The 72,089-nt window shown below is 34.2% G+C and overlaps 1 protein-coding gene and 1 long non-coding RNA gene across 3 annotated transcripts; one reads left to right on the forward strand and one right to left on the reverse strand.

Annotated features, from left to right (window-relative positions):
• Window positions 1-4,998: 4,998 nt before the first annotated feature.
• On the forward strand, window positions 4,999-30,170 carry LOC120084507 (NADPH HC-toxin reductase 1-like). 2 transcript variants are annotated; one of them, XM_039040304.2, is made up of 5 exons: window positions 5,011-5,258; window positions 5,356-5,522; window positions 13,286-13,498; window positions 28,424-28,809; window positions 29,871-30,170. In XM_039040304.2, the coding sequence occupies exons 1-5, from the start codon at window positions 5,138-5,140 to the stop codon at window positions 30,007-30,009; spliced, it is 1,026 nt and encodes a 341-aa protein (XP_038896232.1). In that variant the 5' UTR covers window positions 5,011-5,137; the 3' UTR covers window positions 30,010-30,170. The 2 variants fall into 2 exon arrangements, with proteins under 2 accessions (XP_090172813.1, XP_038896232.1); XM_090316687.1 differs by lacking the exon at window positions 13,286-13,498 and having other exon boundaries at window positions 4,999-5,258.
• A 26,060-nt stretch (window positions 30,171-56,230) lies between these two features.
• On the reverse strand, window positions 56,231-57,904 carry LOC120088415 (uncharacterized). The gene is made up of 4 exons (XR_005484918.2): window positions 57,440-57,904; window positions 57,280-57,351; window positions 57,126-57,200; window positions 56,231-56,480 (listed from the first exon to the last, which is right to left on the reverse strand). It is a non-coding gene; the product is annotated as an uncharacterized LOC120088415 (long non-coding RNA).
• Window positions 57,905-72,089: the final 14,185 nt, after the last annotated feature.

Here is a 72,089-nt window from a genome sequence, read left to right on the forward strand (position 1 = left end):
CGAAAAAATCAAACGTTATCCCGATGTTTACTTCCATACCGTGGACCTAACCATAACAATTTCCCATAAATCATTTCATTTATATTTCTTATTTTTTAAAAATTAAACTACTCTCGACGGTTTCTTGACCACTGTCGGGAGAATTTAATTTTACCTCGACAATGTTGCTTCAATCGTCGAGATAAGAGAAAGATAGTCCGACGATCATGATACCATCGGGATAATTGAATACACTTGATGGTTGGTTATTAGACCGTTGGGATAGATGCGTTATCCAGACGGTAGTAAAGAATATGTCCAAATAGTTTTTTTTATCTCGACACCATTGTTACACCGTCAGAAAAAGTTACATATGTCGACGTTTTTTTTCTACGTCAGGGTAAATTTCGTCGAAAATACTTGAAATTCTTGTAGTGTGGTCGCAAAATACTTTCCATTGACAAAATGTTATTTGTACTTTTATTTAAGTCATTTTTAACATATCAATAGAATGTAAGCATCAATAAGAACTTAACGATACGGCGTCATGAGAGATAATTTGAAGTTGGCAATAGAAAACTAAAATTAAAATAATTGGTTATTTATATCTTTTAATATATAATTTAAATAGATGACAATTTCAACCTACAACTTTGAACTCAAATGATAGAAGAAATGTAGAATGAAAAGTTAGGATAAGAGTGGAGAAGGTGAAAAGGAGGGAGATATTTAAAAAATAAAAAGAAAGTAATGTGGTTAGAACAATATGAGAAAAATTAGACAAAGGAAAATGAAAGTATGATTTCTCCTAAACTTTTTATTTTTAGTGTATAAAGAGAGTCTCCAAGTCCAAAGTTTGATTATGACAATTTCCTAACCTCATTGACAATCAAGCTCATTTGTCGATCACATAATAATTATAAATGTTTAACCAAACAGATCAAAGAATTTTACTCCTTTTTTAATTTGTAGCCAAATCAAAAATTACAAAAATATAACTTTTGCTCTTTTGTTGTGTTTGATTATTTCTTTTCAATACAAACAGGATTGGAAGATTTAAATCACACCTTGTAATCGCAAACAAATTCGTATATTTTTGTAAAATCACACCTTGGAAGAGAGGGTTATAATTTATAAGTTAGACTATAAATCAATTGTTCATTGAAGGATCAATGGGAGCTTAAGGAGCAAAATGTACTTATAGGGGTAAAACGGTAATCTTTGACCTAGTGGTAAATACGAACAACCTGTGAAAGATTGACTTACCGATCATTGTTAAAATGGACAGAAATATATCTAAGAGTGCAACTAGAGCTATAGTGGAATGTCTTGATAGTTAACGAATAGTGATTAATTCAATTTAAAAAATTTAACCAATTAATACAAGTCGTTAGAGCTCATGATTTGTAGGTCCATAAAGTCTCTCTACTAGCTCGTAATTTGATTAGTAAATTAAGTAATCTTGATAAGATTTGAAATTAATGTTTAGAATTTGAAATGTTCAAATTCAATTAAGGTTTCTATTTATTGTATTCGATACAATTAAAAGTCTAATTTATCGAAATTAAACGAAATTGGAGAAATGATTAATGTATTAAATATGATTAAATATTAATTATATTAATTTTATTTTGATGAAATTAGTTTTTATTAATTTAATATTAGATATTAAATTATTTTTTAATTAAAAAATTTAATTAATTAGTTGTATTTAAAAATTAATTAATTGAATCAATTTTATAAAACTAATAAATAAAATTAAATAAGTTTAATTTTACAAAAAAAATTTTGGAAAACATTTTATGAAATCATTTTGAAAATAGTTTTCAAAGCGAAAATTTTCAAAAGGTTGGAAATCTCCACTAAGTCTTCGGCTACCTTATTCATTTCTCCATTTTCTCAATCAAGTAAGGGATGCCCTTCATGCAATCCATATATTTGCATGGTCTAAACTCTATAAATTGAAGTGCTAAAATGAATTATGATTCATGCTTACCAAGAGCTTTATCAGAAACCCTACATAAATTATCAAACCCTCTTGATCTTACTTCTAGCTCAATTTAGTGTTTTCACCATACAATCCTTGCAAGAGAATATAGAGAAGTTCTTGGTGGTTGTCTACTTGAAGATTGAAGCTTTTTCACGTGGATTTCAGCTAGATTTGAAAAGGATACTTCAAAGGTATCGTATTCAGCAAACTCTTTTCTGTAAATGTTATTTTGAAGCATGTTTAAAACTTAAATTAAGCATGATTAGAGTGCTTATTTATTTTGTTTTTCCTTCGTTGCATGTTAGTATACTCTTACAAAAACATGTCAATGACCTAATAGATATTTTTTTGAAGTCCCTAGAAAAAAAATTCAAATTTAAAGACAAAATGAAAAGTTATTTAAAGTGCATCAACTAAACTTGTAATTAAACCAATATTTTGAGATCAATTTTCATTTAGTTCTTAAAAGTTTCAAATTATTTTACTTTTAAGTTTTGAGCTGAGTTTCTATTTTATTTAAAGTTTTGTACTTCTCGTGTATGATGAATTTTTACTAGTCTTCGATTTAAGCATTGGTTTTAACTTTCAGTTGATTAATTTTAAATAATCATGTGAACATAAATATAACTCAATTTATCTTTAAAGAAAAAGAAATATAATTCAATTGGCATGATCTTATACGTCAATACTAATTTAATTTTTTAAATTAATTAATAAAAAGTGAGGATTAAAGAAAATAGAGATAGAAATATAAAATCTCGAGATCTAAAACTTCATCCTATATTAAAATGTGAGGAAAAAAAATATTTTCAGATAGTTTTGAGTTCCTTACCTTTTTAAGAATACCTAAAGTATCCTTCTACATTATTAGAAAGAAGAAAAAAGAGTCTCCACCCCATATATTTAATTTTGAATCGATTTATTGTTTTTTTTACCGTTGTCATTTTCCAAGTACAGTTTACAATTTTTTAAAAGAAAAACACTTCAAGGTGTCTATGTTGTACTTAATTAAAAAAATTTATATGACAATTTATTTTTTTTTTAAAATATCATTAACTTTTTTTAATATATACAGAGAAAGTAGAAATATGGGACTCAAGCTGCTCCTTGTCTAAGGTTCATAAAACTTATAAATCTAATACTTAAAAAGGACCCATGAATAATAATATTAATAACAATAATAATAAACTAATAAATAAATAAATAAATAAATATAAAAATAAATGATTCCATTATCGAAATGGTTAAATTCTTAGCATTTTGATAATCGAATCATTTGATAATAAAAGACAAGAAAAAAAAAATGATTTCACTAATTTTTCAAAACAACCAATTTGATCCTACTGTCAATTTTTTTTATTTAAAAAAAAACATTTAGAATTGTATTTTTATAAGTATGATGAGTTTCTACTAATCTTCAATTTGGATGTTGGTATAAATTTTAAATAACAATGATACAACTTTTTTAAAAAATTAATTTTAAATGTGGCAAGAAAAATATCAAGACTAATTTAATTTTTTTTATAAATATAGATAAAAACATGAAATCCTTTTATTCCTAACAAAAAAAAAAAATGAAATCCTTGAATCTTTGACCAAATTGAACTAAATATAGCAAATAGTATATATTAAGTTCTTAAAATAAAAATTGTCTTCAAAGATAAAAAAATAACCAAAATATTTATAAATATAGTAAAGTTTCACGATCAATCTGTCAATCTATGATAGAGATTGTGATATACTACCATGATAGACATAAATAATAGTCTATTGCAGTCTAGGATAGATAGATTGGAATATTTTATTATTATTTATAAATATTTTCAGCCGTTGGTCATTTAAAATAGTTTTCTTAACATAAATATAACGTTAAAACACTTATAGTAATACTATATAAGAAAAAAAAAATTTGGTCCATGAGTTTTCAAAAGTAATTGTGTGTTGATCTCCAATGATTTAAACGGTCAATTTTAGGCCTGTTTGTTAATTATTTGATTTTTTGTTTTTGTTTTTAGAAATCAAGTTTATAGATACTATTTCCATCTCCAAATTTCATCATTTGTTATCTACCTTCTACCAATGGTTTAGAAAACCAAACAAAATTTTGAAAACTACAAAAATAGCTTTCAAAAACTTTTTTTGATTTTGTAATTTGGCTAAGAATTCAACTATTGGACTAAAGAAAGATACAAACCATTGTAAAAAATAAGAGGAAATAGACTTAATTTTCAAAAATTAAAAAAAAATTACTAAACACAACCTTATTTTTTTAGTATTAAAATAGGTTTAAAAGGAATGTTTACTTGCCATTTCTCTTGTTTCCTTCTTTGTTCTCCTATGAAGCACGAACACGATACGGCTACACGATACAGATATAATTGGATACGACGATTCATCAATTTCTAAAAAACTAAGATATGGATACGTTGAAAGATACGCCATTTTTTATATATTATTTTAATATATATTTCTAAAAAACGATGATACTGATACATTGAAGTTACATTTTTCTCTTGCTTTAAAAAAATAGGTTGCTTAGTTTTAGATTGAAAAAGATTAAATGAGTTGTTTGTCTATTTTCTTTAAAAAAAGTAAACATAAAAAAAGATACATCAAATCGCTCGTCAGATACGTATCTAAGAAATATCTGGATGTATCGATATGTGATATATATCTGATATAGATTTTTTACAAGTATCTGTTTAGCTGTTCTTTCTCCTTCTTATCCATGCATGATCATGGTGAGATTTTTTACAAATAAGTCACAGCCTTAAAACTCCTCTTTCAAAATCTCTCCATCCACATCCACAAAAATAATGGATGCTTTCATTATTTTGTGGTACGCCAAAATTTGGAGGGCAGTCCGACAACTTGAATGACAAAACGACACAGACGGAAGAGAGAAGTGGTCAAGATTAAATATATATAGATGAATAATAGCCCACATTTCTACCACATAAAAAAACAAATTAGAAAAGAAAATTATTTTTAAAACATAAAAGTAACATATAATAATATTTTATTGAACTATTATTTAAGATGTATATGCATTCAATATGGAACTACGTTCATGCTGGCAAATAAAGTTTTTTCTCTCATTATATAAAGTGGGATGAGGGATTTGAGAATCAACCAAAGATAAGAAAAAGAAGGAAGAAAGCAAAGAAAATGGGAGACTCCAGTAGGTGCAGAGTGTGCGTTACAGGCGGATCAGGGTATGTGGCTTCTCTTCTCATAAAAAAACTTCTTCTAAAGGGTCACATCGTCCATGCAACTCTTCGTAACTTAGGTAACTAAAACTTCAAACTCAAAATCTTAATTAATTAATTATTGTGTGCATCTTGTTCATTCTTGATTAATTTAATTGTTGGATTGTTATTTTTAAGATGATGAATTAAAGGTGAGGGTTTTAAAGAGCCTCCCAAATGCAACCACTAATTTGCTGCTGTTTAAGGCCGACATTTATGAGCCCCATCAGTTTGAAGATGCCATCAGAGGCTGTCGCATCGTTTTCCATGTCGCTACTCCTTTACTCCGCACTCATGGATCTCAGGTTTCTTTAATTTCTTCCTTCCCATCTAAATTTATTATGAAAAAGTTTGTATTTATTTATATGTTGTTTGGTTGAGTCAACGAATCTAAACACACACCAGAAATAGATTTTGAGATTACAATTAGTGCAAAAATCAGATAAACGAAAGAAAATAAAATTTGGTGTTCGGGGTTAAAAGGAGAAAGATGTTATAATATTATATTTATTTCCACACTTTATGTTAAATTAAGTCTTCTTCTATTAGGTAGGTTGAGCTTTATTCGGAGTTTAGTTAGCTAATTTTAGTCTCGTATCAAATTATTTATACCTGTACAATTGTGCTAATTCATCAAGAAATATACATAAAAAAATAATTCACTTAGATCTTGTTCTTCAACATGGTATCAGAGCCTTGCTAGTTGGTTTTCTTCTTTTTTTCCTTGTCTTCTGTTATTTTGTTGCCATCAACCAACCCAGATCTGTTCGACTGTCGAACATGCCGTCCGTGAAGGCGCCAGATCTATCCGATCGTCGAACATGCTGTTCGTGAAGGTGACTCCTCCAACCCAGATCTGTCGCACCAGCTCCGTCCATTCATACATCACCAAGAAGAACCAAATCTGTCCATTCGTTAGTCACACCAATGAAGGCAACCCAAATCTGGCCTCTATCGCACTAAACCTGCGAACGGCTCTGTGACCCGTGAAGAACAACTCCGTGCACTAGACCCGTCCGGCCATTCATTCATCACCAGAACCGTGATGATCCACACGTGCCCATGAGCATCTCCGTTTGTTCATGAGAAATCCATGTCCTGCACGCAACCCGTGAATGGATCTGTGCATACCCATGAGAAAAAAAATCAAGCTGAGTCGTCGAGCTGAGCCCAATCAAGTCGAGCCATCGAGCCGAGAAGTGAGTCGAGCCAACCCTCATTTTTTTAGTCGAGTCGATCCTATTTTTTATATTATTATTTTTTCCCATTATCTAATCCCGTAGATTTTCCTTTCCTTTCCTCTCATTCTAAATGGAGAAAAATGATATTTTTCGTCCTATCAGTACTATCTTCAATAGCACCAACTACATTACTTGGGCATATCAAATAAAGAGCTTCTTGATTGGTCGTGAACTGTGGTAGGTTATGACAGGTGATGACGTTAAACCTGTCAAAGGAGCTTCTGAAGAAGATAATAAGTTTGTGGACAGAATAGAAGACTAGGACAACAAGAACCATCAAATAATCACTCGGACGATTTCAAACCGTGGGCCTGGCATACTACTATCAACTTCACACTACTTTAGTTCGCAAAAGTCAGGAGATCGGGCAATCTATGAATGAGTATCTCGTTATTCTTTAGCCTATTAGAACCCAATTGAACCAGGCTAAGATCAGTCTAGATCATCTATGACTTATCAAGGTCCTTATGGGGCTTTGCTCTGAGTATGAGTTTGTTCGTGTTGCCTTGTTAAATCGCAATCCTCTACCATCTCTTGATGCTGTGATTCAAGAAATTTTCTTTGAGGGGAGGCGATTTAGGTTAGCTTCCTCTCCTTCCCTAGATGTTGCTCTCAAAACCATTCACGATTTCCAACTGAGTCAATTTTCTACAAGAATTGGAAATAACATGGTCACGGGTTTTCCAGTTGCTCTACCATTGAGTGCAGGTACTGCCACAGACGGGGTCATATCCTGGACAACTGTCCTATCAAACCACCTCAGCCTCCAGGATACACCAATAAATCCAATAATTCTTCTAAGTATGGTTCTCCATCTGTCTTGACGGTTAGTACTGCCTCCGATGTGGTACCTCCCAATCCTCTGATTATCCAGATCAACGATCTTCAGGACTTGTTGAAACAAGTGCTTTCTCCCACTTCTCTTGCCCTTACCATCACACCAGGTACATCTTGGCTCCTTAATTCAACTTATTGCAATCACATGACCTTTAATATGGCCTTGTTTTCTTTCTCCACGCTTAGCCAATCCCTGCCTCTGTTATATTCTACTGATGGTAACCACATACCTATTTCACATGTTGGAACTGTTAGTACACCGGGTATTAGTATATCCACTACTTATCATGTCCCACACTTGATCTTTAATCTATGTCTCTGTTGGACAACTGTGTGACTTGGGGTTAACTGTTCTCTTTTTCTCTCATGGTTTTCAGGTTCAAGATCCGCGGACGGGTCAGATGGTTGGCAAGGTCGCAAGATAGGAAGATTATTTGAGCTCACGTCCTTTCAGCCTCCTACTCTGCTATCTGTGTCTACTGCTATTACAGATACCGACACGTATCAGTGGCACCTTCGTTTTGGTCATGCATCATTTGACAAACTTTGTAGCCTAATTTCTATTGGTACCCTAAGTAATGCCTCTCAATTTCGCTCATTTTATAGTTTACATCGCAGGTTGGCAAAACAGCCTGCTTTGTCGTTTCTTACTTCCACATCTCTATGTGATAAACCGTTTGGTCTTATTCATTCTAACATTTGGGGTCCTGCTCGTACCCCTACAATAGATGGTTATTGGTATTTTGTTTTGTTCGTTGATGACTACTCTGGCTTTACTTGGATATATTTTCTTAAGAATCGTTCATCTTTACCCTAAGTTTACATTGAATTTGCTAAAATGATTCAAACTCAGTTTTCTCAAACCATTAAAATTATTCAGACTAACAATGCCACAGAGTATAAGGACTCTCACCTGCTCTCCTTCCTAACCCAACAGGGTAATTTGTCCAATGCTCATGCCCTTATACTCCTCAACAAAATGGTCGGGCTAAAAAAAGGATCGCCATATTCGTGCACAACTTCTCTCTGCATCTTGTCCTGAAAAGTTTTAGGGAGAAGCTGCGCTCACATCTATTTATGTTATCAACTACCTTCCCTCTACTGTTCTCCATAACGTGTCTCCCTTTGAGTGATTGCATAACATTCCTCCCTCTTATTCTTTTTTCAAAGTTTTTGGTTGTGCCTATTTTGTTTTACTTCATCCCCATGAACATTCCAAACTTGAACCTCGGGCTCAGTTGTGTTGCTTCCTTGGTTACGGAATTGAACATAAAGGATTTCGGTGTTGGGATTTGATATCCAATGGGTTACGTATCTCTCACCATGTCACCTTTTGAGAACATCGTATGTTTTCTAGTATTTCTTCTTTCCATGCTTCCCTCCTTGGTACTCAATCATTCTTCATTAGTCCTACCACTAATTTATTTCCTCCGTTTGAATCTTCATCTGAGTCCCACTCCACCCACACCAGAGCATGAGTCTTCCACTCCACCCTTACCAGAGCTTGAGTCTCGGTCTTTTCCTTCTGCTGCAATTTCAAACTTACCATCTATCCCTAATACTGCTTATGATCCTATATCTGTTCATTGGTCTGGTGATGCTTTATTTTTATGAAGTGAATTATGGATGATATGCGATGGTGAAATTGCGTTGTGCACTCAAGTTTCCTCAACAAAATCCAAGTGTAAATTCTACTGAGTTTCCTGGTAAGTCTAGGGTCGAACTCAGGGACTTGAGAAAACAGGTTGCGTTGGTTGTTTTTATGAAAACTTTGCAGTAACCGGATAAATAAATAAAGTATTGGGATTGTTGTTTGCATTAATGAAAAATAAAAAAATACGGCAGAGTTTGAAAAGAGTTGATAAATGGGAAATGTGATGAGTATATGGTGAACGGGTTGAGAAAAGTTTCGGCTAACACTTCCTAGGATGCGTTCATGCTATGCGATCATGCAACATGCATACAACAGTAAACCACCTCTCGATGCGAATGCCACGACTTCTAAGGCTAACGCATGCAATATATGCGCTAAGTCTATAGGACCTACATATAAGCCTCTATTCTTATTTATGCAATGACGAAATGACACACACACACAAATAAGGTGACCATATAATATCATTCCCATCTTTAGGATGCATGCGATGTAGGTTGACAAACAGAGCTTATCTCTAAGTCCCTATCTCTTGTTTATGCAGTTCTAATCTTGCTCTCTCGAGTCCAAATTCTAACCTAGCTCTCTCGAGTCATTAGGTTATTTCTTTAGACTCTCTCTCGAGTAGCTCTAAAGGGTATTTGGAACAACATAAAACAAGAAAATCGCAAGCAATGAACTTCCTAGGTCATGTTAGCTTAGTTTTTCTGAACCCATTCGACTAGTTTAGCTACTCATGCATGCTAAGAGAGTGAACAGATGTAGAAATAGAACTTCCATTCTACAAATATAAAGATAAAGTACAAAATAATAATGCAAGTATAAAATAAAGGTCCTGGTAGCAATCTCTTGCTGCCTAGGCTTTTACACTGTTTTCTACTTGTGCTCAAAAGATAATCTCACTCTCGCGAAAGTCGGCCCACTCTCTGCTTCTCTGCCTCAAGGTTCTCTCTCGAGTTACCTTGAGCGATCTCCGGCATCACCACTCTTCTCTTGCTCTGCCTTAAAATGAAAGGAAAACTATGCACAAAAACGAGCGAACTGAAGTATGAAATTTCAAACTGCTAAATCCCTTTTCTGAAGGATGCCCTTGGTATTTATAGAGCATCCAGAGTGAAAGGCAGATTCTCTCTAATGATTGTACAGATGGGACAACTTTAATTCCTGACTGATGCGTCGAATAATTGTCACCGAAAAGCTGAATGTACTTGTGATCGTTATCGATTGTCAACTTAATTCGAATTCGACTGTCATCAGCTTTCTGTCCCATTGCGATTAATTAGCCTTTCACCCAGATGCGCCTACAATGTTGTGCTGACCAAGTTGCGGCGATCCTTCTCGAACGAATATTTGCGAACACAATCATCACAAAGCCTTGCAGTAATGTTGCGCTCGACCAATGATTTCTTATGATCGCAATTTCCGCCTTGCGTCATCGTATATTATGCACAAAAATAAAAAAATCAACTGTTCTAATGCGATGAACGCATGCGACCGCAATATTATGAAATTGATGCTTAATGGACGCAATTTAACATGTTTTATCAATGCAAGCCAACATTGTTTAAGAACTTAGCATTTGATAATGTGCATTTCTGCCCGTTATCATCTGGCTGGGTAAGAGAAACTCCACAGTATTTGTTGCTCCAGATAACTATATTTCACTTATTTTCAAGTCCAAAATACTCAACATTAATGGTCAAATTCATTTCAAGACTTAGGGAATACTATATGTTTCAAGCTTAAAAAATCTTAAATCGTTTACCTGAATGCAGCTCAATCATATAGATTAAGCTTTAAAGAACTAGACAATAATTCAATTATATAAATGATATTAAGAAGCACTAGACGATCGTGTAGATGATAGTTGTGAGGAACTAAATGATCATATAAACGATAGCTGAGGAACTAAATGATCGTATAGACGATTCAATGCGAAGCTAAGCAATCGTGTAAACGATGTAAGAAGGATTAAATGATCGTGTACACGATACTTAAGTAAAAGCTAGACGATCGTAGAGAAAGAAAGAAAGAACACAAGTATTTAAGTTGTTCAGCCAAAGGCCTATGTCCACTGTGCATATCGGGAGGGACTCTTTTTACTATTTCTTCTTTTACACTTCTTTATAGAATGAATGCCTTGTTCTCCCATTCTTCTCTTATTCGTTTTCTTTTTATACAAGCGCTCACTGTCATGAAGAAGCTCTGGTAGCTACAACAAACATAACAGAAAGAAAACGACAACGATCAACTGCTTGCAACTTCATTTCTTATCTTCGGTTCTTTCTGTAACAGTATCTATAAGATTATGTTGTTCTTTCTACTATGTCCTTAGTTGAACCGCAGTCCTATCATGAGGCTTGTATTAACACTGCTTGGCAGCAAGCTACGGATGAGGAACTTTAGGCATTAGACAAAACCCACACTTGGAAGTATGTTGATCTCCTGTTCGACAAGAAACTCATTAGATGTAAGTGGATCTATAAAACCAAGACCCGTTCTGATGGATCTGTCGAATGCTATAAGGCTCGTTTGGTGGCCAAAGGATATTCACAGGAATATGATATTGACTATGAGGAAACCTTCAGTCCAGTTGCATGAATGACATTTGTACGGAGCCTATTGGCTATAGCAGTTGCCAAGCAATGACCTCTTCTTCAAATGAATGTTAAGAATGCTTTCCTCAATGTCATACTATCTAAGGAAGTGTATATGCAGCCACCACCTGGTGTATCTTCTCCACCAAAAAAGGTCTATCTTCTTCATCGTGCATTATATGGGCTCAAATAAGCATTTCGTGCTTGGTTTGCAACCTTTAGTTCTACTGTTACCCAGCTTGGATTTTACTCCAGCACTCATGACTCTGCCACGTTTACTAGGAAAACTTCCCTGGAATTGTCATCCTCCTGTTATATGTGGATGATATGATCCGGTGATGATCCTCGGGCTATTTCAGATCTCCGACGTTATCTAGAAGAAAATTTTGAGATGAAAGATTTAGGATCGCTTAGTTACTTCCTTAGTCTTCAGGTTTCGTCATGTTTTGATGGATATTACCTATCTCAGGCAAGTATGCATCCAATCTGTTAGCTCATTCAGGTATCACTGATTCTGCAACAACATCGACACCATTGGATTCCAATGTTCGTCTGACCTCCTTTGATGGTGTTCCTCTTCAGGATCCAACATTGTATATAAAACTTGTTGGTAGCCTTATTTATTTAATAGTAACTCGTCCAAACATAACTTATGCAGTTCATATTGTCAGCCAGTTCATGTCCACTTCCCGCACTATCCACTTCACAGTTGTTCTTCATATTCTGTGTAATGTTAAAGGTACGTTGAGACATGGACTTCAATGCCCCTCTAAATCCTCTTTAGTTTTGTTTGGAGATTCTGAACGCTGATTGGACGGGCGATCCTGGGGATAGATGATCTATCACAGGTTACTGTTTTTATTTGGGCGACTCTTTCATTTCTTAGCGGAGTAACAAACAAACGGTTGTCTCTCGATCCAGCACTGAATCAGAGTATCATGGACTTGCTGATGCAACTTTAGAGGTCTTATGGTTGTGCTGGCTCTTGGCTGACATAGGGGCTCCTCAAAATTCTACCACTATTCTTCACTGTGACAATCATAGTACCATTCAGATAGTACATAATGATATTTTTCATGAACAGACAAAACACATTGAGACTGACTGCCACTTTGAGTTTGAGGGGAGATGTTAAATTCAATCTTCTTCTGTTAGGTAGGTTGAGCTTTGTTAGGAGTTTAGTTAGCAAATTTTAATCTTGTATCAAGTTATTTATACTTGTACAATTATGTTAATTCATCAAGAAATATATATACAGAAATCATTCACTTATATCTTGTTCTTCAACACTTTAAGTTAAACTTTTGAATTCAATATTGAAGTTTATTTGTTTAAATCACTATAGTGTGGCCTTTACTCTCCATTTTAATGTTAATTTATATTTAATGGGTCTTCTACAAATTTTAAATTTGAAAGTGAGGGTGCTATTAAAATATTACATTTACATTCACCTATTAATTTAAAATATTGGGTTAATTAGTGATTTAACATAAGATAGCAACGAATGTGGTTCACATTTTCCTTTCATACAAAGTTTTTCGTCTGTAAATTAATTTAACGAAAAAATCCTACAATAATTGCTTTTGAAGAAACAAACTTTAAATTTCAAAGTTAAAACGGAACTTTTAAAAGCTTGTGATGAATAATTTAAAAAAATTTTAGAGCTCATGTACTTATTATTATTGTTGTTGTTATTATTACTACTATTTAATAATCTACCCTAAAATGAATACAAATAGTTCATCGATAAAGTAGAAGCATCAGTTTCGGCAGAGGTGAAGATTGCAAAATTGTGTGTGGAATTGGGAACAGTGAGGCGGTTGATCTACACGGCCTCTGTCGTGTCAATGTCACCGATGAAAGAAGATGGGAGTGGTTTTAAGGACTACTTTAATGAAAGCTGTTGGACACCTCTTAATCTTTCCTATCCTTTTTCTAACTCACATTTAAAGGTACCAAAAACAACATTATCCCTTACATTTACATCTTTTATGGTTCCATATTCAATTCTTTATTTCTTACCCTATAAAATATATATTGGTTAAACATAGACATTTTAATTTGACAGGATTTTGATTCTATTGTAAAATCATATTTATTAATGGATCATTCTTTTTTAATATATATATATATATATATATATATCACTCTAGTTTTAATTTAACAAGGGAAGCAGACAAAAGAGTATAACAATATTTGCTATATACTGCATTTCTTCCTGTATGTTTGAATACTGAAATACATGAGTATTTATATCCAAAGAAAGATCTAAGAATAGGCATATCCTCCCAACAACTCTCACAATAAAAACTCAACAATTCTTATAACAAATTAACATCTCCCCTCAAACTCATGGTGGTAGAGTAGAAACCAACTTGAGTTTGCAAGATAACTGACCAAAGCGTGCAAGAGAGATTGCTTTAGTGAATATATCAGCTGGTTGTTCAGTCATAGATATGGCTTGAAGATGCAGAGTGGAGCTTTGAAGATGATGACGAACAAAGTGACAACCAGTCTCGATATACTTCGTTCGTTCATGAAACATGTCATTATGAGCAATCTGAATATCACTACGATTGTCACAATGCATAATAGTAATAGAGGCCTGGGGAGCTCCCATATTAGCTACAGGACAGCGAAGCCACAAGACTTCAGAAGTAGCATCAGCAAGTGCCTGATATTCCAACTCTGTATTAGAGCGAGATACAACAGTTTGTTTCTTACTTCGCTAGGAGATGAGAGAACACCTAAATAAAAACAGTAACTTGTGGTGGATCATCGATCAGTAGGATCACCAGCCTAGTTAGCATCAGTATACCTGGAGAGAACTAAGGAAGACTGAGAAGCGAAGCCTATGCCCTATAGTGCCCTTAACATATCGCAAAATACAAAGAACAACAGTGAAATGAATAGTGTAGGGAGCAGACATGAGCTATCTGACCACATGGACTGCATATGCAATGTTTAGACGTGTTACTATTAAATAGATGAGATTTCCAACAAGTTGCCGATACAGAGTGGGATCCTCAAGAGGAATGCCATCAAAAGAGGTTAGGCAGACATTGGAGTCTAATGGTGTTGGTGCAATAACGACATCAGTGGTACCAGAAGACATTGAAAGGTCAAACACATATTTCACCTCAGATAAATAATACCCTTCAGAAAACGATGAGACCTGAAGATCAAGGAAATAACTGAGAAAGCCTAAATCTTTCATCTCAAAGTGTTCTCCTAAATAACATTATAAATCTGCTATAATATGCGAACTATCACCAAGGATATTCATGTCATCCACATACAATAGCAGAAGAAATACGCCATGCAGAGTCTTGCAAGTAAAGAGAGCTGAGTCATGAGTACTAGAGACACATCTAAGTTGGGTGACAGTGGCATTGAAGGTTGCAAACTAGGCACAGGGTGCTTGTTTGAGTCCATATAAAGCACGACGAAGAAGACAGACTTTCTGAGATGGCGAAGCAATACTAGGCGGTCACTTCATATAAACTTCTTTAGATACAGTGCCATTCAGGAAAGTATTCTTAACATCCATTTGAAGAAAGGGCTACTGTTTGGCAGTGACTATGGCTAACAAGCTTGGAACAGAAGTCATTTGGGCAGCGGGAGCAAAGGTTTCCTCATAATCGATACCATACTTTAGAGAATACCCTTTGGCTACCAGGCGAGCCATATACCGCTCAATGGACCCATCGGAACGAGTCTTGATCTTATAAATCCACTTACACCCGATAGGCTTCTTGCCAAGAGGTAAATCAACAACATCCCAGGTGTGTGTTTTCTCCAAAGCCTGAAGTTCCTTATGCATCACTTGCTGCCAAAGAGGGTTAGTGCAGATTTCCTGATAAGAGGAAGGTTCAACTAAAGATATGGCAGTGAAAAAATAGTGATAATGTCTGAGATAATGAAAAGTTTCTCTTACCCGAGTGGATCAACGAACAAGTTCAGATTCTGATTTTGCATTGGGGTAGAAGGCAGATCCAGGAGTGCTTTGATGGAAGAAGATGAATCAAGCTCAGGAACGGCTAGGAGGGAAGAGTCAGGCAAAAATTCACCGACAGGGAAGAGATCGGTTAAGGGATCAGTAAAGAAGGGGTAAGGGCTAGTGAGGGAAGCATAAAACGAAGATATACTAGAGAATATACAATGTTCCCAAAATGTGACATGACGAGAGATGCGAAGCCTTTTAGAAATAGGATCCAATAGCGAAACCCTTTATGCTCTGTCCAATAACCAATAAAACAACATAAGCGAGCTCTGTTTCGATTTTGGTATGTTCATGAGGATGAAGAAGGACAAAACACGCACACCCAAAGACTTTAAGATGAGAATAAGAGGGAGAGGTACCATACAACTTTCAGAAGGAGATAGATTGTGAACAATCGTGGAGCGCAAGTGATTGATGACATAAACAGACATAAGTGCAGCCTCACCCCAAAACTTTTCAGGGCAAGACGTAGAGAGAAGTTGAGCACGGACAAAATCTAGGATATGACGATGTTTTCGCTCAGTTCGACCATTTTTTGGGAAGTATAAGGACATGAACATTGGACAAGAGTAACCTATGGGCATCCTTATATTCCATTGCATTATCGGTGCGAAGAGTTTTGATAGTGTGTAAAAACTGAGTGCATACCATTTTTGCAAACTCGATATAGACTTGGGATAAGGAAGAACAATGTTTCAGAAAGTAAATCCAGGTAAAACGAGAGTAGTCATCAATAAATAACACAAATTATCGAACAGGTTGATTTTCAAACGGGAGTAGTTACAAAGCCCCATATATCAGGATGAACCAGACCGAATGGAGTATCCATAGTGAGTTAGAAGTAGAAAAAGACAGAGTAGGTTGCTTTGCAAGTTTGCAATGTAAACAAATAATAGAATTTAATCGCGAAATATTACTCAAAGTACCAACAGAAATAAAATTACGAATCTTGTCAGAAGATGCATGACCAGGGCATAAGTGCCACTGAAATGTACTAGTATCAGTGACAGCGGCAGAATGAGGTAAGAGGACTAGTAGCTGAAAGATTGTGACCTCAAATAATCTTCTCACCTTACGACCCATACCAACTATCTAACCCATCCATAGATCCCAAACCTGACAACCATTAGGGAAAAGAAAATAGTAAGTCCGAGGTCACATAAGTATCAGAAAGGGTTAGAGTTGGTGTATTAATAGTACTAATTCTAGAAATGTTTTTGTGGTTACCGTTAGCATAATGAACGAAAGGAAGTAATTTGACAGGGGTGGAGGTAGATAATAGAGCAATGTTAGAGGTCATATGATTGCAACAAACCGAATTAAGGAGTCAAGATGTACTTGGTGTGACAGCAAATGCAGGTGCATTAGTAGATAATACCTATTTGAGCAAATCATGGAGATCACTGATCTGAAGGCTCGAAGGGGTGGAAGACGTCATATCAGCAGATGTTGTAGCAGCAACAAAAAATGGAATGTCAGAGTTGGTAGGATTTCTTAACTTAGTAATATATCCGGAAGAAGGGGGGAGGTGAAGCAGTCTGGTCAGACAACTGTCCAAGATGTGACCACGTTTGTGGAAATATCTACATTCAACGGTAGGACAATTAGTAAACTCAGTGAAATAGTGCAAATGAGTGGTTGCAAGAGAAACGTCTGATGATAGAGAGGAGACTAACCCAAGCTTTTTTTCTTCAAAGAGTATTTCCTAGATTGTTGCATCGAGAGATGGTAGAGGATTACGATGTAATAGGATAGCCTGGACAGATTCATATTTTAGCTGAAGCCCCATAAGAACCTTAATGGGTCACAGATGATCTGGGCTAATTTTGGCCTAATCTAACTAGGTCCAAATAGGCTGAATAATAGCTAGATACTCATTCACAAATTGTTTGTCCTCCTGATTGGTGCTGATGAGGGTAGAGTGCAACTAATAATAGTGAGCGAGAACAATGTTTGAAACCATGTAAATAAAAAATCCCACAATTCTCTAGTTGTGTTGAATGTATCAAATTAGGTATGAATGATCGGAGTGGAATTTTCACCTAACTAGGTGATTATCTGGTGATTTTTGCTATCCAAATCCTCCAATGTTTCAAATAAACTTGTTATCATCTTCAATTACACTTTAGATGGGTTGAGTGGCATCTTCAGTAACAATCCGTCACAACTTGCATCTAATCAGAAAACTCCTCATTTGTTATGCCCACGTGACGTAGTTGGTGGCATCCAACACAGTGCTGATAGGATGAAATACATCGATTTTTTCCATTAGAGGCAAAAAAAAAAAAAAAATGCACATGACAAATGGCACCCAAGGAAAATATAGCTCAAACTAAGGCTTGGCTCGTAGGTAGTTCGGCTCAGCTTGATGGCACTCGGTCAGCTCGACTAATTTTAAACTTTGGTTAGCTCGACTTGGAGACGACACGAACAGAAATCAGACCTCGAACAGAAACGGAGCAGATTGAAAATCTGCACGGATGGGCAGAATAGAGACCTGAACGGACAGTCACTACATGGATGGTTGCTACACAAATGGTCCCAAATCTAAACAATTTTTAGATCTACGCGATTTCGAGGACCAGTGAGCTTCGTGGATCTGAAATAGATGTAGATGGCGGCATTGGTGCAGTAGAGCTTCACAGAACACAACTTGGCTTGGTATTGAGTGACGGCGCTTGACAGATACACAAGCGAGTGGATGGAAGGGGAGGCACGGTCTAAAGTTGGATTAGAAGTTTGATACCATATAATAATATTTGGTATATTACTGCATTTTTTTTTGTCTGGCTCACTTCATCTCCATAGTTTGGCGTGGCTCCCTTCATCACCATAGTATGGCGTGGCTCGCTTTATCTCCATAGTAAGCTACGACTTCGCTTCACCTTCACAAGTCAAAGTGCGGCTTCGCTTCACCTTTACAACTCAAGGTGCGACTTTGCTTCACCTTCACAAGTCAAGGCGCGGCTTCACTTCACCTTCACAAGTCAAGGTACGATTTCCTTCACCTTCACAAGTCAAGGCGTGGCTTCGCTTTAACATCACAAGTAAAGGCGCGACTTTGCTTATCTCCACAAGTCTGGTGTGGCTTTGCTTAAGTGCGACTTCACTTCATCTTCAAAAGTCAAGTGTGGCTTCGCTTCATCTCCAAAATTCAAGTACGACTTCGCTTCATCTCTAAAATTCAAGTGCGGTTTCGCTTCATCTCCAAAATTCAAATGCGGCTTCGCTTGGAAGAAAAAAAAAGGAAGTTAAAAAAAACGAAACAGAAAAGATCAAAAGAAAGAAAAAGAAAAGAAAAGAAAAAAAAGGAAGGAAAATTGAAAAAAAAAAAAAAAAAAAAAAAAAAGTGAAAAAAAAGAAATAAAAAAAGAGTAAAAAAAAATAATAAAGAAAACATTGGAAGAAGAAAAGAAAAAAGAGAGAAAGGAAAGTGAAGAAAAAAAAAATAGAATGAAGATAATGAAGGAGTTTAAGGTTCTATCCTAATTTCAAATTAAAAAAATTAAATTAAACAAATTCCCAATCTAATTTGATTTTATTAGATTTTGTCATTAAATTTATGTTTAATTAAGATTTGGACATATTCTAAATTTTATTCAATCAAATTTAAATTGTGGAAAATCACAAATTAAAATTTGGCCATGTTCCAAATTTTATTCGAAATCAAATTGTTTAACATTGAGATTAAATTGTAAATAGAATCTCAAATTAAGGGCATATTCCAAATTTTATCCCAAATCTAAATCATTATATCACCAAACTTTTATCCTCAAGCCAAATTTTTTAGGATAAAATCTCAAATTAAAATTTGGGCATCTTCCAAATTTTATATTAGTTGTGGGAAAGATCTAAAATTCATCCCAAATTAAAATTTGACCATATTCCAAATTCAAGTATCTATTGAGTTTTTATCTTCAATCAAAATAAATTGCGGATAAGAAAAAAAAATTTCAAATGATCTTTTATTAAAATTTGGGCATATCCCAAATTTTATCTTAAATCCAAATCAAATTAAATTGGGATAAAGCTCAAAATTTTTCGTAAATTTGGCGATATTCCAAATTTTATCTCAAATTCAAGTTAAACTTATGTACTGAATTCATAGTTTGATTGACACATCAATTGAGGCAAATTCAAGAACAAATATATTTGGATTTTGATTCCAACATTATATTTTTCGAGATTCATCCCCCCATATATGTGCATAAATCTGGAAAGGGTACATTTGTTGAATGAGAAATTTTGGACGAATCACAAGTTGCCACGTCATTTACTAAATTAATAACGAAATTCCAAATAATTAAATTTGGGCTCAATTAGGAGTGACATATGTCCTAAATTGAAGTTGAAGATAAATTTCAATGATGCAACGTGGTTTTGTCATGACCGTTGAATCAGATAAGATTAATTTAGCCTAATTTGATATTATTATTTGGGTCAAAGTCCAACTAAGCCCAAAAATAGGCTGAATTTGACCAAAATATCAAATAGGCATAAATCGATTAATTGAGCCCAAAGCCCGGACCCATGGACCAACCAAGCCCAAATCCAACTAATTGGGCTCAAAGGCCAGACCTATGGATCAACTGGCCCAAGCCCATCTGTGAACTCTATAAATAGAGAAACTCTCCTTATTTGGAGGGGTCAACAATTTTATACTCCAGAAAGATTATAGAGAATTCTCTACAATCAAAGGACTCCTTGACTCTTGAAGCTAACCAGGCCTGAAGACTGAAGTCATCTGAAGACTAAAATCCTTTGAAGATGCAAGCATTCTGAGGACTGAAGTCATTTGATGATACCAGCATTTTGACCATGTTTGAAGACTGAAGTCCTTTGAAGATACAAGCAATTCTGCATTCAAAGAGCCTAGGGAGAATTCATCAATAAGAAGAAGACTCCCAAGACTCCTGAAGCTACACTCCTAGAAGACAGAAGACCCTTGAAGACAAAAATACTCTTCGAAGACTTCTACTTCAAGAACATTCGGTGCTTTTCTTCTTCAAGTCAAGCACATCCACGCAACCGAAAGAGAATCAGAGGATAAAGTACTAGAGATTGAATCACATCGTATCAAATCAACCTCAACATTGTCACCAACTTAAGTTTAACTCCACGAGCCCATGCGTTGATGCCAGCGCCTATGTCTCGAGCTCCCGAGCGAGCCCATGCATCGATGCCAAGTTGCCATGCTAAGTGATGCGTCGATGCCAAGCTGCTGGCCAAGCGCCCATGCAATGCAACCCATGTGAGCCATGCGTTGATGCTAAGCTAATGCTTGGAGCCGTGCGACCTTACGATGCATTGGAGGTTGGTGATGGCTTGCACGAGGGATGTGTTAGACATAGGCCATGCGATAGACTAGGTTGGACGCATGGTGTTGGCTCTTGTGATGGTTAAGGGTTTCGATGGTGCTATGTTGGAAATTAAGAGAAACTAAGGGTTGCTATGTATTGAGGACCTACTATGCGTTCTTAAGTACACTATGTGTTAACATTCGAAGCTAGTTGTATGCATTGAGAATCACCCTAGTGGACGTATATTGAAGGGAATGAACGCATAAGAAGGTTGAGCTCACATGGAAGACGTCATCCTAACATGTGACTTGTTGAGAAGAAATCTTTAGCCTTAAGGATTTGAGGTGGAGGCATGAGGAGACACGCAAAAATTGGTCTCATATGTTGGCAATGTGGGAGAATGACACTTAGATTGCATTGGTCAAAAGTTGTGTTCGTAGTGTAAGGAAGAAACACTTGGAGAAGGAGGTGTCGACCTTGGAGAGCCTTTAGACGCCTATAAATAGGGCTAAGGACTTAAGATGAGAACTCAGTTCTCTTCAAAGGACATAAAGAAGAGTGTATTAGGAGGAGACTATGTGTTGATTGTAAGACCATGCGTTGGTCTAGAGATTCCAAGAAGGGAGATGCTGTCAGACAGAAAGGTTAGAAAGTAGCATCAACTTGGGAAGAGAAGTTCTCCCAGAATACTCATGCTTTTGATGTGATTCCAAATCCATCTGAAATCTAAAAGAGTCTAGTTTTCATGGTGGGGCTGCCGGAGAAGAAGCTCCAAGGAATCGGGCTGTGACAAGGAGGAAAAGGTCGAGGGGTCAAGCTGTCGGGTAAGCTGGGCCAGTCTTGATTTTTTTATATTTTCGGCCAATTCACGAGGAATTATGAGTTAAGATTTTGCGGTAAGTTTCCTGAGATATTTTAGAGCATATTATTATAAGGAAGTAGCTCGAGATAAAGCATAGAACTATGAGTAGTTTGAGCTTTAAGTTGAATCTGGAATTTAGGGTTCAAAAGAGGAGCTCGAGAAAACCAAAGAACTTCTAGAGAGAAAAGTTCCTAAACGATCAAGGTGAGTGGTACTTTCCTTTAAGTCTTAAAGCATATCTTTTAGTGTAAATTGTATATGCTTAGGTTATGAATGAGTATCTAGCATGAGAATTAGATTATGTGATTGAGATGGTCAGAGGGTCAATAGACCTAGTGCCTGAGCCCGTAAGCAAAACCTTACAGGATGGTCAAGGGACACGAGAAGTCTAGTTCCTTATCACGTGGGAGGATCCTTGTATGGGATAGTCAGAGGGCCGACGGGCTTAGCTTTTGAGCCCATGAGCGGGGAGCTATGTGCACATAGGAGACAAAGGAAACATAAAGTGTAAGCATTGTATTTACTATCTACCGTATGTGTAGATAGACAGTAAGCTCATTCTAGTTAGTTATCAGTTTAGCTATCTACCGTGCACGTAGCTAGAGTTGAGACCAGACTCATTCGAGGCGGAGGTTTGAATGTAACCTCATATCTTATTATTTATGAGTTGAAATAGACTCTAGAAATTACTTACCACTCACTGAGCTTTGTAAAGCTCATTCTATTATTTCATATTTTTCTTCCCAGGTAGCAATAGGTGAGGAGTTCTAGGGTGCTGCTAAGGTCAAGGTCTGCCACATGCCACAGTTACACTTCCGAAGGGTTTTACAGTTGTTGTTGTAAACTTTGTATTTAAATCTTGGAGTTGTATAAACGTTATGTCGTTGTAATAAAATGGGCCTACTTAATCAGTTGTTGTTTGCTTCCTTGACTTAATCAGTTGGTAGTTGAGTTTATACATTGGTATCAGAGTTATTTCCGCAAGAGTTATTAGGCAGTAAGTGCCAACAAAAGGGTTGATAACTGCTGCAGTCACGCCTTTTCTTATGCTGAGAGGATAGTTTGGGGCGGGGTGTGACATTGGACGAATCACAAGTTGCCACGCCATTTACTAAATTAATGACAAAATTCTAAATCATTAAATTTGGGCTCAATTAGAAGTTGACATATGTTCTGAATTGAAGTTGAAGACAAATTTCGATGACGCAACATCGTTTTATCATGACCGTTGAATCAGATAAGATTAATTTGGCCAAATTTGATATTATTATTTGGGTCAAAGTCCAACTATGCCAAAAAATAGGCTGAATTTGACCCAAATGTCAAATCAGGCCTAAATTCGATTAATTAGGCCAAAAGGCCAGACCCATGGACCAACCAAGCCCAAGTTCAACTACTTGGGCCCAAAGGCCAGACCCATGAATCAACCAAGCCAAGCCTACCTGTGAAATCTATAGATAGAGAAGCTCTCCTCAATTGGAGGGGTCAGCAATTCTATACTCCAGAAAGATTATAGAGAATTCTCTACAATTAGAAGACTCCTTGACTCCTGAAATTGACCACGCCTAAAGACTGAAGTCCTTCGAAGATACAATCATTTTGAAGACCGAAGTCCTTTGAAGATGCAAGCATTCTGAAGACTGAAGTCATTTGAAGATACAAGCATTTTGACCATGCTTGAAGACTGAAGTCCTTTGAAGATACAAGCATTTTGAAGACTGAAGTCCTTTGAAGATACAATCATTCTACATTTAGAGAGCTAAAAGAGAATTCATCAACAAGCAGAAGACTCCTAAGACCCCTGAAGTTGCACTCCTAGAAGACAGAAGACCCTTGAAGACACAAACACTCTTCTAAGACTTCTACTTCAACAATGTTCTGTGCTTTTCTTCTTCAAGTCAAACACATCCACCCAACAGAGAGAGTTTCAGAGGATAAAGTACTAGAGATCGAATCACATCACATCAAATCAACCTCAACATCAACACCAACTCGAGTTTAACTCCACGAAACAAGTTTCTTCGGAAGCCTCGTGTGGACACTAATCCTCCAAGAAGATCAACAAGCCCAAAGGCCGATCGTCCAAGAAGATCAACAAGCCCAAAAACTGATTGTCCAAGAAAATCATCAAGCCCGAAAGTCAATTATCCAAGCATGAAGATCAATATGCCCAAATGGCAATCATCCAAGAAGATCAATAAGCCTAAAGGCCGATCATCCAAGAAGATCAACAAGCCCGAAGGCCGATCATCCAAGAAGATCAACAAGCCCGAAGGCCGATCATCCAAGAAGATCAACAAGCCCAAAGGCCGATCACCCAAGGAGATCAACAAACCCAAAGGTCGATCACCCAAGAAGATTAACAAGCCCAAAATTCGATCATTCATGAAGATCAACCAGCTTAGAGATTATAATTTACCTTGACTGATTTCTAGGTTTCTCTTTAAACCCTTACTCTACCACACATCCCTTTGGTTTTACTAAACTCAACCCTCAAGTTTTCTAGAACTTTATGCCTTAATATCAACTAGTATCAATAACCCTTCAACTTTCCCAGAACTTATACTTTGATACTAAGCTGGTATAAATTAATCCTTCAATTGTCCCAGAAACTTATGCTCTGATACCAAGTTGTCACACCCCGCCCCAGAGTACCCTTTGAGCCTGGGAAAGGGTGTGACTGCGGCTGTTATCAACCCTTTCGTTGACACTTACTGCCTAATAACTCTTGCGGAAATAACTATGATACCAATAAACAAATTCAACAATCAACTAATTAAGTAGGCCCATTTTATTACAACAATGTAACATTTATATAACTCCAAAACTTAATAACAAAGTTTACAAGAACAACTGTAAAACCCTCCGTAAGTGTAATTGTGGCACGTGGCAGACCTTGTCCTTAGTAGCACCCTGGAACTCCTCACCTTTCCGCTACCTGGGAAGAAAAAGAAAAACATTTGGAAAGCATGAGCTATAATGCCCAGTGAGTTACCAGAAAACTGAATTTTATCAAAAGAACTACCCCACACTTGGATACTTTTGCTCAGATACCTTCTCAACTGTGTCCTTCAGTATCGAGCTACTCAGATACCTTCTCAAATGTCCTTCGGTATCAAGTTTCAAGTAAAACTAGTCATACAATGACTTTCTTTAATAAAACTTAGAAAATATGTCTTTATCTGAAATATCTTTCTTTAGCACATGGTTTCTTAGAATATTTTAAATATTTTAGTCACTCACCTTGATCGTTTAGGAACCTTTCTCTCTAGAAGTTTCTTTGTCACCTCGGGCTCCCTTTTGAACCCTAAAATCTAGATTCAAATTAAAGCTCAGATTACTTATAGTTATATACTTTATCTAGAGATACTTTCTTCTACAAATATTCTCTAAAATGTCTTAGAAATCTTACCCTAAAAGCTTAACTCATAACTTCTCGTGGTTTGACCGGAATCATCAAAATATCAAGACTGGCCCAGCTTACCTAACAGCACGACCCTTTTATCTTTTCCTCATTCTTCAGCCCGATTCCTTGGAGATTCTTTTTCGGAAGCTCCACCTAAAAACTAGACTCTCATAGCTTTTATATGGCTTTAGAATCACTCCAAACAAATGGGTAAATTGGGAGAACTCCTCGTTCTAATTTGATGCTGTTTTCAGGACTTCACTGTCCAATACGTCCTCTTTGAAGCTCTATGATCACCGTATGGATTTTGCTCTCAATGCAAGGTTTACTAAACTTTCCCACTCTTTTTACTGTCTTTTTAAATTGCGATCTAAAAATGAAGTCTTTGGTCCGATTTATAGGCGTTCAAACCTTCTCTAAATTCGACATCTTCTACTTGGCTGCATGTCCAAGTGTTTCTCCCTCATACTACGAACACATCTTTTTTATCAACAAAATCTAAGTGTCTTTCTCCTATGTAGCCAACGCATGAGCTTCAAATTGCATGTCCTCTGATGCAACCACCTAAAATGCTTAAGGCTTAAGGCTTCCTCCCAAGAAAACACATGGTTTGATGACTTTTTTAGGTGATCTCATCCTTTATATGCGTCCAACTCTTGGACGTTTAATGCATAGTCCACTACTCAACGCATAGAAACCCAACTTAGCCATCGCAAGAGCCAGCCATCACCAACGCATAGGATGGCCACTTATCCTCAACGCATGGCTCACTAGGTATTACCACAAGGCTTACTGGCATGGGCGCATGGCGCTTGGCATAGGCGCTAGCCGCTCAACGCATGGGGGTGCTGCATAGGCACTGGCCATCGCTCAACGCATGGCGTACTGCATAGGCGCTAGCCATCGCTCGTAGGCTTGCTCGGCCGCATGGGTGCATGGCAAGACGTTCGATGAATGGCAAGGGTGTTTGATGCATGGCCACTCAGCAGGGCGCTTCGACGCATGGCAAGGGTGTTTGATGCATGGCCACTCAGCAGGGCGCTTCGACGCATGGATGCTTCCATCAACGCATCGTTTGGCACGGCAGCTTGACAGCGCTTGGCCTGCTTGACGCATGGCTGGGTGTTTGGACGAGGCACTTCGACACATGGCTGGGCAGTTTGGCCGAGCCTGCTCGATGCATGGTTGGGCATTTAACTGAGCCTGCTCAACGTATGGGCGTTCGCATCAATGCATGCCACCCTCCAGCGCATGCCTTGCCTACGTCCTCGCCTACCCTTGCGTCTGTATGCCTTCTGCACAGCCGACCCTCGTGCCATCCCAACCTTCCAACGCATCACTCTCAACTTTCTTTCTTCAGCCGTATGGATGCATACCACCCTTCCAATGCATCCATCATCCAACGCATCCAATGCATCCAACACATCCAACGCATCCAACGCATGCAACGTATCCATCATCCAACGCATCCAACACATCCAACACATCCAACACATCCATCATCCAACGCATCCAACGCATCCAACAAGTATATGCGTTGGTCTAACCTCTAAGGCATGCGTCACTCTTGACCCTACTTCAACTTTTCCCTTTGCCCAAGTAATCTCTCCAAGATCTTATGACCAACACATAGCAATGTCTAGTCCAACACTTAGCCAATTTTTCATCAATTAAAGCTTAACTCAAAACTACTCAAGGAAAATCTATTCAACTTCTAGAAATTTCCTTATCTTCAACATAGATTTTAACTTTCACTTAGTTAATTTCCTTAACCACCTGCTTAAGTAGGAAAAATGGAAATCCGGGTTTCACAACCATAGTAAATCATTTCATCACAATAATATCATACTTTCACATATATACACAATTTTAAAATTAACTTAGTTAGGGTGTCTAGTTCGAGGGCGAACAAGTAGTAAACCACTTACTGGAATTAAATTCAAATAGCTAGACTTTAACTTTGTAAAATCTTGAATCATGAATAAATCAAAAAACATACCCCGGAATTGAATCCAACATTTAGAGCACAATTCCAATCACAACTTAACTCGAATGTCTTCAAACAACTTACCCAACACGTAGTTTGATCCAAAATCACCTCGAAGCTTCAAAATCAACACGATCCAACAATTATATCACAAAAATCAACCTTTAACTCTAATGAACAACAACTTTAGACCTTCTAATCCAACCTCCAAAAATCTCAATTAAAAAAAATATATATTTGAGCCGAAACTTAGTGGGTATCCGAAAATTCTCAACAATGACCCCAAACCTTACATAAAAAGGACGCCGCACAATTTTAATAACGTCGAAAATCACTTTGAGATGTAAAACCCAATTTCAACATCAAACAATATGGATAAGCCAAAACTTAAACCAAAATTTGATGGGTATCCAAGATCTTCCAAGAAAACTCATAAAACACTAAACAACTTACACAAAATATCAATTTAAGTGACAATGGCACTAGCGGCGGTGACAATGGCAACCATAAACAGGTGGCAGGCATTGTTGTCGAACGGTGCAAATTGTTTAGGCTAGCAATTGGTAGTGAGGGTCTTGCATGAGGAGGGTTTGTGAGAGTGGGAAAGAAGGGGGGTTTCTAGTTCTATAGATTCTATTAAGTAGCGATTATGGACAAACTAGAACTCAAAACAACGATTCAACCATTCACCTATATGTCCGAACAAACTGATTAAATTTCAGCGATCCAACGGTTCAAACTCCGACAATTGACAATTTTGTTGAAGCTGTCGCTGAAAAACCAAACTATTATTTTTTTTTCTCTGATTTTCTTCCTCTTCACTCTCCTTTAATTTCAAATATCCAAATTCTTTCATTTTTTTTTCAAATTTTAAAAAGATAAATCAAATATTTTATCACAATATCTCCAAAATCTCCAAATATTCTACTAAATTAATAAATCAATTAACTTCTCAAATTATTTTAATATTTAAGCTCCAAAAACCAAAATTAAAGGCATAAAATCTACCAAATAAATCCATCAATTTGATACAAATTAAATCATTTCAAACATTTAAATCAATTTAAAACCGTATAAAATTAATTATCTCTATCAATTGCTTTAAGTTGGCTAAAAAATCTAAAAACTAAAGGAAATTAAAGTCCAATAATTTAAGATAATTAAACTCAATTTATACGGAACTTAGAATGTTACGGACTTCATAACTCTAACCTATTAACTTCAATTAGAAAATTTTTAAAATTTAAAGACTGTGTTAAAGACAAAACAAAAATTATTGAAAGTTCACATACTAAACTATTTAACATTTATGTTTACAGGCATACGTAGATTCAAAGACGTTAACAGAGAAAGAGTTGCTTAAATTTGGTGAGAGCAAGGAATCGGAGGGGTTGGAAGTGGTTACGTTGGTGTGTGGCCTAATCTCCGGCGAGTCTCCTCATCGGCCTTCTCCAGCCTTAACCACCATTATCACATTCTCTCAGTTTATCGATGAAAGTGAACCCTTCAAACTCCTCAGATATCTGGAAGAGTTGGATGGTAAAGTCCCACTAGTCCACATTGATGATGTTTGTGATGCACACATTTTCTGTATGGAACAATCTTCAATCCATGGCAGATTCCTGTGTGCAACTTCTTTCTTGTCTTCTTCAGATATTGCCAATTGCTACCGTCTTCACCATCCTCAATTGCAACAAAAACACGGGTAATTAAAGTTCCGTTTGTTAATTATTTAGGTCTTACTTGGTAACTTTTTTGTTTTTTGTTTTGAAAATTAAGTTTATAGACACTATTTTCGCCTCTAAATTTCTTATTTTGTTATTACTTTTTATCAATGGTTTAAAAAACCAACCCAAAACTTGAATACTAAAAAAATTAGCTTTTAAAAAATTTGTTTTTGTTTTTGGATTTGGCTAAGAACTCAATCATTGTACTTGAGAAAAATGCAAATCATTGTATGAAATAGATAAGAAATAGGCTTAATTTTCAAAAATAAAAAACAAAAAACAAAATGATTATCAAACGAGACCTTAGCTTTTTATTTTTAATTTTTGAAAATCAAGCTTATAAACATCCCTTCCACTTCTAAATTTCCATTATTTTAAAAAACTAGGCTAAGTTTTGAAAACTAGAAAGAGTAAGTTTTCGTTTTTAGATTTTGTCTTAGTTTTCGTTTTTAGATTTTGTCTTAGAATACAACATTTTTACTTTAGAAAAATAAAAAACTATTATAAGAAATTTAGAGGAAATTTCTAAGAATGAGGTATATGAGGGGTTCTAAAAATGTGTCAACCTAGTTGATATTTCAGTGCATCTATTGATCCCTCGGATCTTTTGTATCTTTCTAAACAAGAAATTTAGAAAAAATAGATTTAATTTTCAAAAACCAAAAACAAAAAGTTGAGGTTACTCTTGGTAACTTTTTGGTTTTTGAAAATTGAACTTATTTTTCCTTTCCATATTTTCTTAAATAAAAAAGTTGAATTCTTAATTAAATTTCAGAAACAAAAACGAATTTTGGAAACTATTTTTTTTTTTTTTAGTTTTCAAAATTTATACCTGGTTTTTGAAAACATGAGTAACAAGTAGATAATAAACAAAGAAGTTTAGAGATGAAATGAATATTTTTATAGGTTTAATTTTTAAAAACTAAAAATAAAAAACCAAATTGTTATCCAATTGATTTAACCTTTTTATTTGCTTGAACAATTGTTAATGAAAATGATGATGGATATGTTTGTACTGAATGAAATATGGTTTTTGCAGGGAATGTGATGAGGTGGCCAATAGGAACATCAGAATGAACCCCAATAAGCTGATTGAGAAAGGTTTCAAATATAAATATGATGTTGATATGATACTTGAGGAAGCTTTCCATTGCTGCAAGAAGCAATTTTTAGATTAATTGTCTACAATGTGATTGCTTTATAATAATTGTTAGAGAACTATTTTGTTTTTAATGATTTTATTGGATGCATCCAATGTTGAAAATGTATTATTATATCCCAAATTTTGATAGTCGACCTATCACAACTCTTATCAAATAATTTATTCTGTTTCAAATAATTAATTTTCTCGAAGAAAATATGAAAGAGATCAACATCTTGTGAATAATAGAGTATTAAAACATGCATACATTATATTGGAGAAAAATAATCAAAAGACCTTTATGATTTGAATTTATAGCTATTGGGCCTGCACACTTGATATTCTAAATTATAAAAGCCCAAATGATGAAATGTTGGCCCTTTTTGCTGATCTAAATCGTGATTCACCAAGTTGTTTTTCCCCAAATTAAATTGGTAAGTAGAAAACTTGGTCTTACTTGCTCCACGATCTTCCAGCTGATGTGCAACATGTAGAATGATCCGCTATCTTCTGATGGAAGAAAAATGCTTTCTGTTTTTTATGGAAAATTTTCAGAACAATTAATTTCTTTCTCTCTCACGTTCTCTCTATCGTTTTGCAAAAAACTTTTGCTAACCCTTTTTCTCTCTAATTATTTCGAGTGATTGCCGAGAGAATGAAGAAGAAGAACATGCAATCTTGTAATGAGAAAGAAGAGGAAGAGATCTACACGATGATATACGTGGTTCGGCAAAATATTGCCTACATCTACGGGAAGGAGAAGAATTTTATTTAAGAGCTAAGTCACATTTTTCTTTACAGACCTTGTAGCTTTCTTGTAAACTTTTGTAAGATTTTTTTTTACAAATTGTAAATGATGCATATTTAGATACAAGTAGTTACATAACAAACTGTAAAGAAAAATGTAAAAGGCTGTTGAATATTCGATTGTATTCTTGAGCTTAATTTATTTCAAATCTCCACCTTAAGCTCAATATGCAAGCTCTTCTCCTTCCAGATTTGACATGTCTTCACCCTTTTTCAGGAAGTTGGAAGTCGATCTGACCAAGATAGTTCGTTAGCTTGAGCTTTGAAACTGGTTTGGTAAACATATCAGTGGCATTCTCGCTGGTATGAACCTTTAAAACTTCGATTTTACCTTTTTCTATTCTGTATCTTACAAAGTGATATTTAATATCTATGTGCTTGGTCTTTGAGTTGTATTGAGGGTTTTTGGAAAGATGAATGATACTTTGGTTATCACAGTAGATCTTTACTATTGTTTTATTAATACCAAAGTCCTTCATCAATCCTTTTAACCACAATGCTTCTTTTATTACTTTTGGTAAATCCATGTATTCTGCTTCTGTGGTTGATAATGCTGTGATTGACTATAGATTTGCTTTCCAACATAATAAATTTGGACCATATAAGAATAGATAACCTGTTAATGATCTTCTTCTGTTTTGATCACCTGCAAAATTTGAATCAACATATCCATATAGCTCTAGATCTATTTCTTTTGTACTTTGATATGTTAATTTTGATTGTTTAGACCAAATTAAGTATCTTAATATCCATTTTGTTGCTTCCCAGTACATTTTTCTAGGGTTAGACATGTATCTACTGACAAGACTAGTATAGTAGGATAGGTCTGGTCTAGTAGATATCAATAGATACAGTAGACTACCTACTGCTTGATTGTATGGAATTAATTACATTTGAATCAAATGTTTTATATTTGTTTCCTTTGGTGAGTTTTCTGAAGAAAGTTTAAAATGACTAGCAATAGGTATAGTGACAGGTTTTACAGTAGACATATTAAATCTGTTAATAATCTTTTCACAGTAGTTTAATTGACTAATGGTAAGAATAGAGGAAGCCTTGTCTCTACTTATTTCAATCCCAAGAATCTTTTTAGACTGACCCAAATCCTTCATGGCAAAACTCTCTCTTTAAGAGATCTTTGACATGTCTTAAATCCTCCTTAGATTTTCCATCTAGTAACATATCATCAATATAGAGTAATAGATAGACTTTGTCCTTATAAGTTGTTGAATTAACAAAAGAACAAATGTCATAGGAAGTTCTTTGAAATCCAATACTTTCTATGTAATCATTAAATCTTCTGTACCAGCATCTAGGGGATTGTTTAAGACCATATATAGATTTGTGTAGGAGACAGTAAAGATCTTCCTTCCCTTTTTCTTCAAACCCTTTAGGTTGAACCATATAGATAACCTCTTCTAGATTTCCATGAAGGAAAGTTGTTTTAACGTCTAGTTGATCTAGTTCAAGGTTGTATTGAGCAACTAGAGACAATAGAAGTCTAATAGAGGTTTGTTTTACTACTGGTGAAAAAATTTTAGAGTAGTCTATGCCTTCCCTTTGGGTAAACCCTTTAGCCACTAACCTAGCCTTGTACCTAGGCTTTTCTTCTTTGGTAGAACCCTCATTTAGTTTATATATCCACTTAGAAGCTATAGGTTTGCATCCTTTAGGAAGAGGGGATAGGGTCCAAGTATTATTGACAGTGAGTAATTCCATTTCTTCACACATAACTTGAATCTAAGACCTAGCCTTAGGGCAGTTCACTGCCTCTTCAAAGTAGCAGGTTCTTGGTCATTAGGAGCTATTGTGGCATTTAGGACTTGGTTCATGTATTTAGTTTCAGTATACCTAGCCAGAGGAACTATCACTCGTCTTTGTCTATCCCTAACCAATGAATACTGACTTAAATCAGGTAGAATTTCAGTATTCTCAGTATGCTCATTTGAGTTTTCCTCTTCTTCTTCTTCAGCTTCATTAGTAGGATTATGACTAGTGGAAGAATCTCTCTACCTCAATCCTAGTAGTACTAGGGCCTTTAGAAGCTTCATAAGTGTCTTTTCTTTTTGCATAAACATATCTTTTTCTCTCAAAGTGACATCCCTACTTATAACAAATCTTTTCTCAATAGGATTCCACATCCTAAGGCCTTTAACACCTTCTGAGAACCCAACAAACATATACTTTACTGCCCTAGACTTTAGTTTTCCCTAACTTTTGTGAATATAGCCAACACATCCAAATACCCTTAGATTTTCTAGATTAGGTGGATGTTTTGTCCATTTTTCTTCAGGAGTTAGGAAGTTTAGGGAGGAATGAGGACACCTATTTAAGGTGAAAACAGGGTAGCTTACTGCCTCAACCCAATACTTTTCACTAAGGATTGCATCTGAAAGAAGACATCTAACCCTTTCCATGATTATTCTATTAAGTCTTTCAGCAACTCCATTCTGTTGAGGAGTAAATCTAACAGTCCTATGCCTAGTTATTCCTGTTTCTTTACAGAACTTATTAAACCCTTCACTACAGAATTCCAGTCGATTGTCAGTTCTTAGGTATTTAATTTCTTTAGAAGTTTGCTTCTCTATCATGAGTTTCCACTCCTTAAAGTTATCAAACACTTGTTCTTTAGTTTTAAAGAAGTAAACCCAACTTTTCCTAGAGAAGTCATCAGTAAAAGAAAGTAAATACTTTGAGCCACTTAGGCTAGGTGTAGGAGCTGGACCCCATAGATCATAGTGAATATAATCTAGGATAGCTTTTGTGGTATGTTGTGCTTTAGTGAAACTTTTCCTTGTGGCATTTCCTAAAACACAGTGTTCACAAAAGGTTAGATTTTCTGAGAGACCTTTATGTAGAATCCCTTGTTTAGATAGAACTTCTAGGCCTTTAGCACTAATGTGAGACAATCTCTTGTGCCAGACATCAGCCTCTGTTATCTCATTTATGGTGGCAACATATGCCCCTGTCATCATTTCAACTCCTTTGGCCACAATTAAGTCATTTATCTTTTCCCCAACAAGTATTACTTTAGAATCTTTTAGCACCTCAAAGGTTCCTTTTTTACCCCTGTATTCACACCCAATTGCATCAAGCATACCTAAGGAGATTAGGTTTCTCTCAAGAAGTGGAACATATCTCACATTCCTAAGAAGCTTAATAGTTCGATCCTTAAGTTTCATAGAAACAGAGCCAATGCCTTCTATCCTACAGCCTTGATTGTTTCCCATATAAACCATTTCTTCTTTTCTTTAAGGGTGTTGAACCATGGTCTCATTAAGGTCATGTGATAGGTGCATTCAGAATCTAGGACTCAATCATGTTTTCCTAGAGGATTTACATGGTTGGACTTGTCTAAGATTGAGGCTAAAGCATTTGAGTAGATAAAAGAACCTTCTACAACAGAAGCTTCGGGCTATTTAGCTTTAGAGTCATTTTCTTTCTCTTGGTTCTTCCTCTTAAGAAGAAATCAGTCTTTGATTAAATGTCCTTTCTTTTTCCAATATTTACATTTTAATTTCTATTTAGGCTTGTAATCTTCTGAATTATTTGGTTTTCTGTCCTTTGAGTGATTTGGTTTAAAGTTTCCTTTAGCAAATAACCCTTCACCACTAGGATGATCATTTTTGTCAATTTGTAACTCTAGCTTTCTAGTTCTTAGAGTTGATATTATAGTATCAGTACTTATACTATCCCTTCCATATTTTAGAGCATTTTTAATCTCCTTATAGGGTTTAAGCAAAGATTTAAGAAGCACATAGACCTCATTTTCATCCCTAAGTTTTTCTCCTAAGGTTTTGAATTCAGCAACAATTTTCTTGAATTCATCTAAATTATCAGTCAAAGATTTTGATGAATCCATTTAAATGTAAAGAATTTCTCCCTAAGGTACATTTTACTAGGAAGATCTTTGGTAGCATATAATTCTTCTAGTTTAGTCCATATCCTATAGGCTGTTTCTTGATCTAAAATTTGTCTTAAAATATTATCACTAAGGTTTAGGACCAACGTACCATAAGCTGTCAGCTCCCAATGTGTTTTTTCTTGAGCTGTCACTGAGGTTGGGAGAGTTGATGGGTCAAAGAGAGCTCTGTGAGCCTTTTGTTGGCCGAGAATCGCTTTGATTTTGGCCTTCCATAGGCCAAAATCTCCTTTGCCATCGAACGTCTCTACTTCGAATCTTGCTACTGACATCTTGAAATTAAAAACTTAATCTTGAATCTTCAAGAACTGTAATCTTGTAAGTCTTTTGATCTGATACTACGTTGTTGGGCCTACACACTTGATATTCTAAATTATGAAAGCCCAAAGGATGCAATGTTAGCCTTTTTTGCTGATCGAAATCGTGATCCACCAAATTGTTTTGTCCCAAATTAAATTGGTAGGTAGAAAACTTGGTCCTGCTTGCTCCACGATCTTCCAGCTGATGTGCAACATGTGGAATGATCTACTATCTTCTGCCTGATGGAAGAAAAAATGCTTTATGTTTCTAATGGGAAATTTTCAGAACAATTAATTTCTTTCTCTCTCACATTCTCTCTATCGTTTTGCAGAAAAATTTTGCTAACCCTTTTTCTCTCTGATTATTTTGAATGATTTTTGAGAGAATGAAGAAGAAGAAAAATATGCAATCTTGTAATGAGAAAGAAGAGGAAGAGATCTACTAGATGATATACGTGGTTAGCAAAACAGTGCCTACATCCATAGAAAGGAGAAGAATTTTATTCAAGAGCTAAGTCACACTTTTCTTTACAGATCTTGTAGCTTTCTTGTAAGCTTCTTAAGATTGTTTTTACAAATTGTAAATGATGCATATTTATACATTTTTTCGGAAACAAGTAGTTACATAACAAACTGTAAAGAAAAATGTAAAAGGCTGTTGAATATTTGATCGTATGCTTGAGCTTATTTTACTTCAACAACTCTTAATAAAGACAATCAATGTTTTGTCTACAAATGAAGTCAAAGAATGCAAATTTTGAGATAACAATGGAGGCAACATTTTCCTTTACCAAAATGGGATAGAAAACTATTGAATGAAAAGTGAAAAGTGGATAAGCATCACATACTCATTCCAAATGTCCTTTCAATGAACTAGATATAGGATATGAATTCAATATACATGCCCGAGGCCCTAATAAGATTAAAGTAGGTTAAAAAACATTTTTGGTTTCTAATTTTTCATAAAAGTAACAATTTAATCCTTTAACTTTGATTTGTAACGATTTAGTCCTTGTACTTTCAAGTTTGTTTCAATTCAATTCCTAAACTTTGATATGTAACAATTTAGTTTTCGTACTTTCAAATTTGTAACAATTTAATCCCCAACGTAAAAAAAAAATAAAAAATTGATGTCAATTTTTACTATTTTATGATGTAGACTTTGTATTTTATAAAATTATTGAGTCTCTAATTAGTTTAACGATTTATTTATGCAAAAAATCTCATTAAATTTTCATACTAATTACTACAATAGGGACTAAATCGTTACAAATTTTAAAGTACAAGGATTAAATTGTTAGGTAGTAAAGTTTAGGGACTAAATTATTACAAACCAAAATTCTGGGACTAAGTTGTTACTTTTATAAAAGTTTAGGGACTAAAAGTGATTTTTAACCTTTAAAGTCTTTCTCTACATTATCATAGTCTGAAAAAATTCTCAATGTAGATGCGATTGCCAAACTTTAAATAAACTAAAAATAAGTTTTTTTTTGTTTTAATGATAAGACTATTGAAAATATTTTCAAGTATAGCAAAATGTCACTATTTATTAGTGATAGACCACGATAGACCATGATAGACATCTATCACTGATAAATATCTATCGTGGTCTATCACTAATACATAATGACATTTTGTTATATTTGTAAATAAGTTAATTTATTTTCCTTTATTGGAAAACAACCCTTGAAAATATATATTAAAAAACCTTGATCACGTGACTAACTTCTATTACTCGAAAAGAATCTCTCTCAAATTTGGAAAATTGTACCAAATGACTCAAAAAAAAAAAAAAAAACTTTCTATTATTGACCTCTTTCTAAAAATTTATTTGTTATTGACCATTTTGGCATGTGAAATATCACTTTTACCCTCAATATTAAATGCTCTCTTCCCCGGTATTACCTATGTTTCTTTTGCTCTTCCCTTCCAATAACAACAAAATGAAAATTCAAGGTCATTTAAAACTAAAGATACTTTAACATTTTATTTATGTTATAAGTATGGTTGGAAAGAACGCGAAAATCCATATAAAAACGAGTGGTCATTTAGTTAAAATGGAGTTGTATCAACAAAAATATAACTAAGATAAAATTATTGTTTGTGTAGAAAAAGTGTGCGATCGCTAACATCAGTGTGTGCAATCGTTTACATCAGACATCAACGTAAGCAATCGCTTACATCAGCATCCGTGATTCCTCAGTTTCGTTTTGCAATTTTGTTTTGGTCACATCCTCGTTGATAGAACTCCATTTTTGCTAAATGACCACTCATTTTCATACGCTTTTCGCATTCTTTCCAACCATGCATGTAAATTAAATAAAAACTTAAATAATATTTGACTTTATTACTCCAATATTAAATTTTATCTAAGTTTAAATGTTATAATGCCATTTATACTAACTATTTTTTAGCATTATGCTCAATTTATAAGCATAATAGGAAAGAACACGAGAAAACGTATGAAGATAAGTGGTCATTTAGCTAAAGAAGAGTTGTATCGATGAAGATATGATAAAAATAGAAAAACGATCGTGCTCCATGATGTAAATGATTACCCATCATGACATCAGTGCTCGTCACCATAACATCAGCGATCGCACTCCATGATTTAAGTGATTGCCCACCATGACGCAAGTGATCACCCACCTTTTCTACATGCACCTTAATTTTAATTTTGTTATATCTTTGTCGATACAACTCCATTTTAGCTAAATGACTACTTGTCTTTATACATTTTCTCATGGTCTTTCCAATTATGCTTATAAATTGAGCAAAATGTTAAAAATAATGAATATAAATGGCATTATAACATTTAAACTTAGATAAAATTTACTTTTGAAGTAATAAAGTCAAAGATTATTTATGTTTTTATTTAGTTTACATGTCTGATTGGAAAGAACACACAAATATATATATATATATATATATATATGAAAATGAGTGGTCATTTGACAAAAACAAAGTTGTATGACGAAGATATGACAAAAAAAAAATTGCAAAATGAAAACCATCGATCGCTTATTCTAATGTAAGTGATCCTATACGTTGATGCCAACGAATGCTTACGCTGATGTCAGCGATCACGTATATTGAGGTAAGCGATGACATACAATGTCAGCAATCACACACTTTTTCTGCGCAAACAATAATTTTGTTTTTGTCATATTTTTGGTGATACGACTCCGTTTTAACTTAATGATCACTCGTTTTCATATGATTTTTCACATTCTTTTCAACCATGCTTATAAAGTAAGAAAAATGTTGAAGCATTTTTAGTTTTAAATGACTTTGAATTTTCATCTTGTTGTTGTTAAAAGAGAAGAGCAAAAGAGATATAGGTAATACATGGGAAGAAAATATTTAATATTGAGGGTAAAAGTGGTATTTTACATGCCAAAATGGTCAATAACAAACAAGTTTTTAAGAAAAAAGTCAATCATAGAAAAATTTTTGCTTTTTGGGTCATTTTGTACAATTTTTCCTTAAATTTTCCAATTTTTTCTTTTGTCTTTTCTTTTTGGTACCATTCTACATTTTTCATGAATAGATATTGTAAAATAATTAGGTACATGGATTTTAGTGAACCACAATTCTAATGTCACACCTCATCCCAACTTATCCTTTACCCTACCAAACTTTGAATGTGGCATAACGACAATAGATTACAAGTAAACTATGAAATCCATTATCAAATTCTAAAAACATTTTTCAAATTGAGTGGCTAGCAAAACCGTTGATCGTAAACATCATTAAAAATAAAATTTACTACATCAAATTCTATATAAATTTATGTAGCGTTCCCCTAACAACTGAATAATTAAACACACCTGAAAAGAAAAGAATTTAGTTCTTTAACTGATGTATGGCCCAAACGTCTATGCCACAATGCCTTTGATTCAACAACATTTACATTAGATAAAATAAATGCAGTTGAATCATTATTTTTGTACTCTGGCTTTTGTATACGACTTATTCCTTGCTCAGAAATATCAACCGGTTGCACTGTTGTATCTTCTAAATGGTATAGTCCATCTTTAAGCATTCCTCTCACCAGAATTTTATTCGTATGCTTTTCTTTAACAACACAATAGTCACCATGAAATTGAAAAATGATAGCATTATCCTTAGTATATTTGAATACACTAACTAATTTTTTAGCAATAGCAGCCAGATAAAGAATGTTTGTACAGACTTGACAAAATGGTCGATTCCCTTGGCCATACTTTGTACAGACTTGACAAGTTGGTCGATTCCCTCGGCCACGTCATCTGCCTCTGTTATTGCCATTATTAAACTTAGAATTACCTCGTTGCCCAGAATATTGCTGGCAATTACTTCCCTGATTGTTTCCTTGACTATTTGACTTAGATCCAGAGGAGTTTCGATTGAATGCTACATTCAGAGAGGGAATGTATCCAAGGGTTGCAATTGCTTTTGATGTGTTCTGGTGTTCAAGTCATTTTTCAAACGACAACAGTTTCGATTGTACATCTAACCACGATATGTTAGGTTTACTTTGAATCACAACCACCGCGGGGTTGTTCTTCTCATCCAGACTGAGCAGCACTTGAGAAACTAAATTTCATTTTGTCACTAAACTACCAGCCTGTGCAAGATTATCAGAGCGCAACTTCATTAATTTTAGATATTCATTCTTCAATAAATTACCTTTTCTAGTTTGCTAAAAGACTTGACGTAGATAATCTTCTTTTGCTCTAGACTAGACACTAAACAGAGCATGAATCGCATCCCATAAGTTGTGCAACACATCATCATAGCCCATTAGTTAGACCACTACCTCCAGTGTCATGGAGTTATATAACCATCCCAACAAGAGCTAATCGATTGTTACCTAGGCCTGAAACTGTAATTTCTCGTCTGATGCATTTGATGTTCCTCCCAACTGCTCCAAGCTAGATGCATCTGCACTTGTAGCAGTGACCCTAATAGTAGAGTGGGTAAGATACATGGGAGGGTAGGGTCTTGCACCTAATAGGCGACCGTCTAACTTGTAGCCGCAGTATCAGAAGAGCCAACGTCTTCCATAACGTAAAATTCCCTCATTTCAGCTTGACACTCTGTTATTTGATTGAATAGCTGATTCAGAAGGGGGATAAATTTGTTAGTTTCTATGGCCATTGCAGAAGCTTCGATGGAAAAGAAGTTTTTTATCGGCGCTCTGATACCAACTTAAGGTTTGAGAGAACAATCAATTTGGGAAGAATTCTATGATTATTTCCTCTTATTTCACAGAGGCAACACTAGCCCAATTTATACACTGATATCCCATTCTAGAATTAAAAATAATTTAGAATAAAAAATAAATAAAGGAATATTTCTTAAACTACTTACAACAGGTGGCCCAATCAAATAAAGAAGGAATAAAATATTGTTTTTGCAGGAATCGTAACAACCTTTGAAGTTTATCCCTCTCAGCCTTTCCTTTGTGGCTTTTCAACTTTGATGTGGCTCCCTTGACTCGATGTGTCAAATATTGATTTTCAAGTTTATCCAACCTGGCATTCTTCCCAACAACTTTAAAGTTATAATTGTTAGATGATATAAATAAATTTAGCTTCACTCATCAGCTTAAGCTTTTAGGTCAATGGTGACTTAAGATGATGGCTAAGTAAGTGGTCCAAAAATGTCTTGTGTTTAAACCCAACAATGTTATTTCCTCCCCAATTAATTTTGATTTCCACATGTTTGGCTCATCTACATATTTCAGGTCCACAAATGAGGAGGAGTGTTAGATGATATTGTTAGAGACTTGTTGATTGGCTCTATATTAAGGTAGTTTGTGGTGTTTTTGTTGTTGTCACAAACGTAGTCTTAATGTTGATCACAGACAATATTATTTCCTATAGTTTATTTCTTTCCTTATCTGAAAAATTTCTACATATTTATTTTGCCCAGTATTTTTTTATTTGAGGTGTTGGTTATTATTTTTTATTGAGAAGTTTGTTTCCTTTCTTAGCCACAATTTTAAAAGGAGAATAATGGTGTTCTTTTAGGGTTGCTGCATTTATTTATAGACTGAAAGTGTTTTTGTTCTTGGTGGTTGATTTGTGCAACATCGAAGTTTTTTTTTTATCTATATTCGCCATATTCCGTTGTGCGATTGGATTGATTGAAAATTACAATACCTTAAAGATACTTTCTACCTTAGGGGGAGCCTAAGTATTGTTATTGAAAGGAAATTCTCGATCTTAGGAGGAGCCTATGACTTCATTCTCAAGAAAGAGTTCTCTATATTAGGAAGAACCTAAGATTCATCAATGAAGGGAATTCACTTAGCTAACGAAAGATAATCAAGAGGAAAGGAGTCTCGCACATTGATGGAAGACGAAGTGTTCAACACTAATATTAACACACTTAGGAGGAACCTAAGTTCAGTAGAGAGGAAGTCTCACATCTAGGGGGAGCCTAGGTGATTTGTGAGTTAGGCTCTACATGAGTCACAGTAGTATTCATTGAATTACATATAAGTACTACGTTATAATTGCTTAACTCTTTAACATTAGTAGATTATCTTTCTTGGGTACACTGCCCCCTAAAGTAGGTGGATTTTAATGAACTGGGCTACCAACTTCTGTGTACTTCTACTTGTTTTTCTTGTTGTTGTAGTGCATGTCTGTGCTTTCCATTTAAATCTTGTGTTCGAAGTGACGAGTCATCTTATAGATTTTTCAATTGGTATCAGAGAGGTCACTTTTATTTTAGGTGCTTCGATCTGAACGTAATCAAAGAAGGTGACTTCTCCACTTGTCTTCCTTTTCTTGATAGAATAAACTATTCTTACTGGAAAGCTCGAATAACGACCTTTCTGAAGTCGATTGATAGTAAAACATGGAACATTGTAATGACTGATTGGTCGCATCCAACCACCAAAAGTGATGATAGAAAGGAAACGTTGAAACATGAATTACAGTGGTTTGAGGCTAAAGATGAAGCATTATTAGAAAATTCTCTTGCATTGAACACCATATTTAATGGTGTTGATCACAACATATTCAGGTTGATTAATATGCATGTCTCTGCAAAGGAGGCATGGGATATATTATCCATTTCCCATGAAAGTGAAAGAATTGAATTCCTCATTGAAGCGTGTGAACGCCGTGCAATTTGATTTCAAATTCAAAATCAATAAAATACAAATATGAAAATAGAATAAACAAAGCAATTTGATTTCAAATTCAAAATCAATAAAATACAATAAAATACAAACATTATAAAAAAAGCATGCTATTAGAGAGGAATAAGGGAAAAAGAAGAATCTTACCCTTGAAGACTATCTTCTCGGTATTCCTTTCCAAGCCACGAACTGCCTCCAACTCTTTTACATTCTTTTTCCCTCTTGCACTCAACAAACAGAAAATACACAGGACACCACCACTTTGAAGGGATTGAAATTCCTATGGCGGAAGCATATGAATGCATTTGTGTCTTAGTTTTTCGTCTTACAGAACTTAAGAAAACATAGGACGGAATCAAGGGATAAACATATTTTCCTTAAGCATGCTTTCTTACAAAATATTACAAAGAGGAAAAAGCGAAACAATGTACTAACCTTTGAAGAACCTTTCTTCATGTTTCCTCTGTGGTGAGACTATGAATGGATCTCCTCCGCATCTCATGAATTCAACAACACAACAAGACCACGAACATGACAAAGAGGACACCACCACAATATTACCTTGTTATTCTCAAGGTGAGAATCACAATGGAATTTTTGGGATTGCTAGTTTAATTTTGATGATAGGGAAGAAGAGTTCTTGAGAGGAATTTGGCGGAAAGAAAAAAAGAAGAAGTTTTTGTAAAATGTTTCCCGTAATGAATCTCTCCACCTCTCTCAACTTCTCTGCACATTTATAAGAGATAACTCCCACCATGTGAAAAATTAACTCCCTGGGAATTATTAATTTGAATTTCAAAATTTCAAAATGAATTTTATTTAATTATATTACATTAATATAATTAAATGCAACCATATATTATATTCCATCTAATATATAACCTATTGTTTATTATATCACATATAATATAAGCTATAGTCTATATTCTCTCATATAACCTATAGTATTAATATGAATCATAATCATATTAATTTGAACCTATAGTTTATATATGAATCATGTTCATATAATTAATATTTGAATCATAATGAAATATTTACTTCTCTCATTAAACTTTATATTATAATGTATCAACATATATTTATTAATTGTATCTCATACAATTAATTCTCTTTAATTAATTTGAACAATTCAAGTTAATCCAAAATTAATTTAATTCCCATTAATCTTTATTGAGCTAACAATGAGACCTTATGAACCTATAGATTGAAGCTTCAATAATACGAGATTAATTAATTAAACTATTTAATTAAATTAATCTTCATTCATTAATTGTCGATCAATCTTTTAAAGACCGATAGCTGTATTCTTTGCACTGTAAATATATTTATATGTCTATTGGATATAACCAATCAACAATGCGTTAACCCTTCACAAATTGCTCATAAGTAAAAATGGGTTAACCGTTTTACCCCTATAGTTATATCTAACTCTTTAAATATCCTTAATCCCTTTAATGAACAATTAGTCATAGTTCGACTATAACTGAACCCCTCTAGGATTAAGAGAGGATGTGGCACCACATTGTTCAAGACACGAAATCAACCTTTAAGGGAGTAATTTATCTACTTACCCTAACAATAGGAAGGAGTGAATTTCTTCTTGTGTAACTGTGTTCCCAACTCCCTTATCAGACAAATCCCGAAAATGGTAAGCATATTGAGTCCGTGAATCTAGCAGCTGTCAGCCATGCAGATCAAAGGACCACTCTTACAGGCAGGAATTCACAACTCACTTAAGGTCAAGTCACCTAAAATCATCCTAGTGTTGTAAATCTCTTCTAGTAACAGTGTTATAAAGAGAGACTATTCATTTTGTGGTTTAGTCTTATATAAACTCTTTGTATAGGATATTCCTGCTCACATGTCTCCACATGAATGTTCAAGATTAGATCTTTTGTAACACTTTACAACAATTGTAACAATTACAAAACAGATTATATCCGTAGTATCACGAGGATAAGGTATCCAACCTTATCCATCTACTGCAGACCATTTAGGTTATTACTTAAACATGATCCACTTGCATGTCACCCCATATATGTTTAAGTTACATGAAATAATTTATGATCTTAGTATATTGGATTGAGTTAATGCACATATAAAATAACGTTTATTTTATTAATAACAATTTTTTTATACAAGTTTACAAACTATGAGAATATAAAAGATTTAGGACACCAATACCAACAATCTCCCACTTATCCTAAAGCTAGTGGAATGGTGTGTATAATACAAATAGAGTACACAATACAATAAACTAGGGCATACACTATACCCATTAACATCTCCCACTTACTCTAGAAATGTATCACATATCCTGTAGACCTAGACTTTCTAGATGACCTTCAAATACTTTAGCTATAAGAGCCTTCGTAAATGGCTCAGCAACGTTGTGCTAGGAAGCTATCTTAATGACTATCACATCATCTCATTGCACAACCTCCTGGATTAAGTGATATTTTCTCTCAATGTGTTTGCCTCTTTTATGACTCTTAGGTTTCTTAGAATTTGCCACAACACCACTATTATCACAATAAAATGTTATCGGCAAAGACATATTTGGAACGACTTCCAAGTCAGTAAGGAACATCCTCAGCCAAACAACTTCCTTAGCAGCTCTGTATTCATCTTCTATTGTGGAGTCTGCGATGCATCCTTGCTTGATGCTTCGCCAGACTATAGCTCATCTGTTAAGAGTGAATACTAATCCTGATGTAGATTTCCTAGAATCCCTATCAGTCTGAAAATTAGAGTCCGTCTATTCTGTAAGGATCAAATCTTTATCTCTATACACGAGCATATAATCCTCGTTCTCCGTAGATACTTGAGGATTGTTTTTACCACTGTCCAGTGATCTAATCCTGGATTGGATAGATATCTATTGAGAATCCCTACTACATAGTAAATGTCAGGTTTAGTACATAACATTGCATACATAAGGTTGCTAACAGCCGATGCATAGGGGATTTGTCTTATTTCATCAACTTTTTGAGGAGTCTTAGGATACTGTTTCTTAGACAAGATAATTTCATGCCTAAAAGACACTACCTTTAATTGAATTGCACATCAAATATCCGACAAGCATCTTATCAATATACAATGTTTGAGACAAGGCCAACGTTTTGTTCTTACGATCCTTGATGATCTGGATTCCTAGAACAAACTGTGCCTCATTCAATTCTTTCATTTGGAACTAGGCGGCTAGCCATTTCTTTACATCTATCAGTAATCTTAAATCATTCCCAATTAGTAAGATATCAACCATATACAATACGAGAAAAGCTATTGAACTATTGATGATTTTCTTATAAACACAAGGTTCATCAACATTCTGATCAAAGTCATAAGATTTGATCACAATATAAAATCTTAGATTCCAAGATCAAGATGCTTGTTTCAGTCTTTATATGGATCGATTAAGCCTACAAACCTTTTGCTCTTGACCTTGCTTAACAAATTCGTCTGATTGATTTATATAGATGGTTTTTTCAAGATTATCATTCAAAAAAGCAGTCTTGACGTCCATTTTCTATATCTCATAGTCATAATATGTAGCTATGGACAAGAGAATCCGAATAGACTTTAGCATGACAGCAGGTGAGAAGTTTTTTCATAGTTCACTCCTTTAACCTGGGTGTAACCCTTCGCCACTATCTAGCTTTAAAGTTTTGTATCTTTCCATTTGTACACCTTTTTCTCTTATAGATCAATTTAGCGACGCTGTCCTGTTTTCTATAAATATTCTTCTTCAATTTTAGGTTAGAAAAATGCTGAATTTCAATGGAGGCCAAGGAGTGGCCAAACTTTCTTCTTCCCTCTTTATGTTTTCAGTATTGTTAGGCTAGTTTTTAGTTTAGTTTTGGATTGTAAGCACAAATTGGATTGTACCTCATGAGTTTGTCTATGATTCGATGAGTTAATTTTTTATCTAGTTCTTAGATTAAGGATTCGATGTAACCCTTAAGTTTTCTACCCAATTGGATGTTTATAATTTAGAATTATTTTTTTCTTTAAATCTCAATTGAATTAGATTTGCATTTATGTGTTGGATTGACACTTTTATCATGATTGCAATTCTCTGCTAGTTAATTTCAAGCTCGCACGTTTCCTAGTAGTTCGTCTATGCTTGAATTTACCCCTGTAGCAACAATTGAACATGTATGTTTAGGTTTATAAGCTGACTTTGAATCTTTGTATGCATGTTTAATTTAGATATGAAGAATGTTTGGTTAATTAAACATGGCTTTTCCTGATAGTTAATCGATATAGTTGAATCCTAAATCTTAATGCATGTGTTTTTAGCTCTTTATGGCCACTAAGAACCCAATTGAATCTAGGAGCATGTAGATTAGTTAGGGCATGGTCTTTCCAGCGTTAATTATTAATTAGGACGCTTGATTGATTTCAATTTAATTAATTTTCGGCCTTTATAGAGATTAGTTAAATCACATCAATTGAGTAGTTATGTACGCATAATTCGGTGATATAGTCAATTGGCAAAAAACGATGATTGAAATTATATTGAATGTTTACTTGATCTGAGAACTAGATGAACCTATTACGACTTACATTTATCCCTAGCGATTTATGTTTTTGCATTTTATTCAAATTTCAACTAAAAACCAAAATCCCATTTTTACTATTTTTCCAAGGTCAGTTTTAATCTAAAAGAAATTAAGTCAATGCTTCTCTATGGTTTGACCCTCCACTTACCTCTGTTGCTACCCTTTAGTAGTATTGGGAGTAGTTTGGTGTATACAAATTTTCTTTTGATCAAGTTTGAAGCTTATTAACGACGTAAGGTTTGGGATTGTCACCCATATATCGTGTAGGACGGGATATAACCCTCCCACTACGATGGAGCTCTCTCAACTCTTGAGAATTATTTTGACTAGATGTGCTTGGGACATCAACAACTTTTGTTGATGTACTGACATTATCAACAACTTTTGTTGATGTACTGACATTAGATTTAGCAAAGAAAATAATGAAATCCTTTAAATTCATTACTATTTTCAATGATGCTTTAGTGATTCAGAACTAAAAGCTACCGAAGGGTAGTCGGTTAGTCCTTCACTAAATTGAGACGTTCTCAACCAAACAATAGCCTAAAATAACTTTTATTTCTATAGTGTTTAGTTATCATTATTTTGGTCAAGAAAGCATTGACTCAATGATTCTTTTAAGTGTAACTCTTTATTTTAGATCCACAGTTCCACCCTAATAAGCCTGTCGATGGAAAGGATAATATTAGTGCAAAAGGCAATCCTATCCATTTCTGGGGTTTGCCCTAATATTGATTCCATACAAACACCTTCCGAAGGGAAAGTGCGCCCAGGTTACCACAAAGTTGAGTATGAATTCCCAGAATACAAACTAATAAAAGAGACTGTAGGGTATGTTGACACATATCCTTCTCTCACTTACTTACTTTCTCCATTCACCTTGATATTGACTCGTACAAACACCTTCAAAAGGGAGGATGCTCCAAGGGCATCACAAGGCCATGTCTGGATCTCACGATTTGAATTTTACGGAGAACATGAAAGTAAATGTATATCAAATACAGTTTTAATCCCGTTAATTGTTTTTTTTAACAAATTAGGGTTCATTACTTAGTTAAACTTATTCTAACTTGTCTATCAAAGTGATGATTATTTGCCCCAATATAACATTTATAAATTTGTTGTTTTAATAAAAGAAATAAAATTTAATAAAACTTTATTTTATTTTATTCCATTATATTCTATTTCACTTTTATTTTAACATTTTCCTTGTTACACAAATATATCTAAATATATATATTCTTAAAACTCTTCCCCTTTTCTCTTCTAATTCCAAAAAGAATTTAACTAATCTCCTTCAAAATGACATTAATTCCTGACATCAATTTCCAACATAAATTTTCAACTTTAAATAATTAAATACAGTAGTTACATTTGAAAGTCCAAAATTCCAAAAAAACACCCTCAATAAAAGAAAATTACTGAAATTACGTTACTAACAAAATTTGGGGTGTTACAATGACATTAACCTTACCTTTTCAAGAATACCTAAATTATCCTTCAACATTATTAGAAAGAAAGATAGAAGACAAGAAGGAGAAAAAATGAGTCTCTGATAACTTGTAGAAATACAAGTTATTGTGGCTCTTAAGTTGGAACAATTAAGGTTTTTAATGATAAAATCTCCTCATTTTTAGAAGAAACGCATGGAATTACTCGAACATTAGCAAACTCATGCAAAAGAATGTAACTAAAATGATGCGACACTAATGCATTATATTGCAGGATTTCAACAAGAGGCTAACGCATGATTAAGAAGTGTCGCAGGTAAAGTTCTAACGCATGGGTCATGCGTCGGAGGGATTCAACGCAAAGAAGATTCATTGATTCAGACTGTTTGAGTCAAATCACCACTTGCAAGCATGGGCACCTGCAGCAGGCGGCGTCTGAAAAGCTTATGAGTGTCAGGCGGCTGATCAGGGCATGGACTTTAATGTTGCTCATCACCAAGCTAGAGAAGACCAACGCCTATAAATAGAAGAAATCCCTCCAGAGTTTGAAGTTTAGAAAAATTTCAAGTTCTCACTCTCAGTATTAGCGTAGTCGTAGGTTTAGATCTTTAGTGGTACCAAGAAGAGCAGAGGGAAAGAGAACCACCATTACCACCGATCAAGGAGCAGAGGAAGCCGAGCTTGAGAGAGACACTTCGTCTAATTCTTATACAAGTGATTGTACACAACTAGAATTGAGCCAAAGAGATATAGGAGATTGTACTCTGCGGCTTGACTCATTTCCTTTCATCTCATTTATCGCTTTCATTCTTTCATCTGATTAAGTATTGGTTTTGTAAAGACAATCTGCTTCTTTATAAATTCATATATTTGATCTATCACACTTTGCCATTGTTTATTTCTTGTTTATATTAGATGCATCTATACTTCATGAAAAATTCTATTTCAAATGCTTAAGTCAACTTGATCAATTGGTAAAAGCATCTTTAGCTTAGACTATTCGAGAGAATAAATAAGTCAGCATCAAGTTAGAACACATAGTACATCTAGAGATAGACTTACTAGTATTTTACTGCATCATGTGTTTGACGCATGCATCCTAGAGATAGGTTTTGTATGTTATTCGCATTGGGAAGTGTCGAATAAGAGTCCAACGCATAAACAAAGAAAGCAAGCCATCTCATTCACATCACATTCTAGTTCGTGTACATTCAACTTAGATCGACGCATACCACTTGCATAAAAATCCATTTCCACATGACCCATCATTCTCTACTCAACCCTTTTATATCTTCTCGCACACACACAACACCTTAGTGTAAATAACACATTTCTCTGTACAATTAGGAAATCCCTACAACAGCTACAACGCAAGGTCTGCGTTAGCTTAATCTGAATTCATGAGTTCGACCCTGGACTTACCAGGAACCTAAATTGGATTTATACTTGGGTCTGATTTAGGAAAACTTGAACGTCAATAGAGGAGTGTCATGCATTCTGTTGCACATCTCTAACGCATCAACGCGTTACGAATACATAAACGCATCAATGCATCAACGCATCATTCATACTTAGAACTTATTTTTCCAATTTATTTTATACAATACACTCCTAGTTCGAATCACAATAGCAATGAGCAGTCTCTTCCCCACAAATTTAATTTTAAATTGACTTAGGATGTGTTTGGAATATATTTTCAAGTCTTTAATTTAGAAAATAAGCCATTTAGAAGAAATTGGAGTATTTGATAACCACTTAAAATAGCTTTTCTAGTGTATTTTAATCAAAATAAGTTTTTTGAAAAACATTTTTTTCTAAGTCAATCCAAATGAACCCTTATTGTTGTTTTTTACCATTGTCATTTTCCAGGTGTGACAGGATGCAATTTCTTAAAGGGAGATTTTCAAAAATAGAAAAATAAGAAAAACTATTTACACAATATAACAAAATTTTAATTTTTTTTAGAGGGTGAAAGGGGTTGATAGAGGCTGATAGAAGTCCACCAATATCTATCAATGATAGAAACTGATAGAAGTCTATTACTAATAGATGTTGATAGAAGTTTATAAATATCTATCAGTATTTATTTTACTATTTTTGTAAATAGATGATATTTTTTCCATCCATAAAAATTTCTCTTTCTTGAAGGTCTATAATAATTGGAAAATGAAATTTACAAAATAATAATAATAATAATAATAATAATAATAATTAATAACAAATAGACGAATAAATAAATAATGATTCCATTATCAAATGCTAAAATGGTTATATTCTTAGCATTTTGAAAATGGAATCATTTGATAATAATAAAAAAAAAAAAAAAAGGAAACATAATTTTTAATGTTTTTTAAGACAACCAGTTTCTTCCAATTTCTTAAAAAGAAGTGTGTTTTCTAACCTATACCCCATTGAATTTCTTCTAACTTTTACATTTATTTAAGCCATAAATCTGTCTCTTCTACTACTATCTCATTCTTTCTCCACTCCTTTCTTCCTCAAGATTCGGCCATGACAATACAAGTGACCACTAAAAATAATAAGGAAAAGTTAGGTTTTGGATCTAATTTCAATTTAGTCCGTGTATTTAAAAATTTTACATATTTAGTTCTTAGGTTTTGAGTTTAGTTTCAATTTAATTCTTAAATTTCAAAATGCTACAATTTTATGCTTGATATTTGAGTTTTATTTCGATTTGATGCTTATGTTTTAAGATTTACTCTTTTAATTTCATTTTTTTTAACAAAATACTCACTTTTCATCTTAAATTAAATTAAAAATGGTTAACAAAAATTAAGACCGATTTAATTAATTAGTTGAAATTGATGTCAATAATTGAAAATGGGCATTTAATGAAAAATTGAAGTTAAAAATGTAAAATCTTGGAATTCAGTGACTAAATTAAAACAAAACTCAAATTTCAGGGATACAATTGTAATATTTTAAAACTTAAGATCTAAATTGAAATAAAACTCAAAATTTAAGGATTAAATGTGTAACATTTTAAAGTTTAGGACCAAATAAAAATTAGAGCTAAAATCTAGGGACGAAAAAAATATTATTCCCAAAATAATATTACATTATAGTACATCGATTATGAAATAATTTCTATTGGATCGCTACTATCAAATTGTTTTACATTTGAGTTTTGAGTTTAACTTTTTTTATTTTCTAAATTTTTATTTTTGTATTTTTATATGTACGATGAGTTTCCACTCATCTTCAATTTTAGTTTCTACCTATGAAGCACGGACACTTCATATGAGGCAAAGAATTAATATCAGACACGTATCAGATACCGATACTTCTAGATACTTGTCTGATACGTATCTGACACGCGATTTTATATATCTATATTTTCAGATACTTTCCAGATACGTATCTGATACGCGATTTGACGTATCTATTTCTATGCGTACTTTTTTTTAAAGAAAAAAAAGATAAGTAACTCATCTAATCTTTCCCAATCTAAAATTAGGCAACGTATTTAAAAAGCTCACTACTTGAGTCCAAAACTTAAAGAAAAAAAAAATAATGGACCAAACCCTAGACTAGAATCATCCAATCTTCATCTTCACATTTGAGTCCTTATAAAATCTACCCAAATATAAACCATTTGGATATCTTCAACAATAAGTTCTTCATTTATCTTCATATTTCTATACCTAATCTTCTTCCTCTTCGTCTTCTTCTTTGCAATATGAGTAACTTTTCTATTGCATTTTATTAACTATTGTACTTCAACATCTTAGATGTTACTTTTTTTGTATTGTATTTCAGTATTTGTATTCTATTTTGTGCATTTGTTATTAACTTGTATCCTAAATTTATCTATATCCTATATTTTTTTAAAGAAAAAAAATGTATCTTCGACGTATCAGTATTTTCATTTTTTAGAAATATATATAAAAAAATGACGTATCTTTAGACGTATCCATATCTTAGTTTTTTGGAAATTGACGAATCGCCGTATTCGATCGTATCCGTATCTTGTACTGTATCTGTGTCTGGGCTTCATAGGTTCCTACTAATCTTCAATTTTGATGTTTATATTTTGTGAAAAAAAAAGAAAGAAAGAAAAAAAAAGGGATGTTGACGTGAATTATAAATAATTATGATATTAATTTTTTTAGTTAATTTTAACACAAAAAAGATAATCAAGATAAATTTAATTTTTTTTTAAATTAATTAATAGAAATTAAAACAGATGACTTTAAAAAAAAAAAAAAAAAAAAAGCAGATAAAATACTTGAATGACCAAATTGAACTAAATTTAGCAAATACTATATATTAAGAGCAAATGCCTAAGTACAACATTGCACCTAAATTCATACTCCCACTTTCTCTATTCCGGGAAAAATAATTTCTTTTATAACATTTAAAAAAATTAATTACCATGTGATAATTTTTATTAGATGTAATAGAGGCTACATTGATTGAACCTAATTTTTTTCATATTTATTAATTTGATAAAATAAATATAACCTTAAAAGACCTATAATAATATTATATAAGAAAAAATACCTTTTGATCTATGAATTTTGAAGAGTATGTGTTATGTTTGATCTTTCAAAGTAACCATTATAATCTTTAAGCAAAAATAGGATTAAAAAATCTCTCGACTAAGGTTGACTAAATAAATGACGTATCTATTATTTTTGGGGTCATCTACTAAACGATACCGTACGTAGACCATGATAGAGCAAAAGAGAAAAGAACAAAAGGGACAAAGAGAGAAAAAAAGAGAGTTTGCGAAGATTAAACATATATATATATAAGTCATCTGTCACTAAATGTAACTATTATCTTTCATCATTTGTAACTTAAATTAAAATAGTTTGAAGATTTGAATATATATATAAAAAAAATAAAAAAATAAAAAAGAAAGAAAAATGGTTTTCCGAGGCTGTTATATTGTTTTCCATATTGCAACTCCTTTAATCCACACTCGTGGATCTCACGTTTCTTTTCCCTTCCTTGATACCCATATTTATATAGATGGAAAAGTTTGTGTCCGTTTATGTATTGCAAAATTGTTTTGGGTCAATCGATAATTTAACATAATATTAAAGTAGGAGTTTATGTATGTAAATTGCTCTAATGTCACATTTAGTAGGTCTTTTACAAATCTCAAACCTAAAAGTGAGGAAGATTTAAATTTATTTTCATCCATTATCTTCTGGCCCGTTTGATTCATGGGAATGGGAAATATACAAGTTTTTAATCTTAGGAATGAGAATATCTTACCATCCATGGAGGTTTTTTATAACCACTCAAATAGATGATTTTTCTTTATTTCCCTTGGTTTTTTCTCTCTCTCTCTCTTATTTTTTATCTTTTCATTTTATCTATTTTTCTTCTTTATTGATATTAGTTAATGTATTTAATTTTTATAAATATGTTTAAATTAAATTTATAATTGATATATATAATTAATTTTATTAATAATAATACTAATATAATAATTTATTCTATTATTATGAATTAATATGAAATCATAATCTTTTAAAAAAACATATGAATAACCATAATTATATTTACTTAAATTCCATTTTACTGGTAATATATATTAACATCATAAATTATTTATTAAAATTATTAATCTTTAAAAAGTATTAATTAATTAATTAATAATAAAATAAGTTAACTTTTTCAATTAAACAATCTTGTACACTTATACTTCTAGTTTTCATCTATAATCATAGTTATTTTTTTTTAAATTAAAAACATTGTTTGATGATTTAAAATTAATAAGTTTATATCAGCTTCTTATATATATATATTATATATATATATATATAATATATATATATATATATATATATATATATATATATATATATATAAAGCTTATAATTGACATTAAACAATTAGTTAATTAACTCTTCATCAAAACTATAAAAAAAAATTTATTTAAATTAATTACCAATATTTTAATAAAAATTGATAATATAAATGTGCAATACAAAAAAAAAAATAATTAATAATAAATATATTAAACTGGAGGGTGAATGAGTAAATTTAGATACATTTTAATGGCTTAAAATTGATTTAATAACTTAACGTAATAAAAATAAATTAACAAACGGAAATTAATTATTGAAATTAATTTTTATTAATTTTATACTTTATAATTGCATAAAAAAACATAACATATTATCAAACATCCTATTCCTATTCCATACATAATCAAATATAGTCATCTTTTATTTTTAAATATCTTATTTCTAGGTATCTTTATTCCCAGACATCTACAAAACCTTAGTCCAAATGGCTTCAAGGTATTGAATTAATAAGATGTTTTAATAAAAGACAACAATATGTATGTTCATATCAGCAAAATTTATAGATTTTCTTTCTATACAACCCTTTTTCGTTTATGAAATTAATTTAATGACAAAAAGCCTACCATAGTTAGTTTGGAATAAATTTCAAACATAAGGTTAAAACAAAAACTTTTAAATCTTGTGGATAACCAATTTCTAATATCAAGGTTGATTGTTTCACTCCGATAAGGAAAAAAAATCTCTGAAAGCTATTTTCTGGATCTGAAAGAGAGTACTTAGATTCTCCCAATAATTAAAGTCGTCGAAGTAGAGAAATTGATCGATTTAGCAATCAAAGAATATCGTTGTCACAAGGATGCGTTCCCATTAGAGATTCTAGAATGGAAGATGGAAAAAAAAAAAAAAAAAAAAAAAAAAAAGAGGCACTTTTCCCCTCATAACTCAATTTGGAAGTCAGCCCAATAGAAAAACCATCATTTTCATAGTTCATATGTGGATACATATATATAATTTAACATAAAATGGATGTATAGTCAAAATCAGTTCATCAACAGAACAGAAGCATCAATTACAGTGACGATGAAGATTGTGAAATTGTGTGTGGAATTGGGAACGGTGAGGCGGTTGATCGGCCTCCATCGTGTCGATGTCACTGATGAAAGAAGACGGGATTGGTTTCAAAGACTTCTTTGATGAAAGCTGTTGGACGCCTGTTAATCTTTCCTATCCTTTCTCTAACTCACATTTAGATGTAACAAAACAACATTTCTCTTACATTTACTTCTTTTAATAGTTCCATATCCAATTCTTATTTTTGTAATTATTTACATTTTAGTTTTTGAAAATTAAACTGATTTTTTCTCCCTTTCACAATGGTCTGCATCTTTTTTTAAGTAAAAGAGTTGGATTCTTAGTTAAATTCAAAAAATAAAAATGAGTTTTTGAAAACTATATTTTGTCTTTTCTCAAAATTTATCTTAGTTTTAAACCGTAATAAAAGGTAGACAATAATAAACAATAAATTTAAAGATAGAAGAAGTGTTTATAGACTAAACTTTTAAAAATTGAATATCCAAAATCAAATAATTACAAGATCGACTTAAAGTTTTATTTGTTTGAAGAAGTTGTTAATGAACGATGATGATATGTTTGTGTTGAATGAATTATGGATTTGGTAAGGAAGTGATGAAGTGTCCAATAGGAACATCAAAATGAACTCCAATAAGCTGATTGAGAGAGGTTTTAAATATTATACTTGAGGAAGCTTTCCATTGCTGCAAGAAGCAGTTTGTAGATTAATTGTTTTAATAAAATTAAACTAATACTATGTAGCTATCTCATAATAATGGTTAGAAAATTGTATGTAACTCGTGACAAAATCTCTCTCAAATCTTCCCCTTTTTTCTTTTGTCTTTTCCTTTTGGCACCACGCTACATATTCCAATTCCACGAACAGATATGGTAAAATAATTAGGTATATGGATTTTAGTGAACCACAATATTGCAATAAACCTTATACATTTATAAACCCACATATGAATTTTACCCCTTTCTTAATTTCAACAATATTCTTTTATAATATTACCCTTAACCTTTTATTAAGATGTCGAACTATTTTTTAATAGAAATTCTAATCGATTTCTGTTCAAAGGATATTTTGAGAAATTTTTACGGATGACCCAAAATGTAACGACCCGATCCCTTAGGACTTAGGTAAGACCATTACTAAAATAAATGCATGCACATAATTTAAAACAACGCTCAGTTTATTTGAAATAAATGCTACTAAAACAAGAAAAGTTCAAAAGACATTTATTTAATGCAATTGTTAAAACATTAATAGGGTACCCAAATTCTTAAAAACTAACAAAAGTATATAAAAGAGATAATCTTTAGAAATAATTTTCAAACAGTAAAACTAAATATCAAGGGGAAAATAAGGACTCAAATTTTAAGATGCGGAAACGAAAAAGTCTAGTCCCAGTGACACGATCACGAATTCTGCTGCACCATCGCCGGTACATCTTTACCTTTTCCTGAAACATCAACATAAGAAAGAATGAGTATGAAATACTCAGTAAGTAACCTCACCACTAGGGTCAGGCTAGGCATCTATGTCCTCTAGATACCCCCATATGGCATATAAACATATGGAACAAACAAGAGACTGAGTCCTATCCTATTGTAGTTAAGTATGCCCGAAGGAAACACAAAACTGGTGAATCCCGAAGGAAACACAAACTGGTGAGCATCTAACTAATTAATGAGAATATTCACACAGTCTCAATGTTCTAAGAATCAACATTGTATAATTCTAAAACATACATGAAAATCCTTGATACCATGGCTCCATCACATACACATGATTATTAACAACATATTATATCACATTCATGTATACCTTACATCATAATTCCACAACATGCAAGTATGCCTTAACACCAGCAGATCAGACATCGACATATGAAAACACATACTATCACATACTAACGATCAAGTACTTAGGTGTGTATGTAAACAGATCAGAACTTGTGTCAGAACATACTTTGATTCAGGTCATACTGTTAATCAACATGCTAACATTTACCATAACATACACTCATCACACTAGCATACAACTAAAGCTTGGCCCGTGGGCAGTTCTAGTGGTAAGATTACTTTCTAGTGGTAAGATGACTTACCTCAATCGAAACTTTATGGATAACGAAGCTCCGACGGCCAAACTATAACAACAACTAGAAGTAGCGAACCTAACACTGAAAACAACTCAAACAATTTCAGTTCAACCATAACAGTAACATTTGAGACCCAAGTTCAGAATATTAAAAAACTTACCCAAAGGATGAAAGTCACTTCCAATTTCCCTTAACGTGCTCCCTCTAAATTCCAAGTTTCGCTAAAACTCACCTTCAAATAAAAACCCAACACTGTGAATCAAAATGACGAAACCCAATGTTAATAGCTAAGAGATCGAACCGAGCTACCACAACCTTACCTAGAACAGGTCCAACGGCGACAAGGAAGACAGCCGACGACGATTCTGGGTCTGGCAAAGTGTGAAGAAACGGCAGCTGGTCGAATCTGAGCCGGTGAGATGCGAGGGAACGGCAGCTAGACAGATCTGAGTCGGTGAGGTGCTGCGATTGACGAGGAATCTCCCTCGCACAGCGGCGGGTCTGATGAGACAGTGAAGGAAGTGCGGCGTTCGGATCTGAATGGCGGTGAGGTGCTGCGATTGAGAGGAATCTCCCTCGCGTGGCAGCGGGTCTGATGAGACAGTGAAGGAAACGGCGTTCGTGGGTTTGGGAGGAAAGAAGAAGGAAAAATTGGGGGGTTTTACCGTTTGAGGAAGAAGAAGGGGAGTGTTGGTGGGTTTTTTTTTTAAAAAAAAAAATGGTAATAATAAATGTAGGATTGATGGGGGTTTTAAAATATAATAATTAAAAAGGAAAGTGTAATTATAATAATTTCCTTCCGTTTCGAAAGGAAACTTAATTCCTGCCATAACCTTCACATTGAAATTTAAAATTTAATAATTTTAATTTTCCGCCAAACTTAAATTCCCACATTTATACTTGATATCCAAAAATTTCAAAAATGCCCTTCGACCAAGAAATTATTGAATTACCAAGGATAACGTTACTGAAATTACATTATTATATAAAATAATGTGCAGGATGTTACATTCTTCCCTCCTCAAAGAACTATCATCCTCGAAAGTTAAAACACTCTGGGTGTTACATTCTTCCCTCCTCAAGGAACTTTCGCCTTTGAAAGTTCATTCTTGAAAAAGCTTTGGGTACTGAGCTTTCATCTCATCCTCTCGCTCCCAAGTGGCCTCCCTAAATTGGTGGTTTTGCCACAAGACTTTCACAAAAGTAATTTCCTAGGGGCGCAATGTCTTTACTTCTCTGGCAAAGATCTCTATGGGCTTCTCCTCGTAGCTTAAGTTGTCATTCAATTGCAAAGGCTCAAAGTCAACTACATGGGATAGATCTGTCACATACTTTCTCGACATCGAAATATAACAGACATTATGAACTGAAGGCAGTGATAAAGGAAATGCTAATCAGTCAGCTACGGGGAAAATTCGCTTCAAAATCTTGAAAGGTCCAATGCATCATGAACTCAGCTTCCCTTTCCTAACAAACCTCGGAACACCTTATCACCAGTCTCAAATTCCAGGTCTTTATGTCTCACATCAGCATAGCTTTTCTATCGGCCCTGAGCTGTTTGCATATGTGCTTAGATCTGCTGTATTGCCCCATTTTTCGTCTGCACTAATTCAAGTCCTAGCAACTTCCATTCACCAACTTCGTCCTAACATGCAGGAGACCTGCAACTCTTCTCATATAAGGCCTCCAATGGCGATATGCTAATACTAGTATGGTGACTAATAATATAAGCAAACTTTATTAGATGCAAATGAGAGTCCCAACTCCTCAAAAACTCCACCCACACATCCATAACATACTCTCCAATTTTTGGTTCGAACGCTTTGTTTGACCATCAGTCTATGGCTGAAAAGCTACAATAAATTCTAACTGGGATCCAACACCTTCTGGGAGACTCTTCCAAAAATGGATGTAAAACATGGGTTGTCGTTTGACATAGCTGAAACTAGCATCAAAGAGATGTGACAACCCCTTCCATACATAACTATGAAACTTAAGATGCTGAAAACCAACAATACTTTAACACGTTCAAGCTAAGAACTATGAAAACTGTCATAAGCTTAAGAAAGTCTTATCCACTAAAAACATATATTTGAGCTTACCATTCTGTCACAGAGAAAACTTCATAGGTGTAGTGGAGAAACTGGTTATAAGATATAATGTGTCATCTGAAGATACGTACCAGAACAAATCTGGTCAACTAAAAACTGCTTCTACTCTAGAAGCGCTGACTGTGATGTCTTTCTTAGGGTCTACATGTCTAAGAATAACTCTCTCTAATTAAGCCTCACATTCATGAGAAACTCATCATAAGGCTCTATACTGTCATGGGCTATAAAACTTGCTTGAGCCAATCCTCATATTATTCTTTAGCTTTAAAACAATCACATATCATTACTTAGACCCTGTTGTGGATGAGTCTAAAATTCCCTCTGAAAATGAGGTTTTAAAGTCCCTGGATGCTAAAGCGCCAGTCAATTGATAACACATTTCCGTAACCTCGTAATAACCATAATTGATCCCTGAAGTCGGTTTTTACGATAAAACCTTCTTGATTCATAAGTCTTAGCTTAGATTACTCGTACTCCCTAAAGCTAGTTAACTCATTGCCCATGCAAGAGAATACATACTATCTCATACCGCTCCAAACCCACCTATAGCAATTTCTTATTATCAACTCAACTTTGTTACAAGTCTATCCCTTATGTCAATGGTGATATTGGAAGATCCAACTTACTTACTTTTGTGCATCTACCACTTTTGTCTACCTCGAGCTAGATTAAGTTCTTTTTTCAATCAAATTGATGGTCTTGCTAGTTCATGTTTCCAACACTTGCACACAAAGTCCACATCCCTTAAATCTTACTAATGTCCTCAATGTTTTACGTCTTAACTAATGAAGCCTCAACATACCATATCAATAGTTCTCGAACATCTACTATTACTAGAACTCCATTTTAACTTATCCCTTCTTAATCTTCTGTTTCAATAACAGATTCTTGTGTTAAAACAAAGTTCCATATCAATCACCTACATAAGCTAGCTTTCCATCTAACACATATTGTCCTAAAGTTCTACATGATAATGAGGTATTCTTCTTTTACACCAAAACAAATACCTTGTAACCCCTCTTATCAAGCCTTCAAACTATACTTAACTAGGAGTTTTGAACACATTAAATTTCTCTCTTTCCAAGAGAGTAAACTTTCTTGGATACTTATCTCTAATAAAACCATTAAATTCAAGATACCTTTTTTTTTTTTTTTCCACTTTCCATGTGGAACATAATCTCTTTACTAAATTATATTTTACTTAACTCCTCCATAAATCTTATCTCTCTCACTAAGAATTTCCATCTTGTAGAATTCTTCTTTGCCAATTTGCATACTTTTAAACTTCAAAAGACTTTTGTTTCTTCAAATTTGCCTAACTTGGATCTCCTCATCACAATAAGGCTCTGGTTTTTGTCTAGGTATACTAGAATAATCCTTTCATTCCGGAGGAAGTGCATATTTTACCTGAATCTTCTTCCATAATGGTACGGAACAATAGTATCATTGGAGTAGCTACACAACTAACTTTAAGTATAAGAAGCCGAGTAGGCGGATTGGTCCGAGTGGAGAAAAAAAAGGATTGAACTCAAAATATTTTCTGGAGATATATATTTTCCTGGAGAGATGGATAAGATATCCCGACACTATGACATCTTGATACCACCTGAAACAGTAAAAAAAAATTCTAAGAAATCAAAAAAATTGAAAAATTGGATTTATGTCCAGTGGATCACACCTACCAAGAAAAAGTATTTTGTTTTTGTTCGACCTGTAATCATATATGAACTAGCCGACGGTATAAATTTAGTAACGCTTTCTATATTAAGTCTTGCGGTATAGTCCTTCAGAGGTATTTTTAGTGAAAGGACAATTCACCCCCCTTTACCTTTTCCGGCGTCACTCTATAAAATGAGCATCGACAAAGAGCTGAATCAAAAAATCAGTTTGGGACCAATGTAGTGAGTGGTGGTGGGTCTGGTTGTTCCGGGGACAGCTTTCTGGTACGGTTATTGGCTTTGACGCTAAGTCACAGTCTTATCCCTTATTCGATTTCTTCAAAACCAGGCCTGAAGGAAGGAATGAATCAAAAGATAATCGAGAAATAGGTAGCACTTGAGGTCCCTAAAGAAAGAAGGAAAGACAGAATCTTACTAGAAGAAAGAAGCAAGAAGGAAGCAAGTCGTCCTAAAACAATTCGGCAACCTAAACAAATAACACCTTACTTTATTCCCTTTAAGTCCAAGGTCATGTCCAACTATTTTAGCTTCCTTTAATGACATCAACTTAGCTAAATATTCCAAAATAATTCTTCATATCATCACATATACTTTACCTAGTTCATCAAGTTGTAGTATTACCCAAATGATTATGACTTATGAATCCTTTCTAAGATTCTTCTCAAAATGTTGGGTTCTTAATACCTCAAAACATTCAATAAATTTATAGACTCTTTTCCTTTTCCTCCTTATTCATAAAACAACTTTTGACCTTATACTTGAGTACTGACATGTGTAGAAATTTATACTACCACCGATTGCACTATCCAACACAAAACATAACACTAGTCCTTGATCAATTCTTGTCTCGACAATTTTATTCTTTGGCTTAAACATTTAAATACCTTCATTCCTAAATTTTCATAACTCTACATAGTTTCATCAACCTTTAACATTGCTGAACTGAGGTATATATTTGTTCGTTTCTAACATAATTTCCATGAGATTAACTAGTGCCAAGTGACCTCATAATTTACTCTATTTTATTTTTCTTCTTTTGTAGTGTTGTACTTGATAATCCTCTTATACTAACTTTTAACAAGTCACTGACCTAGCATTAGAACATAATTGGTGCATTTAAGCTAAACAAATATTTTAATACACAACTATCCTAAAACTTGTAATTGATAAGACGTACCTGGCGATGACGAGGAATCCGTTTATGGGCCATACGGACAATCTAGACTTACATTGTAAGTCAGTCTACAGAACTCGAAATATGGGCTCTGATACCAACTGTAACGACCCGACCCCTTAGGACTTAGGTAAGGTCGTTACTAAAATAAATGCATGCACATAATTTAAAACGACACTCAATTTATTTGAAATAAATGCCACTTAAAGAAAAGTTCAAAAGATATTTATTAAATGCAATTGTTAAAACAGTAATAGGGTACCTAAATTCTTAAAGACTAACAAAAGTATATAAAAGAGATAATCCTTAGAAATAATTTTCAAACAGTAAAACTAAATATTAAGGGGAAAATAAGGACTCAAATTTTTAGATACGGAAGCGAAAAAGTCTAGTCCCAGTGACATGATCACGAATTCTGTTGCGCCATTGCCGGTACATCTTTAGATACCCGCATATGGCACATAAACATATGGAACAAACAAGAGACTGAGTCCTATCCTATTGTAGTTAAGTATACCCACAAAACTGGTGAATCCCGAAGGAAACACAAACTGGTGAATCCCGAAGGAAACACAAACTGGTGAATCTCGAAGGAAACACAAAACTAGTGAATCCCGAAGGAAACACAAAACTGGTGAATCCCGAAGGAAACACAAACTGGTGAGCATCTAACTAATCAATGAGGATATTCACACAGTCTCAACGTTCTAAGAATCAACATTGTATAATTCTAAAACATACATGAAAATCCTTGATACCATGGCTCCATCACATACACATGATTATTAACAACATATTATACCACATTCTGTATACCTTACATCATAATTCCACAACATGCAAGTATGCCTCAACACCAGCAAATCAGACATCGACATATGAAAACGCATACTATCACATACTAACGATCAAGTACTTAGGTGTGTATGTAAACAGATCAGAACTCGTGCCAGAACATACTTTGATTCAGGTCATATTGTCAATCAATATGCTAACATTTACCATAACATACACTCATTACGCTAGCATAGAACTAAAGTATGCCCGTGGGCAGTTCTAGTGGTAAGATTACTTACCTCAATCGAAACTTTATGGATAACGAAGCTCTGACGGCCAAACTATAATGGCAACTAGAAGTAGCGCCCTAACACTGAAAACAACTCAGACCCAAGTTCAGAATATTCAAAAACTTACCCAAAGAATGAAGGTCACTTCCAATTTCCCTTAACGTGCTCTCTCTAAATTCCAAGTTTCGGTAAAACTCACCTTCAAATAAAAACCCAAACACTGTGAATCAAAATGACGAAACCCAACGTTAATGGCTAAGAGATCGAACCGAGCTACCACAACCTTACCTAGAACAGGTCCGACGGCGACAAAAAAGACGGCCGACGACGGTTCTAAGTCTGGCGAAGTGTGAAGAAGCGACAGCTGGTCAAATCTGAGCCAGTGAGGTGCGAAGGAACGGTAGCTGGATAGATCTAAGCTGGTGAGGTGCTGCGATTGACGAGGAATCTCCTTCGCGCAGCGGCAGGTCTGATGAGACAGTGAAGGAAGCGAGATGTTCGGATCTGAATGGCGATGAGGTGCTGCGATTGACGGGGAATCTCCCTCGCACGGCAGTAAGTCTGATGAGATAGTGAAGGAAACGACGTTCGTAGGTTTGGGAGGAAAGAAGAAGGAAAAATTGAGAGGTTTTGTCATTTGAGGTAGAAGAAGGAGAGTGTTGGTGAGTTTTTTTTTTTAAAAAAAATGGTAATAATAAATGTAAGACTGATGGGGGTTTTAAAATATAATAATTGATGGGGGGTTTTAAAATATAATAATTAAAAAGGAAAGTGTAATTATAATGATTTCTTTCCGTTTCGAAAGGAAACTTAATTCCTGCCATAACCTTCATATTGAAATTCAAAATTTAATAATTTTAATTTTCTGCCAAACTTAAATTCCCGCATTTATACTTAAGATCCAAAAATTTCAAAAATTCCCTTCGACCAAGCAATTATTGAATTACCAAGGATAACGTTACTGAAATTTCATTATTATATAAAAATAATGTGTGGGATGTTACACAAAAATTGGGCCCAAAATGTCAAATGATCCATTTTTAAAAAATAATGTCAATTGACCCTCTGCTGACATTGCCATACCAAATTACGTAAATTGCCCTTACACCAGCCTTACGAGGTAAATCTCACTCTTGTCTAATTAAACGCTCTTGCTCTCGCTTGAAATTCCCTGGTTTGATGTGATTGCTCGTCAGTGTACTGTTGATTTAACAAAATGTCACGACGGAAGCCTCAAATCAAATCAATAATACCTAAACATAATACAATGGTGATTCCTTTAAACTCTAAACTCCATTTTAAAGGTGATTACTTCTCTGATTTTCCACGGTGTTTTGTTGAACGGAGATTTTTCGAACGGGGATTTCCAAGACGAGGTTTTCTCAGAAAGGAACAACTTTTTCAGAAAGGTGAATTATTTTGAGTCTGTTTAATTAATTTTTATGTGTTATTTCTGGAAGGGTAGCATTACGAAATTTTGCATTGGGAGAGAGTAAGAAAAAGGAACAGTAAGAGAGAGAACGAGATTATGAGAGAGGGCGAGATTATGAGAGAGAGCGAGATTTTGAGAGAGAGCGAGAGTACACTTCAATTGCTTATACAACTTAATGACAAATGTTCTCTTGCTTTGTAGAATGACAAAAATGTGTCTATTTATTCGATTTGGAGGTGCTTGGGATGAGAATGAAAGTTCGTATATTGGAGGATAGTTGAAAGGAATCGTTGTGCCCCCTACAGTGAATTTAAGAACTTAAATCTCGCATTTACAGGGCTACAAAAGTCAGTTCTTTAGAGTTTGATCTTATCCTGAAAGTTAAATATAATCTTGAATTTGAAGTCCTTCCACAATGCATAACGGATGATGATGATCTTCACTTCTTTCTTTTGCGAGAAGAGCTTAGTAGACTTCAGATAGCTGTAACGTTGAAGTATAAATAGGACGAAAGGGTTGGAATGGGGTTTAGAAATGTGAGTTCTGATGATATGACTTTGGACAGACAATACGAAGAATCATATCAGTTTCGTCGGGAAGAGGATGATATTCCATTGTCTACCAACACCGTACCATCAACATTCGATTATATAGATTGTGGTCCTTCAGTGGATGTGGATGTGAATGAGTAACCAGCAGGATTGAATGAAATGGATCGTGATCATGGAGATGTGCGTCGTTCTACAACAGCTTCAGTGGTTCCACCATCTGTGTCTTCAAGTCAAACAGAGTTGATTATGCATGACACCTCTTCATCTGGGACAGATGACGTTGAAGTTGGTCAACTATTTTTGAGCAAAAAGGATTTGAAAATGAGATTGTCTATTCTGTCCATAAAAAAAAAATTGAATTTAAGGTCAAAAAATCAACCAAATCTCTGTTCACTGTCAATGCATTAGGGAGACATGTAAGTGGAGCCTTCGTGCAATTAAAATGGAAGGGTCTGATATATTCAAGATCACAAAGTACTGCAGTTCGCACACATGTTCCATAGGAATGTTGAATCACGACCATAGACAAGCAACTGCTACGGTTGTTGATCAATTCATCAAAGATAAGTTCACTGGCATAGGACGTATTTATATACCTCGTCATATCGTTGAGGATATGAAGAGAGATTATGACGTGAACATAAATTATGATAAAGTGTGGCATGCAAGGGAAGCCGCATATGATCTCACTAGAGGTACTCCAGAATACTCATACTCCATACTACATGTCTATGGAGAAGCCTAAAAATAGAGAATCCGGGTACAGCCTTTGAGATCGAACTTGAAGATGAGGTGTATTTCAAGTATATGTTTATGGCATTAGGGCCTTGTATTAGAGGTTTTACAAGCTGTCGGCCTTGTATTATTGTTGATGGGTCGCACTTGAAAGGAAAATACAAAGGCACCAAGTTGGTTACGGTTTCTATGGACGGGAACAATCAATTATACCCACTAGCATATGCAATAGTGGACAATGAAACCAATCGATTATGGAAATGGTTTATGTCAAACTTGAAATGCAGTATCGAAGAACCCAATAATCTAGTGTTTGTGTTTGATCGGATGGTATCTATCGGTAATGTTATTCGTGCATTTTTTCCCACAGCATTTCATGGATTATGCACATGGCATATAGAACAGAATCTGGTTACAAACTTTAAGGATAGTACGGTTGTTGGGATATTTAGAGATGCAGCAAGGGCATTTCGCATGACAGAGTTCTAGACAAAATGGGACGAACTTCGCAGTTTTAGAGACGGTGCTGTCACAAAATATTTAGAAGACATCGGTATTCAAAGGTGAGCACAGGTTTACCAAATAGAACGAAGATATGATAACATGACATCCAACAGTGTAGAGTTTTTCAATTCCTTAACTAAAGAGTATCGACTGATGTTCATAGTATGATTGATTGAACATGTTAGAGGAATGCTCCAATCGTGGTTCTACGAACGGTGGAATTACAGGGCATTTCGAACGACATTGCACTCTGACTACTGTGAAACTCGATTGGCAAGTGAAGCTGATTTTCCAACGGGCTGTGGATAGGTCCAGCTTCGATCGATCCACGTCATAGTAGTGAAGTAGGGATGGTACTGTGACTGTCAATGGCTCTAGCCAATTCACCAGCTTTGTCATTGGTGTGTATGAGGGAAATGAATTGCAAGGACCATCTAGTGGTCACTGATATTCATCGCCGTGTAAACGAAATCCACATCTACCCATTTGACATCGAATTTTCTAGTGACGTAGTCCTTATACGTGTCTTCATCTTCCCATGCTAGGGCCTCCAGAAGTGACTTATTCTTTATTCGTTTAAATACCCCACCACGAGCATTGAGGTGACTCTTTCAAATAAAATAAGAAGTTAAGTAAAGAAGTAAAGACCAGGAAACTTAACGAAATGAGAAGGTAAGAAACGAAATATCAAAATTTACCGTTACACCAATTGGTAAGATGGTGAACTTATGCATGCACATGTCGGGCCAGGTATAAAATTTATCTTTCATAAAATAAAATAAAGTATTTATGGTCTGCACGAAAAAATAATATGTTAGTAAAAGTACAAGATATCCAACATGTAAAGACGTAAAGACTAGGACACTTACATCGCACTCGACCAACGAATTCGAGGTAATCAATTCCTTGAAGAATTGCTTGTCGAGTGGTTAAAAGAAGTTCTCTCGAACCTCGTTGTCTGTGTTGTCATCCGAGATCCAGTCCATCATTTCTATCAGGATATTGTGTGGAACATCGTGTGCTACGTTATATGTGACGATCGATCTGGATATTGACGTAGCTACACCTAGGAGAGGATGTTTAGCCACATTTTTCTTCTTTACTTGGGCTAGGGGTGTATATTTATCAACCGGTTTTCTCTTACGACTAATTCTTCGAGATTCCTATATAAATAGATAACAAAACGTTACTCATTAATAAATATAAAAATATAAACAAAGATTACTGATCAATAAATTACTCACCAGTGGAACTCCTTCTGTGGTCGTAACAATCCCAGAAGTGTCTGCCTCTGGGATGCCAGACATATCAGTCTTTATATGTGGCATGGCGAGTAAGGTAGACATGTCGGGCTCTGTTTGTTGGACGTCGGCCTGTATAGGTTCGACGTCAATCGGTGATGGCAGTAGTGGTATCAGGCTGTATAGGGGGGGTGGGAGTAGGTGAAGTGGTGGTATCAGGCTGTAGAGGGGGGATGGGGATGGGAGTGTCAGAGGCAGTCACAGTCGTATCGGGATCCCGAGATGGGATGGGTGACCTCCTCATTCACCGTGGACCCTTTAATTAGTAAAGTAAAATGGTGAGTTCACGAACACGTAAAAGCTAAACACATAAAGACATAAAATGATACAAACCTTGCACATAGACTGCAACAATGACAAGATGGCCGACAATTACCCTTTCATATCAGTCATGTTTTCCTCCATACTGGAGACACGACTATCTAAACCCGATATACGGACATCCAACCTCGATAGTGAGCTGTCAATAGACCGCAGGTATGAATAAATAGACTCGTCTGCATTAGCTCCCTCCCTACGATGAGCAACACACTCAGGACACTCCTTATCCACAGGTCGCTCTGTACCGGAGTCCGCAAGAAAGACATCAACTTGGTTCAACTCGTCCTCCTCGCGTACATCCCCCATCATATCATGGAACATATCATCACTACGTGTGTATGTCCCTCTTTCCACCCTTCCATATTCAGCATCCTCGTGCTCAGAATGCTCGGGTTCATCCCCTCCCTCCACCCTGACAACCTCATCATTGTCATCTCCACGATGGCCATCACCGTCACTTTCACTTTTGAGACTACCCCCCTCACTTGTCGACCTATTGCCACTTTCAGAACTATCATCATCTGCACCTAGCTCAAATATAGGTCATCGTTCCACTGGGGTATCCCGAAACTCCCTTTCAGCATCTGACATCACAGTGCCCTCTTTTACTTTTATCTGCATTAACAACCCAGTAAACTGGTTAGTGTCAATTTAACAACCAGATAAACATATTATGCATAGAGTAAACATACATTGTTAGACTCGAATATCTCTTTCTCGAGTACTTTGAAGAACACTGAATGGGAGTATAACCATCGTAATATGCGGGGCAAAGCCATCTTGCTCCTTCGCTCTGCAATGTTCCCAGCTATCGATGAAGCTAGGATCTCGTACGTCCATACCTAAATAAAATTTAAAATATATTAAGAATAATAGTAATGTTAGATCAAACAACACGATTATTATGTTAATCAAATTTATCTGGAACGCTTGTGGAAATCCACATAAGGAGTATTTCATAACATAGTTTTTATTTGCTTTGACCTTCGTCTTGTATAGACTGCTCTTATCATTCAAGGCAGTCTTTAGGGCATCCAATGTCCTCTCCCAAATAATGGTACCCCAATCAAGACTATTGTAGTACTCCAAGTTTTGAACGTCCTTGGAACATTTAAGATTGATTGCATTTTTCTGTTTGTTTTTCCCCACCATTGCGACCTCAGTATAGTAAACTAGACTGATCTTCACAACATCATCATCATTTTCAAACTTTAAGTCCTTGTATTTTTCTTCAAGGTCAAAGAGATGTAAAGTGTCCTTCGTCACTCGATTACCAAAATACTTGATAGCAAGTTCATATGAGGACTGCTAGTTCCGATCAACTCGTGATGGGGATTGCCACAAACCAATCATCACCAAAAAGTCATCCTTCGAAAAGGTGACAACCTTCCCACAGACAGAGAATGACATTGAGTCTGATTTTGTCCTCTTCACTTCTCTAAGCAACATGTGATGGACAATTGGCTGTTGAACACCATATCAACGTCAAAAAATGGCCCAAAAATTGTTCTTTTGAACATGGCCAACTGCGTTAGCGTGAGCTTCTCTTTGACAATCTTATTTGCATTAGCAATGTGGGGCAAGCTGGTTACTTGACCGGGAAATCAATCGACTTCGGCTATTCTAAAACGTGTAGCCATTTTAAATCACTCCTGCATTTATTAAAAAATTCAATCAGTAAACTCCTTTAGAAAAAAAAAATGTAAAACAACATTTTGTTTAAATCTCGCTAGAATCGCTCTCGTTGGCATCGCTCTTGCTAGAATCACTCTCACTAGCATCGCTCTCACTAGAATCGCTCTCGCTGGCATCGCTCTCTCCGGTGTCACTCTCTCCGGTGTCGCTCTCTCCGATGTCGCTCTCTCTGGTGTCGCTCTCTCTTATCTCCCTCACATTCTCTCTTTTTACTCGTCTTCAACCACATAACACATCGAAAACCAGAAAAACAAACATAAAAACTATGGGTTCACTTATCTCGCTCACATTCGCTCTCTCCGTTATCGCTCTACCGATTTCACTCTCACTTATCTCGCTCACAAACTTTTTCTACTCGTCTTCAACCACAGAACACATCGAAAACCAAAAAAACAAACAAAAAAAACCATATTGAAAGATTTACCGATAAGATTCGATTTGTCAGTGGCAGTAGAATCGTTTGCAAGTCGAAAATAGTTTTTTCGTTTATGAGCGATACGAAGCCGTTAGCCTTGGAAAGTTTGAATGAAGAATAGTTTAGTTTTGGTGGGTTCTCAGTAAAAAGGTAAGAAGACGAAATAAGGGAAATTTACGTAATTTGGTATGGCGATGATGTCAGTAGAGGGTCAATTGACATTATTTTTTAAAAATGGGTCATTTGACATTTTGGGCCCAATTTTTAGGTCATCCGTACAAATTTCCCGGATATTTTTAAGATACGTATGAAAATCCAAACATAAAATTACAGGTCAATGATACTATTACACCTTTTGAAAAGTATTTTTTCCAATTAATTTGTTTATATGAAAATTAACTTTAAAAAATAAATATCCAATATAAATTTAAATTGTGTTCATGTTTTGAATAAAGAAACTGAAAACAATTAAGAAAATATCGTCCTTGAAATGTAGTGTTATTTATGAGTGATGAGGAGTTTTGATTTGGAAGAAACAGTTACAAGAACAAGATGGAAAAGTTAGTTCAGGATTACAAATTAAAATAAAATAAAACAAAACAAAATAAAATAAAAATTTAAGGGAAAAACCAACTCAAAGACTAAAGTGATCCCTTTGAAAATAAGGGACTAAATGTATCTATTCAAATTCGGGACAAAAAATATTTTTTCTTTTTAATTATTTGTTTAAAGAATGTTTAATCGCACCAAAAACATGGGAAACTGTTTTATTAATTATTTTTTAAAGGATGTTTTCAAAAATTCTAGGTCATATTTGGAAAATAAAACAAATGTTAAAAGATAGTTGGAAATTATAGTAAAGAAATGGTAAGAAATTAAGGTTTATTTTGGGATTACATTTGTAATTGTAAAAAGTGGTAATGGAAAATTTCTAATTGCCTATCTTATTTGAAAAAAATGAATTATTTATTAATCTATCAAATCATCTTTTAATTTTGATTAACGTGTAGAAGCTAATAGATACTAACTTCTAGAATTAGCTTCCATAAAAATTTATTAACTTTTTAATTATTTAAATAAATATATTATATTAATATCCTTTTATATTAATATATTTTGTCATATATATTTTTAAATTATAATTGATTGTTTTTTATAAGATTTTTTAAAGATTTTTAGCAAATAATTTAGATTATATAAAATTAATTGAAATTTAAATCATATACAATTTAAAATTAATTATAAATTAGTTGTTCTTAAAAAAGAATTGAAATAATAGACCTAGTTTGATTAATATAATTAAATTACACCAATTTAGTATTAATTTATCAAATGTCGTAACTAACTTTTTTCAATTTAAAATTAAAATTTACCAAACATTATTTTACTTCGATTCACAACTAATTCTTCTAAGAACATAGTTGCTAACAATTATTTTAAAAGCTAAACAAGTCCAAATAGAATCTAAGAAAGTTTTAATATATATATTTATTTATTTATTGTACAAATATTATACCTTCACCTATTAATTAATTAATTTTTTATATTTTCAAAATCTAAGGATAATATTTTGAAAACTAAAAAAGAAAGTTAAAAAACACTCAGGTTTGACCTAAGAATAAGTGTTTTATTAATAAAGGTGAAAACTATAATTGAGAAATGGGGAGAAAATAAATTTAAATCTTAAAAATGAAATACTAAATTTGAGATCATTATCAAAGAGCCATAATTTTTAATAACTTGTTTTTGTTTAACTTTTACTATATTTGATTATGAATTCAAGTATTTTTTGAAAAACGTGATGAAAAAATTAATTTAAAACCAAAAACAAACGGTCATCAAACTTAAATTTTCAAAACTTTTTAACATCAAGTGTGTGAACGTACTAATGTCGGATAAACGTCATTTTCAAATTTAAGTGAAACCAAAACCAAATTGGGATTAATTAATGATATGAGTTGTTGAAATACCAAATTGGGATTAAT

This window comes from Benincasa hispida, chromosome 1, assembly GCF_027475165.1.
Source record: "Benincasa hispida cultivar pf3 chromosome 1, pf3_genome.v1.1, whole genome shotgun sequence".
Classification (NCBI taxonomy): Eukaryota; Viridiplantae; Streptophyta; class Magnoliopsida; order Cucurbitales; family Cucurbitaceae; genus Benincasa; species Benincasa hispida.

Excerpts from the sequence above, each read along its gene's own strand:
- LOC120084507 (XM_039040304.2), top strand. The coding sequence starts at position 5,138 with ATGGGAGACTCCAGTAGGTGCAGAGTGTGCGTTACAGGCGGATCAGGG. Across the intron at positions 5,259-5,355 it reads TGCAACTCTTCGTAACTTAG|ATGATGAATTAAAGGTGAGG; the intron begins GTAACTAAAACT and ends GTTATTTTTAAG. Across the intron at positions 5,523-13,285 it reads TCCGCACTCATGGATCTCAG|TTCATCGATAAAGTAGAAGC; the intron begins GTTTCTTTAATT and ends GAATACAAATAG.